Genomic DNA, 72,089 nt, shown 5'->3' with positions numbered 1-72,089 from the left:
CAATAGGGGTTAATCATAAGTGGGATGCTTTTCCATGTTAGGGCAGTACCCAAGTGCCGGTCCACCCACATATCAAATTATCAAAGTACCGAACGTGAATCTTATGAACGTGATGAAAACTAGCTTGACGATAATTCCCATTGTGTCCTCGGGAGCTCCTTCTTCATTATTAGAATTTGTCCAGGCTTATCCTTTGCTACATAAAGGATTGGTCCACCTTGCTGCACTTTATTTACTTTATTTACGTTTTGCTCGTTACTATTTATCTTATCACAAAACTATCTATCACCTACTATTTCAGTGCTTGTAGAGAAAACCTTACTGAAAACCGCTTATCATTTCCTTCTGCTCCAAGTTGGGTTTGACACTCTTACTTATCGGAAGGACTACGATAGATCCCCTATACTTGTGGGTCATCAAAACTCTTTTCTGGCGCCGTTGCCGGGGAGCGTAGTGCTCTTGGTGAGTGGAACTTGGTAAGGAAACATTTATATAGTGTGCTGAAATTTTCTATTACTTGTCACTATGGAAACTAATCCTTTGAGGGGCTTGTTTGGGGTATCTTCACCCCAACCAGAAGATCAAAGAGATGCTCCTCAACCTACTGAACCTTATGAAAATATTCACTTTGAGATTCCTTCGGGTATGATAGAAAAACTGCTAGCTAATCCTTTTGCAGGAGACGGAACATTGCATCCCGACTTACACCTTATCTTTGTGGATGAAGTTTGTGGATTATTTAAGCTTGCAGGTATTCCCGATGATGTTGTCAAAAGGAAGGTCTTCCCTTTATCTTTGAAGGGAGATGCAATGACATGGTATAGGCTATGTAATGATACGAGATGTTGGAATTATAAGCGATTGCAGTTGGAATTTCACCAGAAGTTCTATCCTATGCATCTTGTTCATCGTGATTGTAATTACATATATAATTTCTGGCCTCGTGAAGGAGAAAGCATCGCTCAAGCTTGGGGGAGGCTTAAGTCAATGTTGTATTCATGCCCCAATCATGAGCTCTCTCGGGAAATGATTATTCAGAATTTTTATGCTCGGCTTTCTCTTGATAATCGCAACTTGCTCGATACTTCCTGTACTGGTTCCTATATGCTGAAGACTATTGATTTCAAATGGGACTTATTGGAAAGAATTAAATGCAACTCTGAAGATTGGGGTTCCGATGATGGCAAGGAGTCAGGTATGACACCTAAGTTTGATTGTGTTAAATCTTTTATGGATACAGATGCTTTCCGTGGATTTAGCTCTAATTATGGACTTGACTCTGATCTAGTAGCTACTTTTTGTGAAACTTTTGCTACTCACGTTGATCTCCCTAAAGAGAAGTGGTTTAAATATAATCCTCCTGTTGAAGTGAGATTAGTTGCACCTATTACACTCGAAGAGAAGACTATTACATATAGTGATCCTATTATTCCTACTGCTTATATTGAAAAACCTCCTTTTCCTATTAGGATAAAAGATCATGTTAAAGCTTCGACCGTTGTTCATAAGAGTAATACTAGGACTTATACACCTCCTGAGCAAATTAATGTTGAACCTGGTATTGCTATGATTAAAGATCTTTTGGATGAGGATTTAGATGGGCATGTTATCTCTTTCTTGGGTGAAACTGCTAATATTGCTAGACCTGATACTAAGACACGTAGACCTGTTGTAGGCACGCCTGTTATTTCTGTTAAAATAGGAGATCATTGTTATCATGGTTTATGTGATATGGGTGCTAGTGCTAATGCGATACCTTATGATCTTTATAAAGAAATTATGCACGATATTGCACCTGTTGAATTATAAGACATTGATGTTACTATTAAGCTTGCCAATAGGGACACCATTAAACCTATTGGGATTGTTAGAGATGTTGAAGTCTTGTGTGGGAATATTAAATACCCTGCTGATTTTCTTGTTCTTGGTTCCCCACAAGATGATTTTTGTCCCATTATTTTTGGTAGACCCTTCTTGAATACTGCTAGTGCTAAGATTGATTGTAATAGGAAGGTTGTCACTGTTGGCATAGACGGTACGTCTCATGAGTTTAGTTTTGCCAAGTTTAGTAGACAACATTGTGAAAAGGAACCATCTAGTAGGGATGAAATTATTGGTCTTGCTTCCATTGTTGTTCCTCCAACTGATCTGTTAGAACAATATTTGCTAGACCATGAAAACGATATGTTTATGAAGGAAAGGGAAGAAATAGATGAAGTGTTCCTTAAATAAGAACCTATGCTGAAACATAACCTTCCCATTGAAATCCTTGGGGATCCCCCTCCACCCAAGGATGATCCCGTGTTTGAACTCAAACCATTACGTGATAATCTTAAGTATGCTTATCTTGATGAAAAAGAAATATAGCCTATTATTATTAGTGTTAACCTTTCAGAGAAAGAAGAAGAAACATTATTGAAAACTCTGAAGAAGCACAGAGCTGCTATTGGATATACTCTGGATGATCTTAAGGGCATTAGTCCCACATTATGTGAACACAAAATTTCAGTGGAGAAAGATGCCAAACCAGTTAGAGATCCTCAAAGATGATTAAATCCCAAAATGGAGGAAGTGGTAAGAAAGGAGATACTAAAACTCCTTGAGGCAGGTATTATTTATCCCGTTGCTGATAGTGAATGGGTAAGCCATGTCCATTGTGTCCCTAAAAAGGGAGGTATTACCATTGTTCCTAATGATAAAGATTAATTGATCCCGCAAAGAATTATTACAGGCTATAGGATGGTAATTTATTTCCGTAAGTTAAATAAAGCTACTAAGAAAGATCATTACCCTTTACCTTTTATTGATCAAATGCTAGAAAGGCTATCCAAACACACACATTTTTGCTTTCTAGATGGTTATTCGGGCTTCTCTCAGATACCTGTATCAGCGGGGGATCAATCTAAAACTACTTTTACTTGCCCTTTTGGTACTTTTGCTTATAGACGTATGCCTTTTGGTTTATGTAATGCACCTGCTACCTTTCAAAGATGCATGATGGCTATATTTTCTGATTTTTGTGAAAAGATTTGTGAGGTATTCATGGATGACTTCTCCATCTATGGATCCTCTTTTGATGATTGTTTGAGCAACCTTGATCGAGTTTTGCAGAGATGCGAAGACACTAGTCTCATCCTGAATTAGGAAAAGTGTCACTTTATAGTTAATGAAGGCATTGTCTTGGGGCACAAGATCTCCGAGGGAGGTATTGAAGTTGATAAATCCAAAGTTGATGCTATTGAAAAGATGCCATGTCCCAAGGACATAAAAGGTATAAGAAGTTTCCTTGGTCATGCCGGCTTTTATAGGAGGTTCATTAAGTACTTTCCTAAAATCTCTAGGCCTCTGACTAATTTATTGCAAAAAGATATTCCTTTTGTCTTTGATGATGATTGTGTAGAAGCATCTGAAACACTCAAGAAAGCTTTGATCACTGCAACCTATTGTTCAGCCACCTGATTGGAATTTACCTTTTGAAATTATGTGCGATGCTAGTGATTATGCTATAGGTGCTGTTTTAGGGCAAAGAGTCGATAAGAAATTGAATGTTATCCATTATGCTAGCAAGACTCTTGATACTGCCCAGAGAAATTATGCTACCACTGAAAAAGAATTCTTAGCAGTTGTGTTTGCATGTGATAAGTTTGACCTTATATTGTTGATTCCAAAGTTACTATCCACACTAATCATGCTGCTATTAAATATCTTATGGAAAAGAAAGATGGCTAAGCCTAGACTCATTAGATGGGTTCTCTTGCTCCAAGAATTTGACTTGCATATTATTGATAGAAAGGGAGCTGAGAACCCCGTTGCAGACAACTTGTCTAGGTTAGAGAATGTTCTTGATGACCCACTGCCTATTAATGATAGTTTTCCTGATGAACAATTAGCGGTCATCAATGCTTCTCGTACTGCTCCTTGGTATGCTGATTATGCTAATTACATTGTTGCTAAATATATACCGCCTAGTTGCACATACCAGCAAAAGAAAAAGTTCTTTGATTTAAGACATTACTTCTGGGATGATCCACACCTTTATAAAGAAGGAGTAGATGATATTATTAGACGTTGTGTGCCTGAGCATGAATAGGAACAAATCCTATGCAAGTGTCACTCTGAATCCTATGCAGGACACCACGCTAGAGATAGAACTGCACACAAGGTACTACAATCTGGTTTTTATTGGCCTACTCTTTTCAAAGATGCTCGTAAGTTTGTTGTAACTTGTGATGAATGTCAAAGAATAGGCAACATCAGTAGACGTCAAGAAATGCCTATGAATTATTCTCTTGTTATTGAACCGTTTGATGTTTGGGGCTTTGATTATATGGGACCTTTTCCTGCCTCCAATGATTATACACATATTTTAGTTGCTGTTGATTATGTTACTAAGTGGGTAGAAGCTATTCCAACTAGTAGTGCTGATCATAGCACTTCTATTAAAATGCTTAAAGAAGTTATTTTTCTGAGGTTTGGAGTCCCTAGATATCTTATGACTGATGGTGGTTCACACTTTATTCATGGTGCTTTCAGTAAGATGCTTGCTAAGTATGATGTCAATCACAGAATTGCATCTCCTTATCACCCGCAGTCTAGTGGTCAAGTAGAGTTGAGCAATAGAGAGCTCAAATTAATTTTACAAAAGACTGTGAATAGATCTAGAAATAATTGGTCCAAAAAACTTGATGATGCATTATGGGCCTATAGAACTGCATACAAAAATCCTATGGGTATGTCTCCATATAAGATGGTTTATGGAAAAGCCTGTCATTTACCTCTTGAACTTGAACATAAAGCATATTGGGCTATTAAAGAGCTTAATTATGACTTCAAACTTGCCGGTGAGAAAAGGTTATTTGATATTAGCTCACTTGATGAATGGAGAACCCAAGCATATGAAAATGCTAAGCTTTTCAAAGAAAATGTCAAACGCTGGCATGATAAGAGGATACAGAAGCGTGAGTTTAACATAGGAGATTATGTGTTAGTGTTCAACTCTCGTTTAAGATTTTTTGCAGGAAAACTTCTCTCAAAATGGGAAGGTCCCTATGTTATCGAGGAGGTCTGTCGTTCTGGTGCTATAAAAATCAACAACTTTGAAGGCACAAATCCGAGGGTGGTAAACCGTCAAAGAATTAAACATTATATTTCAGGTATTCCTATCAATGTTGAAACTAATATTATTGAAACCATAACCCTGAGGAATACATAAGAGATACTTTCCAGAACGTCCCAGACTCCGAAAAGGCATAGGTATGTGGTACGGTAAGTAAACCGACTCCAAAACAACTCTAATGGCATTTTTTATCAGTTCTGGATTATTTAAAGATTTTAGGAAGAAAGAAGTAGTCCGAAAGGGGCACGAGGCTCCCACGAGAGAGGAGGGTGCCCCCCCCTATAGGGCGCGCCCCCGTGTCTCGTGGGCACCTCGTGTGCCTCCCGGACTCCGTTTTCTTGTATGTTATGTATTTTGGTCGGTAAAAATTCATTATATATACTCCCGAAGGTTTTGACCACCGTATCAAGCAAATATCCTCTGTTTTCGTTTCGAGCTGTTCCTGTTGCAGAATTAAGAAAGATGTCTTCTCAGGAATCAGTTGGGGAGAGCTGGGTGCCTTACCCAACGCCAGGTCCAGGAGCAAATGGCGATGCCTATCACTTTGGACCATCAACGGAGGATGAGATGGAGGCTGATTTGAAAAGGATAGATGCCATGGAGGAAGATCAAGAAGTTACCTCTCGCCTCCAAGCAGAATTCACTATGGGGGAACTACCTAGCCTGGCTGTCCCTACTTCGGTCACTCCTTTCAACTCCAGATTTCTTTCTTATGAAAATATTAAAAAGAGTTTCACTTGTTCTCCAGAAGCTATGCAGCATCCTTGGGTAAAAGGAGCTTTGTCTGTCACGGGCAAGCTCCGTAAAGAAAATATGGACCTCAAACAACAAGTCAATAAGCTCGAGGAGGAGAACCGTATCTTGAAGGGCATAATCGCCAAGAAGATCATGACACCAACCGTGAAGAAGGAGAAATAATCACCTGGGTATGGGCACTCCCCTTGGCAACTGCCAAGCTTGGGGGAGGTACCCCGGTATCGTATCACCATCACACTCCTATCTTTACCGCTTTATTTAGTTCGATCCTTTTAGTAGTATCTTGATCTATTAGTTCGAAGTTTTGATATCAAGTAGTTTTGAGTTTTTCTTTGTGATCTCTTTATGTAATTGAGTCTGTGTGCTATCTATAATAAAGATTAGTGTTGAGTCAAGGGCTTTACTATGTTGCTATGATCTTCAAAAAGTAGAAAACAAAAGAGTTCATATTGATCTTATGGATAGTGATAATTTCACACATAGAAAGTATGAGGCATAAAAATTGTTGAGAGTTGATGAACGTAGCCTTGGTCATCGTTGCAATTAATAGGAAGTAATAAGGAAAGAGGGGTTCACATATAAATATATTATCTTGGACATCTTTTATGATTGTGAAGCACTCATTAAGTATGACATGCTAAAAGAGTTGACGTTGGACAAGGAAGAGAACGTAATGGTTTATGTTTTCCGACATCTCAGTTAAACTATATTGTCATTGACCTTCCAAACATGTTGAGCTTGCCTTTCCCCCTCATGCTAGCCAAATTCCTTGCACCAAGTAGAGATACTACTTGTGCTTCCCAATATCCTTAAACCCAGTTTTGCCACAAGAGTCCACCATACCTACCTATGGATTGAGTAAGATCCTTCAAGTAAGTTGTAATCGGTGCAAGCAATAAAAATTGCTCTCTAAATATGTATGACTTATTAATGCAGAGAAAATAAGCTTTGTACGAACTTGTTGTGGAAGTAATAAAAGCGACGGACTGCATAATAAAGGTCCACATACAAGGGGCAATATAAAGTGACATTCTTTTGCATTAAGATTTCATGCATCAACCCTAAACGCACATGACAACCTCTGCTTCCCTCTGTGAAGGGCCTATCTTTTACTTTATGTTTCACTTTATGCTTGAGTCAAGGTGATCCTCACCTTTCCCTTTTTCATTTTATCCTTTGGCAAGCTCCTCGTGTTTGAAAGATCATGATGCATATATCCAATTGGATGTAAGTTGGCATATGCTATTATTGTTGACATCACCTAAAGGTGAATATGTTGGGAGGCAACACAATAAGCCCCTATCTTTCTCAGTGTCTGGCTGAAACTCTATAACCACAAGTATTGCATGAGTGTTAACAATTATAGGGGGGGACTACGAGATAGTTGAGTATGTGAGCTTGCTGAAAAGCTCTATTATTGACTCTTTCTGATGTTACGATAAATTGCAATTGCTTCAATGACGGAGATTATAGTTTGTTAGTTCCCAATGAAGTTTTTGAACCATACTTGACATTGTGAATTGCTTATTACTTGAACATAGGAAATCATATGACAAAATTCATATATGTTGCTGTTATTAGAATGATCATGATGCCCTCATGTCCGTATTTTATTTTTATTGACATCTCTATCTCTAAACATGTGGACATATTTTTCGATTTCGGCTTCCGCTTGAGGACAAGCGAGGTCTAAGCTTGGGAGAGTTGATACGTCCATTTTGCATCATGCTTTTATATCAATATTTATTGCATTATGGGCTGTTATTACACATTATATCTCAATACTTATGGCTATTCTTCCTTATTTTACAAGGTTCACCATGAAGTGGGGCGATGCCGGCAGCTGGAATTCTGGCTGGAAAAGGAGCAAACATTGGAAACCTATTCTGCACAACTCCAAAATACCTGAGACTCCACGAAACAACTTTTTAGATTTAATAAGAATTTTTGGGCAAAAGAAATAGGCCAGGGGGCCCACACCCTGTCCAGGAGACAGGGGCGCGCCCCCCTATAGGGCGCGCCCCCTATCTCCTGGGCCCCCTGGTGGGCTTCCGGCGTCCATCTTCTGCTATATGAATGGTTTTCCCCTGGAAAAAATCGTGGGCAAGCTTACGGGATGAAACTCCGCTGCCACGAGGCGGAACCTTGGCGGAATCAATCTAGGGCTCTGGCGGAGCTGTTCTGTCGGGGACACTTCCCTCCGGGAGGGGGAAATCATCACCAACATCATCACCAACGATCCTCTCATCGGGAGGGGGTCAATCTCCATCAACATCTTCACCAGCACCATCTCATCTCAAAACCCTAGTTCATCTCTTGTATCCAATCTTGTATCAAAACCACAAATTGGTACCTATGGGTTGCTGGTAGTGTTGATTACTCCTTGTAGTTGATGCTATTTGGTTTACTTGGTGGAAGATCATATGTTCAGATCCTTTATGCATATTATTACCCCTCTGATTATGAACATGAATATGCTTTGTGAGTAGTTACGTTTGTTCCTGAGGACATGGGTGAAGTCTTGCTATTAGTAGTCATGTGAATTTGGTATTCGTTCGATATTTTGATGAGATGTATGTTGTCTTTCCTCTAGTGGTGTTATGTGAACGTCGACTACATGACACTTCACCATTATTTGGGCCTAGAGGAAGGCATAGGGAAGTAATAAGTAGATGATGGGTTGCTAGAGTGACAGAAGCTTAAACCCTACTTTATGCGTTGCTTCGTTAGGGGTTGATATGGGCCCATATGTTTAATGTTGTGGTTAGGTTTACCTTAATACTCCTTTTTGTAGTTGCAGATGCTTGCAATAGGGGTTAATCATAAGTGGGTTGCTTGTCCATGTTAGGGCAGTACCCAAGTGCCGGTCCACCCAGATATCAAAATATGAAAGTACCGAACGCGAATCTTATGAACGTGATGAAAACTAGCTTGACGATAATTCCCAATGTGTCCTCGGGAGCTCCTTCTTCATTATTAGAATTTGTCCAGGCTTATCCTTTGCTACATAAAGGATTGGGCCACCTTGTTGCACTTTATTTACTTTATTTACTTTTTTCTCGTTACTATTTATCTTATCACAAAACTATCTATCACCTACTATTTCAGTGCTTGCAGAGAAAACCTTACTGAAAACCGCTTATCATTTCCTTCTGCTCCTCGTTGGGTTTGACACTCTTACTTATCGAAAGGACTACGATAGATCCCCTATACTTGTGGGTCATTAGTACGCCATCACCATCAACTCCTCCGACCAGCTCAAGTGCGCGGCCACAGCCGGCGCGCTCCCATTGCTCTGTTCACCCTTCACCAGCAACGTACTCGTCACCAAGACACTCATTGATGGCGGAGCAGGGCTCAATGTTCTCTCGATCCAGACATTCAACAAGCTCCAAGTGCCATACCATCAGCTCCAGCCTACAAAGCCCTTCTCAGGAGTGACCGACGGCTCCGTGCATCCAATCGGGCAAGTCCGCCTCCCTGTCACCTTTGGCAAGCGTGACAACTACCACACTGAGCTCATCGACTTCGACATTGCCGACATTCGCCTGCCATACAACGCCATCCTGGGTTACCCAGCCCTAGCCAAGTTCATGGCGGCAACGCACCACGGCTACAAAGTCCTCAAAATGCCACGAATCGGCGACATCATCATGGTCGCTTGTGAGGAAAAGGACGCAGTGTGTTCTCTTGAGCGCGCTTACCAGGCTGCAGTGGTCGAGAACCCTGAAGACGAGGGTGCTGTCCTCCCTCCTGAGGTCGCCCCCAAGACAAAGAAGCAGATGCCGGGCCAGGGATCTCAGGAGGAGGCGGCGTCTGGTGATGCCACCTTGAGCCTCGCATTCGTCGATGGGGCGCCTTCACCTATCGCATAGGAAGGCGCGCCCGGTGCCCCTCTTATGTTGGGCTCGGGGGTTCTCCTCTGGAGAGCCTCTGACCTGGCCAACATCACGAGGGAGGTGCTAAGGCACCATGTGGAGGCATGCTTCACTGCACACTTCCGAGGGAAGAGCACTGGGCGCGAGGCACCAGACGCTCAGGAATTCATCACAAGGTAGTCATGGAAATTCAGGAGGCGCGGGCTGTGCAGGGCAATCGCCACCCACCACCAAGCGCGGATCCTTGCCCTAGTGAGGGCAAGGAGTTCCGCATCTGCGTCGACATCCCAGGGCTCAACAGCGTCGCGTCTTAGGAGCTCTTCTGCCGTCTCGTGTCGGTCGATGCGAGGGTCCCCCTCACAGCTACATTCGCATGCCCTTCGGCTTGCTGAGCGTGACTGTTGCATCTCAGCACCACATGCGGGATGTCCTAGTGGCTCGGGAGGCTAGGCACCAGGCGATCCAGGTGGAGACGATGATGGATCCTCGCGAGCCCACCGGGCCCCTTGAGCCTCCTGAGGTTTAGGGCCAAGGTGGATCATGAGGAGTGGCTTCAGCAACGCACACCTCCTGCTACCCCGACATTCTTCAGCAATGGTGCCAGGTGACATCTTTATAGTTCATTCAGTTTGGGGGCGCCCCTCGGGCTGCACTATCTCCAAAGTCATGTGGGTTCGTCCCTACGACATGTATCCTTTTGCATTCATCAGAACTGGCTTACCTTCCTCTATGAGTTGCCTTAAGATTATCAATTGCCTGTCCGGCGCTTCGTCGCCATGAAAGTCTCACACCCTTGCAAGCCCACCCACGACAGCCTCATGATTAAGGACTGGCACGGCGTCTGTGCTCGGATCCATCACTGCAGCGTCGCAAAACCCAAGAGGCTGAGCTCTGGCTCATGGGCCAGCTCCCGTGTACGTCACCTCCCATGGCCCTTGGTGCCTTGTTCTCGCATGAGCTAATCGCAAGCGGGCGAGTGAGGGTGCACGACCCAGTGCCTCGTCACCACAGGAGTCGCGCGCCGGTTGTTTTTCTTTAGGACCTTTGCATGAGAAGAGTGGAAATGGCATCTGTGCTAGGGTCCGTCCCTACAGCATCGATAAACCCAACGGCTGAGCTCTGTCTGGAAGGCCGGCCCCGTTAACGTCACCTCTTGGGGTCATTCGTTTCTGGCCTTCTCATGCAATAACCTCAGGAGATTCACTCGTCGCAGGTTGCCTAACCATCTTGCAGGACTGACACAAGTGTTCGTATTCAAATGAAAGTGCAACCCGCCTTGATGTAGGTCCTTATGAGTCCCGCGCTGGCTCACGAGTGCCCATGCACACCTCCTCTCACCCTGCCGTGCAAGCCACGTGTCAGGGAGGGGCTGTACACACCCCGGGGGTTCTCCTCAGAGGGAGCCCCCTCCCACGTACCAGTGGAAGCACCATGCCCCGCGCTGGCAGTCGACACCGCCGAGGAGTGGCTATGCCCGTGCAGGAGCGGAAGCGCCATGCTCCGCGCGATGATAAATAACTAGGGGTGGCCTCACGGCTGAAGCAACCTCAGGGAGCCTCCGGGCTTAGTGCTTAGCCTCACCGCGCTGCTCTCCCTCGATAGGGTAGCGCGAGAGGGCTGGGCACGGGGGCTACGCTCAGGTCACGCCTGGCGTACGCCACCCTGCCAGGTCTCACGGATCTGGTGTTCGCGCGCCCCTCCCGAGCGAGAGCTCGACGAGGAAAGGTATGATGGTCTATTCATACGTCAAGGGGGACTCTTGAGCATCACGTCTCAGGAGCCTAACTGGCCACATAGCCCCTCACCCCTTGGTCTCGTCCTGGCGATCCGGAGGACCCAACAATGGCTGAGGTATGCACGGGGCTGGGCCCTGCCGACGCAGAACACCAAGGCCTGCTCTCGCACCTCCCTTCCCAAGCTGTTCACACGTCAAGGGGGACTCCTGAGTATCGCATCTCAGGAGCTTAACTGGCCACGTAGCCCCCTCACCCCTTTGTCTCGTCCTGGCAATCCGGACGACCCAACGGCGGCTGAGGTATGCGCGGGGTCGGGCCCTGCCGACGCAGAACACCAAGGCCTGCTCTCGCACCTCCTTTACCAAGTTGTACTCGTATCAAGGGGGACTCCTGAGCATCGCGTGTCAGGAGCCTAACTAACCTTGTAGGCCCTCACCCCCTGGCCTCGTCCTGGCAATCCAACCGACCCAACGGCGGCTAAGGTACGCGCGGGGTTGGGGCCTGCCGACGTAGAATGCTAAAGCAAACGGAAAAGAGATCACAAAACTTTAAGCAAATTATTACAAAACACATTGTTCCGAGCATAAGTTCTTATGCCTCCATGAGGCATGATACATGTTGCAGAATAAAACCAGGGAGAAGCACTACCGCCGAGACTCCCCTTCAGCCTTGGATGCTGCCGTCGCCCACCAGCGAAGTCCCGTCTTCGATGATGTCACCGTCATCCTTGCTGTCAGCCCCAGCCACGAGATCGACGGTGAGGAACTTCTTCAGTAGGGCCTCCACCGGAACCTTCACGGCTTCAGTAGCAGTGCCGTAGGACTCGGGGTCCACGGGCTCGAGCAAGGCAACGAAGTCGAAGTTGGCATCCCAAAGATAGAGATGGCTGAAGACGCGCGTCAGGGCCGAGGAAGAGAGCACGCGAGGCTCCCCCTCCACCATGGACCCGACCCCGGCGACGACGCTTGCTACGTCTTGAGCTTGCGTTGGTTTTCCTTGAAGAGGAAAGGGTGATGCAACAATAGTAGCGTAAGTATTCCCTTAGTTTTTGAGAACCAAGGTATCAATCTAGTAGTAGGCTCCTCAAAAGTCCCACGCACCTACACAAACAAACAAAGAACTCGCAACCAACGCAATCAAGGGGTTGCAATCCCTTCACGGACACTTGCGAAAGTGAGATCTGATAGAGATAGTATGATAAGATAAATATACTTTTGGTATTTTATAATATAGATTGGAAAAGTAAAGATGCAAATAAAAGTAGATTGAAAGCTTATATGATAAAAGATAGACCCGGGGGCCATAGGTTTCACGAGTGGCTTCTCTCAAGATAGCATAAGTATTATGGTGGGTGAACAAATTACTGTCAAGCAATTGATAGAAAAGCGAATAATTATGAGATTATCTAGGCATGATCATGTATATAGGCATCACGTCCGTGACAAGTAGACCGACTCCTGCCTGCATCTACTACTACTACTCCACACATCGACCGCTATCCAGCATGCATCTAGAGTATTAAGTTCATAAGAATAGAGTAACGCATTAAGAAAGATGACATGATGTAGAGGGATAAACTCAAGCAATATGATATAAATCCCATCTTTTTATCCTCGATGGCAACAATACAATACGTGCCTTGCAACCCCTGCTGTCACTGTGTAAGGACACCGCAAGATTGAACCCAAAGCTAAGCACTTCTCCCATGGCAAGAAATATCAATATAGTAGGCTAAACCAAACTGATAATTCGAAGAGACTTGCAAAGATAACTACATCATACAGAAAAGAATTCAGAGGAGATTCAAATATTTCTCATAGATAAACTTGACCATAACCCCCCAATTCATCGGATCTCGACAAACACACCGCAAAAAGAGTTACATCGAATAGATCTCCACAAGAGAGGGGGAGAACAAGGTATTGAGATCCAAAAAGAGAGAAGAAGCCATCTAGCTAATAACTATGGACCCGAAGGTCTGTGGTAAACTACTCACAACTCATCGGAGGGGCTATGGTGTGGATGTAGAAGCCCTCTATGGTCGATTCCCCCTCCGGCGAAGCGCCAGCGAAGGCTCCAAGATGGGATCTCGCGAATACAGAAGGTTACGATGGTGGAAATTGTTTTTCGTTGGCTCCCTGGATGTTTTCGGTGTACGTGGGTATATATAGGAGGAAGAAGTAGGTCAGTGGCCGCCCGAGGGGCCCACGAGACAGGGGGCGCGCCCTGTAGGGGTGGGCGCGCCCTCCACCCTCGTGGCCGCCTCGGCTGCTTCTTGGCTTGCACTCCAAGTCCTCTGGATCACGTTCGTTCCAAAAATCACGCTCTCGAAGGTTTCATTCCGTTTGGACTCCATTTGATATTCCTTTTCTTCGAAATACTGAAATAGGCAAAAAACAGCAATATGGGTTGGGCCTCCGGTTAGTAGGTTAGTCCCAAAAATGATATAAATGTGTAAAATAAAGCCCATAAACATCCAAAAGGGGTAATATAATTGCATGGAATAATCAAAAATTATAGATACGTTGGAGACATATCAAGGATCCCCAATCTTAATTCCTGCTCATCCTCGAGTAGGTAAATGATAAAAACAGAATTTTTGATGTGGAATGCTACCTAGCATAATTCTCAATGTAATTTTCTTTATTGTGGCATGAATGTTCAGATCCAAATGATTCAAAATAAAAGTTCATATTGACAAAAGAAATAGTAATACTTCAAGCATACTAATCAAAGCAATCATGCTTCTCAAAATAACATGGCTAAAGATAGTTCATCCCTACAAAATCATATAGTTAGGCTATGCTTCATTTTCGTCACACAAAAATGTTCCCAAATTCTACACCCCCGATGACAAGCCAAGCAATTGTTTCATACTTAAATAATCTCAAACTTTTTCAGCCTTCACGCAATACATGAGCGTGAGCCATGGATATAGCACTATGGGTGGAATAGAATATGATGATGGGGATTGTGTGGAGAAGACAAAAAAAGAGAAAGTCTCATATTGACGAGGATAATCAACAGGCTATGGAGATGCCCATCAATTGATGTCAACATGAGGAGTAGGGATTGCCATGCAACGGATGCACTAGAGCTATAAATGAATGAAAGCTCAACAAAAGAAAACTAGTGGGTGTGCATCCAACTTGCTTGCTCACGAAGACCTAGGGCATTTGAGGAAGCCCATCGTAGGAATATACAAGCCAAGTTCTATAATGAAAAATTCCCACTAGTATATGAAAGTGACAACATATGAGACTCGCTATATGAAGAACATGGTGCTACTTTGAAGCACAATATATGAAACTTGCTATATGAAGAACATGGTTCTACTTTGAAGCACAAGTGTGGAAAAAGAGATAGTAACATTGCCCATTTTTTATTTATTTTCTTTTTCTTTTTTTTCTTCTTTTTTTCTTTGGCCTTTCTTTTTTTTCTTTTTTGGCCTTTCTTTTTCTTTTTCTTTTTGGGGACAATGCTCTAATAATGATGATCATCACACTTTTATTGATTTACAACATATGAATTACAACTCAAAACTAGAACAAGTTATGACTCTATATGAATGACTCCGGCGGTGTACCGGGATGGTGCAATGAATCAAGAGTGACATGTATGAAAAATTATGCATGGTGGCTTTGCCACAAATATGATGTCAACTACATGATCATGCTATGGCAATATGACAAAAGTAATGCGTGTCATGATGATAAACGGAACAGTGGGAAGTTGCATCGCAATATATCTTGGAATGGCTATGGAAATGCCATAATAGGTAGGTATGGTGGCTGTTTTGAGGAAGATATAAGGAGGTTTATGTGTGATAGAGCGTATCGTATCACGGGGTTTGGATGCACCGGCGAAGTTTGCACCAACTCTCAAGGTGAGAAAGGGCAATGCACGGTACCGAAGAGGCTAGCAATGGTGGAAAAGGTAAAAGTGCGTATAATCCATGGACTCAACATTAGTCAAAAGAACTCATATACTTATTGCAAAAATTTAGAAGTCATCAAAAACCAAGCACTACGCGCATGCTCCTAGGGGGATAGATTGGTAGGAAAAGACCATCACTCGTCCCCGACCGCCACTCATAAGGATGCACAATCCAAGTACACTTCATGTTTCAAATTTGTTACACAACTTTAACCATACGTGCATGCTACGAGACTTGCTAACTTCAACACAAGCATTCTTTAAATTCATAATCACCCAACTAGCATGACTTCAATATCACTACCTCCATATCTCAAAACAATTATCAAGTATCAAATTGATCATAGCATCCAATTCACTTCCTATGATAGTTTTTATTATACACAAATTGGATGCCTACCATTCTAGGACCAATTTTATAACCATAGAAAATACCATGCTGTTCTGAAAGACTCTCAAAATAATATAAGTGAAACATGAGAGACTAGCAATTTTTACAAAATTATGCCACCGCCATGCTGTAAAAGATATAAGTGAAGCACTAGAGCAAAAACTATCTAGCTCAAAAGATATAAGTGAAGCACATAGAGTATTCTAATAAATTTCAATCAAGTGGGCTTCTCCGAAAAGGTGTGTACAGCAAGGATGATTGTGGAAAACTAAAAATAAAATACTAATATCATACACGACGCTCCAAGCAAAACACATATCATGTTGCGAATAAAAATATAACTCCAAGTAAAGTTACCAATGAACGAAGACGAAAGAGGGGATGACTTCCGAGGGCATCCCCAAGCTTAGGATTTTGGCTATTCTTGAAATTCTTGGGGTGCCTTGGGAATCCCCAAGCTTCGGCTCTTGCCACTCCTTATTCCATAGTCCATCAAATCTTTACCCAAAACTTGAAAACTTCACAACACAAAACTCAAAAAGAAATCTCATAAGCTCCGTTAGTGAAAGAAAGCAAAACCACCACATAAGGTACTGTAATGAACTCATTCTTTATTTATATTTGTGTTAAACCTACTATATTACAACTTCTCTATGGTTTATAAACTATTTTACTAGCCATAGATGCATCAAAATAAGCAAACAACACATGAAAAACAGAATCTGTCAAAAACAGAACAGTCTGTAGCAATCTGTAACTAACGCAAACTTCTGGAACTTTAAAAATCGTACCAAAATACGAAGTCCTGGGAAATTTGTCTATTGATCAGAAGCAAAAAGAATCAACGCAAAAGCACATTTAGGTGATTTAACAAAACTAATTTCGCGCGAGCAAAGTTTCTGTTTTTCAGCAGAATCAAATTAACTATCACCATAGGTTATCCTATAGGTTCTACTTGGCACAAACACTAATTAAAACATAAAAACACATCTAAACAGAAGGTAGAAGCAAAATTTATTCCTAAGCAGAAGCAAAAACAAAAAACACAAATAAAATTGGGTTGCCTCCCAACTAGCGCTATCGTTTAACGCCCCTAGCTAGGCATAAAAGCGAAGATATATCTAAGTAGTGCCATCTTTGGCACTTAATCCATAAGTAGCTCGCATGATAGATTCATAAGGTAATTTGACTTTCTTTCTTGGAAAGTTCTCCATGCCTTTCCTTAATGGAAATTGGAATCTAATATTCCCTTTCTTCATATCAATGATCGCGCCAATCATTCTAAGGAAAGGTCTACCAAGAATAATAGGGCAAGAAAGTTTGCAATCTATATCAAGAACGATAAAATCTACGGGCACCAAATTTCTATTTGCAACAATGAGAACATCATTGATCCTTCCCATTGGCTTTTTAATGGTGGAATCCGCAAGGTGCAAATTTAAAGAGCAATCATCAAGATCATGGAAACCTAGAATATCAACAAAGTTTTCGGAATCGTGGAAACACTAGCACCCAAATCACACAAAGCAAAACACTCGTGATTTTTAATTTTAATCTTTATAGTAGGTTCCCACTCATCATTAAGTTTTCTAGGTATAGAAACTTCCAAATTAGGGTTTTCATCATAAGATTGCATCAAGGCATCAACGATATGTTTGGTAAAAGCTTTATTTTGACTATAAACATGAGGAGAATTAACAACGGATTGCAACAAGGAAATACAACCTTCTAAAGAACAATTATCATAATCAAATTCCTTAAAATCCGAGATAGTGGGCTCAATGTTATTTAAAGTCATGACCTCTCCAATCCCACTTTTACCAAATTTAGCATCAAGATCTAAAAACTCCGAATTATTGGGACGCCTTCTAACTAAAGTTGACTCATCTCCGATCCCATTATTATTAAGATTCATATTGTAAAACAAAGATCTAATAGGAGACACATCAATAACTTTAAGATCTTCATCATTATTTTCATTGAAACTAGAAGAACACGCTTTTACAAAGCAATCTTTCTTAGCACGTAATCTAGCGGTTCTTTCCTTGCACTCATCAATGGAAATTCTCATTGCTTTGAGAGACTCATTGATATCATGTTTAGGAGGAGTAGATCTAAGTTTAAGAGAATCAACATCAAGCGAAAGTCTATCAACGTTCCTAGCCAAATCATCAACTTTGAGCAATTTTTCTTCAAGCAAAGCATTAAAATTCTTTTGAGAAATCATAAATTCTGTCACACTATTCTCAAAATCAGAGGGCGTCTTATTAAAATTACCATAACAATTATTGTAGGAATTTCCATAATTATTAGAGGAATTACTAGGGAACGGTCTAGGATTAAAGTTTCCTCTATAAGCATTGTTTCCAAAACTATTCCTACCAACAAAATTCACATCCATAGATTCATTATTATTCTCAATCAAAGTAGACAAAGGCATATCATTGGGATCAAGAGGAGTATTTTTAGTAGCAAACAACTTCATAAGTTCATCCATCTTTCCACTCAAAACATTGATTTCTTCTTTAGCATGCACTTTTTTACTAGAAGATCTTTCGGTGTGCCATTGAGAATAATTAGCCATAATATTATCAAGAAGTTTTGTAGCATCTCCTAAAGTGATTCCCATAAACATGCCTCCCGTGGCCGAATCTAAAAGATTTCTAGAAGCAAAGTTCAAACAGGCATAAAATTTTTGTATGATCATCCATATATTCAAACCATGAGTAGGGCAATTGCGAATCATCAATTTCATTATTTCCCAAGATTGGGCAACATGCTCATGATCAAGTTGTTTAAAATTCATAATATCGTTCCTAAGAGTGATAATCTTAGCGGGAGGAAAATACTTAGAGATAAAAGCATCTTTGCACTTGTTCCATGAATCAATACTATTCTTAGGCAAAGAAGAAAACAAAACTTTAGCACGACCTCTAAGTGAAAACGGAAATAACTTCAATTTAACAATATCATTATCCATATCTTTCTTCTTTTGCATATCACACAAATCAACAAAGTTGTTTAGATGGGTAACAACGGTGCCAGAAATCCTTCTTGCTACGTCTTGAGATTGCGTTGGTTTTCCTTGAAGAGGAAAGGGTGATGCAACAATAGTAGCGTAAGTATTTCCCTCGGGTTTTGAGAACCAAGGTATCAATCCAGTAGGAGGCTCCTCAAAAATCCCACGCACCTACACAAACAAACAAAGAACTTGCAACCAACGCAATCAAGGGGTTGTCAATCCCTTCACGGACACTTGCGAAAGTGAGATCTGATAGAGATAGTATGATAAGATAAATATACTTTTGGTATTTTATAATATAGATTGGAAAAGTAAAGATGCAAATAAAGTTAGATTGAAAGCTTATATGATAAAAGATAGACCCGGGGGCCATAGGTTTCACTAGTGGCTTCTCTCAAGATAGCATAAGTATTACGGTGGGTGAACAAATTACTGTCGAGCAATTGATAGAAAAGCGAATAATTATGAGATTATCTAGGCATGATCATGTATATAGACATCACGTCCGTGACAAGTAGACCGACTCCTGCCTGCATCTACTACTATTACTCCACACATCGACTGCTATCCAGCATGCATCTAGAGTATTAAGTTCATAAGAACAGAGTAACGGATTAAGAAAGATGACATGATGTAGGGGGATAAACTCAAGCAATATGATATAAATCCCATCTTTTTATCCTCGATGGCAACAATATAATACGTGCCTTGCAACCCCTGCTGTCACTGGGTAAGGACACCGCAAGATTAAACCCAAAGCTAAGCACTTCTCCCATGGCAAGAAAGATCAATCTAGTAGGCCAAACCAAACTGATAATTCAAAGAGACTTGCAAAGATAACTCAACCATACATAAAAGAATTCAGAGGAGATTCAAATATTTCTCATAGATAAACTTGATCATAAACCCACAATTCATCGGATCTCGACAAACACACCACAAAAAGAGTTACATCGAATAGATCTCCACAAGAGAGGGGGAGAACATGGTATTGAGATCCAAAAAGAGAGAAGAAGCCATCTAGCTAATAACTATGGACCCGAAGGTCTGTGGTAAACTACTCACAACTCATCGGAGGGGCTATGGTGTTGATGTAGAAGCCCTCCGTGGTCGATGCCCCTCCGATGGAGCGCCGGTGAAGGCTCCAAGATGGGATCTCACGGATATAGAAAGTTACGGTGGTGGAAATTGTTTTTCATTGGCTCCCTGGATGTTTTCGGGGTATATGGGTATATATAGGAGGAATAAGTAGGTCAGTGGCCGCCCGAGGGGCCCACAAGACAGGGGGGCGCCCTGTAGGGGTGGGCGCGCCCTCCACCCTCGTGGCTGCCTCAGCTGCTTCTTGGCTTGCACTCCAAGTCCTCTGGATCACGTTCATCCTAAAAATCACGCTCCCGTAGGTTTCATTCCGTTTGGACTCCGTTTGATATTCCTTTCTTCGAAATACTGAAATAGGCAAAAAAAACAACAATACGGGTTGGGCCTCCGGTTAGTAGGTTAGCCCCTAAAATGGTATAAATGTGTAAAATAAAGTCCATAAACATTCAAAAGGGGTAATATAATAGCATGGAACAATAAAAAATTATAGATACGTTGGAGACGTATCAACGCTCTCGAGCGCTTCAACGAGCTCGGGAAGCAGAGTGGCAGGGCCCTGCTCTGGGGTCACCGCTGGCTCCTGGTGCTCGCTCCCGAAGAGATCCTGCAGCGCCTTGCGGGACCTCGCCTCGAGGGAGACGAAGGCGTCGCGTTCCATGGTGGCCACCTTCTCGGCCTTGGTGAGGGACGCCTGCGCCGCCTCCACCCCCTCCTTCAACTTCTCCAGGCGGCTGCGCTCCGTGGCCTGCTCCTGGGCTACCAGCTCCAGCTCAGCATCGCGATCGACAATTGCAGCCTCCTAGCCTTCATCTCCTCCTCTTTGCACCTTGAGCTGATTAGCCTGGGTGGCCTGCTCATCCCGGAGGGTCATTAGTTCATCCTCCACCGCACGGCACTGCTCCTGTGCGTCCTTGGCTTACTTCAGCGCCACGTCACATTCGGCCGCAGCTAAGCCGACCACCCTCTGGCCCTCCTCCTCGGATGCCACGGCTTGACCCCAGGCCGTCCGGACAGATGTATAAGCTCGGAGCCACCCAGAGATCAGCTCTAGGTGCCCCGACGCCCTGCGCCGGTCCGGACCCTGAAGATCATCCTGGAGCTGGTCCAGTGCGGAGCGGGCCTCCTCCAGGGCTCTGGATGTGGTGGAAGTACCGCGGCCAGACGGCATGTTGGATGGAAGAAGAGGCGCTCCCGGCACAAAGACTAGTGGAGCAGCAGCAGCAGGAAGGACCGGGGGCTCCGGAGGCCTTGGATCCTTAGCAAGCGAGTCTGGATAGGCGCCTCCATGGTCAGCTCTGCCGCGGGAGCCGTTTCCTCTTGAGGCTGGGCCCCAGAGCTTCGGGGGGCAGTACCGCTGTAGGAGCGACAGGAGCTGCTGCACCCCTCTGCGCCGGAGCTGTGACGACCGTAGCAGCATGCTTGACCTCGGTGGCCCCAATATCCCCCTTTTTCTTCTTCACCATCGGCTGTGGTCTGACATCGAATGAAGATATTTGGCACTACAATGAAATCCAAGAGAAAGGGCAAGAAGGAGCACTTACTGGTCCATGGCGATGTAGTTCCTCTTCAGGCCCATAAGCGCGGGCTTCGCGGGTGTGGGCGGCACTACGTTCTTGGGAGTGGGCGAGCACGTGGCCGGCACTGCGCTGGATGGTGGCAGCGAATCAGGAGCACTTCTCAGGGGAATCAGCGCCAACCTGCCCCTCTTTGGGACCACTCGCCTCTACTTCTTTGAAGGGGTCCCCCCGGATCTTGTGGTGACCCCGGCAGAGCGGGCCAACTCCCTGACCGGGTGCGCACCTGCGTCGTCGTTGCCAGAGATGTCATGGAGGAGGTTGCTCTACCTCTGAGGGGAGCTCTCCCCCTCCCCCTCCCAGGTGGCCTCGGAGGAGTGGTCGCCTGAGGACATGTCCACCAGGGAGGCGGCTGGCAGGGGAGGCTATGTCGACACGAGCTCAAGCTCGTTGAAGACAGGCATGGTGGTGGCTATCTTCTCCCCATCCTCTCGATGTTACAGCGGGAGGTGATCGTCCGGAGGGCCGCCCTGGTCCTTTCCAAGCAAGGAGTGCATAACCTTGCTCAATCCTCGTCGGGCAGGCTGTCAGAGCGCAGCTGGAGCTTGTCTTCCGCGCCCCAACCTTCCACAAGGGGCGGGAGCGCTCCTGGAGCAGTGCCAGGCGCTGCGTCAGGAACTCCTTGACGATCATGGGCCCTGTCAGCTTCTCTGCCCCCGTTAGCTTCTCTGCCTTCAAGTTAGCCTCCATCTGCTTTAGCAGCAGCCTCACCAGGGGGTCGGCGAGCTTATCGTGAGACCACCCTTCTCGGACATCCGGAGCCCAGTTAGCAGCTCCAGCAGGGCATGGGAGCACTTGGCATCCATGAGGATCCACTTGTTCCGGAAGTCCTCCACCTTTTTCCCGTCGTGGGAGATCACATGTAACACCTCTAGAATCATGCTACAGTAATCTCCCCTAAAGGTGGCCATGTCATCAACCATTACTATGCAAATTGCCACTTCATGAAATCTAAGTCAAATTCAAATATAAAATAAAGTCAAATAAATTATTTCTCCAAGCAGTAAATCAAAATTGTTCGCTGGGTTGCAAATATTCACTAATTAAATGTCATGAATGATTCAAAACCATTTGATATATTTAATTTCCCCTGGAAATTAAAGCAGTTTCAAATCAGCATTTTTAAATGATTTCCCAGTTGTGAAAAATCCTAATCAATTCAAATTCCTTCCGAACTTTTTGTGGCAGAGGCAGATATTGTAATGTATTTATTTGGCCAAGTTCCACATTTTACAAAGACCAAATGGCAGCTCAAATATTGCAAACAAATTCTGTAAAAGAAAAACAGAAAACCATATATAAAAAAGGGCCTAACTACTACTGTGCACTAGTAGCCCATTGCCACCGTGCATAGCCCAGCCCAACAATCCCCTTTTCCCCTTCCTCCTACTACAGAGGCAGGCAGGGGATCGTGGCGGCCATCCCATGGCCCCCGGCCAGGTGCCGGCCATCCGGCGTCCTCCCGATGTAGATAAGAACCACCCCGACACAATGGACCAACCCTAGCCCCTCGCTTCCCCTCTATTGCTCCATCAACGATCTAGAAGCGCAACCAAGCGAAGACGTCATCGACGCGCCGCCGTGGATCCCGCGGCCACCGGCCACCCCGAGTTGCACCACGGCGTCCAGGCGGCCCGCCGTCGTCGCCTCCTTCCTCTACGCCCTTCGTTTCGTCACCAGGCCGCCGCCAAGCTCGCCATCGCGGGTCTTCTCTACCACGGCCGTCATCACCTCGCCGCTCGATCCGCTCGTCTCCGACCAGCCCCGTTCTCCCCGACCTCGCCATCGAGCTCGTGGTGACCATCTCGTCCGGTTCCCCCTCCTGCCGGCCTCGATCCGTCGTCGTATTGCCCACCACCGCGCTACGAACGCCATGGTCGAAACTCGCGCTTGCCCACGCGTCGTGCCTCGCCTCGGGCCGCGAATGGTCGAGCCTGCCCGCCCCGTGTGCTTCTCCCCATCCACGCCCGTTGCTGCTCCCCGCGCTCCCCTGCCCGCGAGCTCGCAGCTGTCCGCTGCTCACGCTGCCCTGCTGCTTGCGTTGCTGCTGCTTCTATCAATGTTGCTCTGTTGCCGCCATCGCTGTTGCTCTGCTACTGCTAGTGCTAGCTGCCGCTGCTGCTGTTACGTGCTGCTGCCGCTGCTAGAACTGCTGCTACTACAGCCAGCTGCTAGTACCGCTGGCCATGGCCATGGCCAGGTCAAGCTGTGCTCTGCGTGCGTGTGTGTTCTGCGTGTGAGTGTTCTGTGTGTGTGCGTGAGTGCGTGTTGTGTGTGTGGCCGGCCATGCTAGTTAGTTTAGTTAGTGTTGTAGTAGTTAATTAGTCTAATAGTAGATGACATGTGGGACCAACTTCTATATTAAAGTGCTAAACTAGATTTAGAATAGCTAAGTCCGTGACAAGTAGCCCCCCTTCACTGTTCACTTTGACTAGTCAATTCTAACTGGGCTGTTGACTAACTCAACTGGGCCCTAGCCCCACATGTCAGCTTCTCTATACTTCTGGCTGGGTACACTTTTGGGTACCCATAGCCTTTTTCCTTTTAAATTCGTTTTAGTAATAAATCCAAGAATTTCGGAAAAACTTTAATCTTTGAAAATTCATAGTAATTAAACCGTAACTCGGATGAAAATGTTTTCTACATGAAAATTGCTCAGAAAAGTCCAAAAAATCCGGATACGTGGTTTGTTTACCTGTCAGCTGCCTCTAACTATCTGAACATGGAACACTCCCCCTCGGGTCATTAGTCTAACACAGGTCCGGAACCGGGAAAATATTCCTGGTTGTTTTCCCCCTTCACCTATATCGTGTAGCCATACGTTAGGTCACACCCGACACATCATATTGCCATGTTATGCTTTGTGATGCTATGTTTGCTTAATATTTATTGTTTCTTCCCCCTCTCCTTCTCCGATAGACCTCGAGACCGCTGCTAATGCCCCTGTGATCGACTACGTCACCGACGAATCTTTTTCCTTTACAGCAGAGCTTCCAGGCACGCCCCCCCTTTGATCATCCTGATATCACCCATTCCATTCTCTCATGCTTGCATTAGATTTTGCTACTGTTATTGTTTGCCCCTATTCTGCTGCATAGCCTGCTTTTGTAACCTGCTTATTGTTACCTTACCTGCTTATCCTAAACTGCTTAGTATAGGTTGGTTAGTGATCCATCAGTGACCCCCACCTTGTCCTTGTTGCCCCTACTTCATCATCGAAGACCCGATCAACGGGATCGAAGACCAGGCCCCGGCACTGCACATCACTTTCCCCTTAGTTGATCGACACTGTTGGGTTACTATCGAGTGACGAGGGTGAGACCTCTACAACACTTCTGATGTTAACCCTGTATGGTAGCTATTCGGTAGTGGTCATCGAGGGTGATTCCGCCTTAACCACTTCCGATACGACTCTGTCATGCAACCCCTCAAGTGTGAACCTCGGGGGTGATTCCTCTTACGTTCACCTTGATGATTACATCGAGTGGATTTCATTGGGGGTGATTCCTTGGGTTTTCCACTTGATGTTTGGACACACAGATACTTGGACTTTAGAACTGTTACTTGGAAAGGCGGGTCGACCCTGAGGGGTACCCGCGAGTGGTGTGGAGATGGTTTGACCTGGAAGGTGCCCGCGAGATAATTACGAGGCATGGCCGGGCATTCTTAGCCCTTCCCGCAAGTCCTCGAGATGGGGCAACGGGTCACATCTTTCGTGAGTCTTTGCTTGTTACCGCGCATTTCTAATCCACTACGATTTCGATATTTGATCCGAGGGGCCTCTAGCCTGATAGCACTAACCATCACGTGGGCATAGTATGGGCGTCCTGCATCGTATGCATCAGCCAAAGCTTAATAGACGTCAGCGACTGAGCGGCATGCGCCGGGTTGGACTGTTAAGCTCCCGTCTTTTTGAAGGAGGTAGCTAGGCCTGCTCACCGACCGTGTACGCAACATGCAGGAGTTCCCGAGGCGATGGCCCATGACTCCTGGGCATAGGTTTACTCCGGCGTGCTGACCTCTCTATTAAGCCTAGGTCGGGTTGCGGCGTATTGTTTGGCCGAGGCCGGGCATGACCCAGGAAAGTGTGTCTGGCCGGAGTTAATCGAGCGTGGTGGGTAAGTTGGTGCAACCCTTCAGGGAAGAAAACATCCATCGATAGCCTGTCCTATGGTAACGGACGCTCGGAGTTGTATCCCGATCGATACAACTAGAACTGGATACTTGTGATGAGAATTGGATTGTGATGAGAAATGGATAGTATGGCTCTGGGATTTCTTTCTCGCAGGGAGTCGAGAAAAGATCTCTGGCCGAGGTTGATAACACTGCTACTACTTTACTTTATGCTAATCTACTCCCTCCTGTTTGCTGCAAGATGGTGGTTTACGGAAGATGCTAGTCTTCGATAGGTCTAGGCCTTCTCTCTATTCTGGCATTTCTGTAGCCCAGTGCACATATACAACCTTCCTTTGATAATGTTGCATATGTAGCGTAGATCCTTGCTTGCGAGTACTTTGGATGAGTACTCATGGTTGCTTTGCTCCCTTTTTCCACCTCTTTCCATTCTTCTCGGATGCTGCAACCAAATGGTGGATCCCACGAGCCAGACGACACCACTGACGACTTCTACTACCCCGAGGGTGCCTACTACCACGTGATGGACGCCGACGACCAGGGGTAGTTAGGAGGCTCCCAGGTAGGAGGCCTTGCCTTTTCGATCATGTTGCTTTTGTGCTAGCCTTCTTAAGGCAAACTTGTCTAACTTATGTCTGTACTCAGATATTGTTCCTTCTGCTGACTCATTGTATTCAAGCTGATGTATTCGACTGTCTGTAGGTAGCCCCCCTTCCAACTCCTTGGCCGAAGTTGAGTCTAGTACTTGAAAACGGTTTTTCTAACATGGATGTGTGGATTACGGGCCCACGTCGCCATTGGGTGGTATTAGGATCTTTTATTCCTCATCTATACTCTGGGACTCTAATCTCTCTTCCATTCGGGTTAAACATTCTACTAACTCTGAAATTAGGTTCTCGTACCCACTTCCTCCCGGAGAGCCCCGACATTACCGATGATCGCTTGCTTCGCCAGAAGATTTTGTGGATACTCTTCGGTGTTTCCCTAGACCCTGTGCCCACTGCTTTGCAGTTCCTGACCACCGATAAGTTCCCATGGATAACATCGTTGCCGTTTGTACCTTCATCCCCAGTTGCTCTTGTTGTTAGAAGTTACCCCTAGTACTCTCCGTTGTTCCAAGAATCCTTTGTGCCTTCTGCTTTGCAGCTTCTTTTCGCATTGCGGATAATTCACTTAACCGGGGTTCGTTCGTCCCCAGTTGTTCTTATGCTTTCCAAAATACCTAAAAATGCTATCTGATCTTTCAAAATCCTCTGCAGCCTATTGCTCTTGATTCTCCTTGCCTGCTTGCATTAGGATTAATTCCATATGTCTAGCAATATTCTTTAAAATTCTTTGTGATTGTCATTCTGTTCCTATGGATTCAGCGTGTGTGCGAATATTCGCAATCATCAATTAATCCTTGGAAATTTTATTTCCGGCTTAGACATCCTTCCAGATACAAGTTGGTTCTTGCCCTATCCAGATTTGATCGGGTGCACCATCGGGTGCACCTCTAAATCTATTCAACTAACTCATCTTTTAATCAGAGCATCTGATCCTGATACACCAATCTGGAAATCATAATTTCTTTGCATTTTAAGCATCAAATTATTCAGATGTTTCTATAATCCGATGCCTTTGCATTCTTCTTCATCTGGTTGAGTATCGATCACATCAGCTTCGTTATGGATCGCTAGACCCCTTGCTGGATTTTATCCGACAACATCCTTCATATGCAATAAACTTGTGAGCCTTTCCTTGGATACATAAAGCCTTTGGTAAATTGAATCCTCACCTTTTGTCAACCATGCTCTGCTTTCGAGCTGGTATATTCTAATCCTGAAGTTAGTGGTATATGTTCCTAAGATACCCCTACGGGTTGAACCTATGCCTTCCCTAATCCGTGTGAACTCAAAAGAGATGTGAGTCTTACTCTTCTGGTACTTCGCCAGATAAATCTTCTGCACTACAATTTCTTCAAAAACGAGGAGTGAATGAAAGGTTATGCATTGAAGAAGTGGGAGTCGACCTTGAACCTTTGCGTTCATGCCCATGGACCCGATGTAGAACTTATCATGGAAGCTGCTCGTAATGATTACCCCTTGTTATAAGTTCATCTTGTATCGGTGGTTTGATCATTCATAACCGCAGTTTCAACCATATAGTTTGTCCTTAATTCCATTTCCCGGACAAGTTAAAATACTTGTCTTCTGCAGATCGTTTCATCTGTCCAACCTCTATTTTTGATCTACCTCGAGTATTGCCCCTTGTTATCTTGAGGATATTGTGTCATTGCACTACCTCTTGTGAATTCTCATTGGAATGATACTCCATCACATCATTCCCAGCCTGGTCGGCTATATCATTATCAAGCTAATTTTAACTGTGCTACCCAGTCCTTCTTCCTAGAGAACAACTTTTGATGACGAGCTAAGCTTACATCGATCTTCCTCGTCTTATCATTTCACCTCAAAAAACAAGCTTGATTTCGAGCTTGTGTCGCATCTGTGGTTCCAATAACCTTTCGCTTCATCATTCCTTTTGCTTGACGTCATTGTTGTTCGATGGCCTCTTCATAGTACCTTGACAAAATCTGTCGTGATTCCCATCAATATACTGACTTGTCTTAGGCTATCAATCGAATTCATGGCTAGAAATACCATCCCTGCCCCTCAATGATTTGTGATATCATCGATACCTTCTTGACTTTCTGCCAACACAGACCTGGTTGTGCTTGGTTATTCCTTACGTTCCGAGGTAATCTTGGAAGTGTTCCTTTGTATCCTTTGTGATCTTCAGATCCAACTCTGATCCGAAACACCATGTTATTGCTACCTCGAAGCATGACTCTGGTACTCCGTATATCAACAAGAACATTGGAAGCGCAATGTGATACGTCTCCGTTCGTATCTACTTTTCCAAACACGTTTGCCCTTGTTTTGGACTCTAACTTGTATGATTTGAATGGAACTAACTCGGACTGACGCTATTTTCAGCAGAATTGCCATGATGTTGTTTTATGTGCAGAAAACAAAAGTTCTCGGAATGACCTGAAACTCCACGGGATGTCTTATATAAAATAATAAAAAATCCTCGCCAAAGATGAAGACCAGGGGGCCCACACCCTGTCCACGACGGTGGTGGCGCCCCCCCCCCCTCCTGGGCGCGCCCCTACCTCGTGGGCCCCCTGGAGACCCTCCAACACCAACTCCAACTCCGTATATTGGCTTTCGGGGAGAAAAAAATCAGAAAGAGGAAATCATCGCGTTTTACGATACAGAGCCGCCGCCAAGCCCTAATCACTCTCGGGAGGGCTGATCTGGAGTCCGTTCGGGGCTCCGGAGAGGGGGATTCTTCGCCGTCGTCATCATCAACCATCCTCCATCACCAATTTCATGATGCTCACCATTGTGCTTCAGTAATTCCATCGTAGGCTTGCTGGACGGTGATGGGTTGGATGAGATTTATCATGTAATAGAGTTAGTTTTGTTAGGGTTTGATCCCTAGTATCCACTATGTTCTGAGATTGATGTTGCTATGACTTTGCTATGCTTTATGCTTGTCACTAGGGCCCGAGTGCCATGATTTCAGATCTGAACCTATTATGTTTTCATGAATATATGTGTGTTCTTGATCCTATCTTGCAAGTCTATAGTCCCCTACTATGTGTTATGATCCGGCAACCCCGAAGTGACAATAATCGGGACCACTCCCGGTGATGACCATAGTTTGAGGAGTTCATGTATTCACTATGTGCTAATGCTTTGTTCCGGTTCTCTATTAAAAGGAGGCCTTCATATCCCTTAGTTTCCAATAGGACCCCGCTGCCACGGGAGGGTAGGACAGAAGAATTCATGCAAGTTCTTTTCCATAAGCACTTCTGACTATATTTGGAATACATGCCTACATTACTTTGATGAATTGGAGCTAGTTCTGTGTCACCCTATGTTATGACTGTTACATGACGAACCGCATCCGGCATAATTATCCATCACTAATCCGGTGCCTATGAGTTTTCCATATACTGGTTCTCGCTTATTTACTTTTCCGTTACTACTATTACAATCACTACAAGATACCAAAAACATTACTTTTGCTGTCTTTACTTCTGTTACGGATACCACCACTATCATATTACTTTGCTACTAAACACTTTGCTGCAGATACTAAGTTTCTAGGTGTGGTTGAATTGACAACTCAGCTACTAATACTTGAGAATATTCTTTGGCTCCCCTTGTGTCGAATCAATAAATTTGGGTTGAATACTCTACCCTCGAAAACTGTTGCGATCCCCTATACTTGTGGGTTGTCAAGACCTTTTTCTGGCGCCGTTGCCGGGGAGCATAGCTCTATTCTTTGAGTCATTTGGGATTTATATCTGCTGGACACTATGAAGAACTTGAAAGACGCTAAGACAACAATTTATCCCCAACTACGAGGGGAGGTAAGGAACTGCCATCTAGCTCTGCACTTGATTCACCTTCTGTTATGAGTAAGCTAGGGACACCTAAACTTGCTTCTGCTATTCGTTCCGATATGTCGCATGTTATTGATGATGCCACTTCTGCTATGCATGATACTTATGATGGAACTACTTCTATGCTTGATACTACTGTGCCCCTTGGTAAATTTCTTGATGACCAGATTTCTAGGTCTAGAGAAAGAGAAATTATTGAATCTGAATACGATGATGAGAGTGATTATGAGAATATGCCTGCTATTCTTGAGGGTTATCTTTTTCATGTGGAATCTTCTACAGATATTTTTGCCTGCCAGGATAGATACGAACTTAAGAGGCTGCTAGTTAAATGGAGTAAAGAATCTCTTAGAGATAGAATGAAACCCGACCCTGCTTTTGCTACTTCACCTATCTGTGTTCCCGATAAGGATTATTATGAATTTTCTGTTGATCCAGATATAATTACTTTGGTTGAATCTGATCCTTTCTATGGCTATGAGTCTGAAACTGTTGTGGCACATCTTACTAAGTTAAATGATATAGCCTCCCTGTTTACTAATGATGAGAGATCGCGCTACCTTTATAAACTCAAAATATTTTCGTTCTCATTACAGGGTGACGCTAAGATATGGTTTAATTCTGTTGATCCTGGTTGTGTGCGTAGTCCCCAGGATATGATTTATTACTTCTCTGCTAAATATTTCCCTGCTCATAAGAAACAAGCTGCTTTGAGGGAAATATACAACTTCGTGCAAACTAAAGAAGAGAGTCTCCCACAAGCTTGGGGGAGGCTTCTCAAGTTACTTAATGCTTTGCCTGATCATCCTCTTAAGAAACCTAAAATACTTGATATCTTTTATAATGGACTAACAGATGCTTCCAGAGATTACCTGGATAGTTGTCCTGGTTCTCTTTTCAGGGAAAGAACACCGGATGGAGCTGAAATTCTATTGAATAATATGTTGACAAATGAAAATAATTGGGCACCTCCCGAGCCACCTCCTGAGTCAGCTCCTGAGCCAATTAGTGAGCCTATTCCTAAACCAACTCCGAAGAAGAGAGGTGTTCTATTTCTCAGTCCCGAAGATATGCAAGAGGCAAAGAAATCTATGAAAGAAAAAGGTATTAAAGCTGAAGATGTAAGAATTTACCTCCTATTGAAGAAATACACGGTCTTAATTTACAGCCTGTTAAAGAAGTATATGATCTTAATTCCTTATTCACTGAAGAACCTCCTGATCCCGATATCCCGACACAGGTAGTAAAGGTAAATTCTCTCTATAGATATGATAAAGCTGAAGTCCCTCCTACTAAAATTGCTAGTCATTGCTTGGATGAGTTTGATGACTTTATGTTTAAGTAAGATGACTTTAATGCTTATTTTGGTAGACAATTAAAACAGAATACCTTTATGATTAAACGTTTGGGTGATTTTATGGTTAATATTAGAGGCGGACTTAAACTTGTTAGCAAACATGCTTCTATGGTTACCACTCAAGTAGAACAAGTGCTTAAAGCTCAGAAAGAAGTGCTTGATGAAATGAATAGTAAGAAAAATGATTGTGCTGTTAGAGTGGCTACTAGAACTGGTAGAATGACTCAGGAACCTTTTTATCCTGAAGGTCACCCTAAGAGAATCGAGCAAGATTCTCAGAGAAATAATATTGATGTACCTAGTTCTTCTAAAAGGAAGAAAAAGAAAAATGATAGGACTTTGCAAACTTCTAGTGAACCTATTGCTGAGCCACCTAAGAATCCAAATGATATCTCTATGTCTGATGCTGAAACACAAGCTGATAATGAACATGAACCTAGTGAAAATATTAATGATGATGTTCATGATGATGCTCAACCTAGTAATGATAATTATGTAGAAGTTGAACCTGCTGTCGATCTTGATAACCCACAATCAAAGAATCAACGTTATGATAAAAGAGACTTTGTTGCTACGAAAAATGGTAAAGAAAGGGAACCATGGGTTCAGAAACCCATGCCTTTTCCTCCGAAACCATCCAAGAAAAAGGATGATGAGGATTTTGAGCGCTTTGCTGAAATGATTAGACCCATCTTTTTGCATATGCGATTAACTGATGTGCTCAAAACAAGTCCTTATGCTAAGTATATGAAGGATATCATTACTATAAAAGAAAGATACCGGAAGCTGAAATTTCCACCATGCTTGCTAATTATACTTTTAAGGGTGGAATACCAAAGAAACTTGGAGATCCAGGAATCCCTACTATACCATGCTCCATTAAGTGAAATTATGGTAAAACTGCTTTATGTGATCTTGGAGCCGGTGTTAGTGTTATGCCTCTTTCTTTATATCATTGACTTGACTTGAATAAGTTGACACCTACTGAAATATCTTTGCAAATGGCTGATAAATCAACTGCTATACCTGTCAGTATTTGTGAGGATGTGCCTGTTGTAGTTGCAAACGTCACTATTTTAACGGACTTTGTTATTCTTTATATTCTCGAGGATGATAGTATGTCTATTATTCTTGGAAGACCATTCCTTAATACTGCAGGGGCTGTTATTGATTGCAACAAAGGCAATGTCACTTTTCATGTTAATGGTAATGAGCACATGGTACACTTTCTGAGGAAACAACCTCAAGTTTATAGTATCAACTCTATTGGAAAAATTCCATTGATTATATTTGGAGGTTTTGAATTTCCTCTCCCCACTGTCAAGAAAAAGTATGATATTCTTATTGTTGGGGATTTTCATATCCCCGTTGAGGTAACTTAGTGTTATTCGAAATTTCTCCGGTTCCGTGTTATTCGGAATGAGTTTGTTAACAAGACTTGATCAACCTTGTTAGTGGGTTCATTTTGATGATCACGAGATGGATGAAACTAGAAGCACAACTTTCTGTACCCTCTTTATATTTTCTGTTATTTAGTAAAAATAAAGTAAAACTAGTATTTTTCTGTCTATTTCCTGACTTATCCATGCAATATAAAAATGTCCCGAAAATAAAAGTCCTCGGAATGCCATGCCAATTTAATATGTTTTTTTCGAGAATATTTGAGGATTTACTGTGCAAAAATTACCGCGGGGGGAGCTGCCACCGGGCCACGAGGGTGGAGGGCGCGCCCTACCCCCCTGGGCGCGCCCCCTGCCTCGTGGGCCCATGGTGGCCCTCCTCCACTTATCCCTGCACCCATCTTGTTCCTTTGCCTCACACAAACACGAAAAACCACCTCAACCACAAGTTTCAGCCCCTGTTGCTGTGATTTTCGATCTCCTTGCTCAAAGCACCTCTCGCAAAACTGCTTGGGGAGATTGTTCCTTGGTATGTAACTCCTCCATTGGTCCAATTAGTTTTTGTTCTAGTGCTTTATTCATTGCAAATTTGTGTTGCATAGGTGACCATGTTCTTGAGCTTGCATGTGAAATTTATATGGTTCCCTGTAGTTCTAATGCTTGATATAGGCTCTAGGCACTTGTGGGAGTTGTTGCTATCAATTTTATTGAAGTTGGTTCACTTTTATTTGAAGTTACTAAAAATTTCAGATTATTTCAGAAATAATGAAGAGACTTTTGAGGGGCTCGTCGAGCCGAAGCTCGAAGGAAAAACAAAAGGAAGAAGAGCAGAAGCCCAAATTTAATTTGCCTTGCAGCGCGGAGGTCCGGCCGTGTGAATGGCCTTCCGATGACTTCTTGAGGAGAGTCGGGATTTATGAGGATTTCTATTTATTGATTGAGAATGCTGGCCTCACCGACTTCCTCCGCGACCAACGTCATCAGTATCTCTTACTCACAAATACTTTTGTGCAAAACTTCTACTTTTTCCCTAAGAAATCACCTCCATCAATAGAGATTCATTTATATGACGTTGTTAAGGAGATGCCATTAGCTGAATTTGCGAGGTTTGCAAAATACCCTTTGAGGGCACCTTGGATGAACCACACCGTAACGAAGTAGAAGCTTTTATTAACACTATCACTATGGGAGAAACCAGGAAGGTTTCTGATGCAAGGATTACTAGCATACATTTTCCTGTTTTACGCTACTTTGCCTTATTTGCTAGTTGTTGCTTGATTGGACGCGGGAACTATGGAAACTGTCATGGAATTGTCTCATCAGATGTCCTAGTGAAAGGACTTAGTTGTGGATCCATCGCAACTAGGAAGCTTGAAAGGGTTAATCATGACAAAGGACATGAGAGGTTTATACTAGTTTGGCCCCTTACGGTGAAGGTAAGGCCTACGTCTAGTTGGGTTGGTATTGATTGATGTTTCGATGATCAGGGAGCGAGATACGCTATGCCCGGCTCTCGATCAGTTGTTTCCTACCCTAAGCCGCCGGCGGGTCGTCCCCTTATATATACGGGGGACGCCCTACGGCCTACAGAGTCCCGGCCGGCTCATAGACAGTGTCCGGCTCGGTGACTAGTTAAATCTACCTTATGTTACAAGTCATATCATCATGGCGGTTTACCACTATGGGTCTTAAGCTGCCTGTGGGCCTTAACTCCTTTATTGAACCGCCATCTTCATGCTTGGTCTTGGGCTTCTTCTGATGAATACTCTTTGCGTAACCCGACTCCTCCTGGGCGGCTTACACAAATAGTTATATCCCCAACATTAGGCCCCAGATTGATTTGAACCAGTTCATGTCAATCTTAAAATACCTTAAGAAATAAATATTCAGCCTTCTTCCCGTACAAAAGGTTTTCTTTAACCCGCCATGACATCATCTTTTGGATCCGTGTTAACCCGTCGTGATGTCATCCTTACTTAAATTCATTCTTTATTCCACCGTATCCTCCAACGGATCTTTCCTTTTACTAACCGTTCCGAAAACCGAGTCGTCGGGGCCACTGGATAATAATGTTTATCTCCTCATTTCTCGGGCCTTCTCAGTCAGCCCTTCCTTATAAATAGGCATGACCTAGGTCTTTTCCATTCTCCCCCTTCGGTCGTCTTCTTCCTCTCACTGTTTCTCTGCCGCTCGAGCTCCGCCGCCGCCGTCGCTGCAGATCTCCTCGTCCTCGTCAACTCAGGCTGCTGCATCAACCTGATTTGACCAGAGAAACGCGACAAACCTCCGCAGCAACCCTGCATCGGTGAGTTTCCTCTTTCTTGCTCCTCAGATCCGCATTAGGACCTTCGAGTTCCTCGATGTTCTTCGCTCTTCGTTAGGAACCCCTCATAGATTTCATCACCACCGCCGTTTCTTGATCTTGAAGATTATATAAAACTGATGCGGTAGCTATTTCGCACCCATTTCGACCGCAAGTAGATCTCTTTCTGTCGCATAGAGGCCCTGTTCGAGCCCTTGAGCTTCATCAGTGCCAGTCCTAGGTCTAGAAATTTTTCTTTTCAGAACAGCCTTTTGATCCAAAATAATAGCGGCCACTTGTGAAACCTGTTTGCTCCACCCTTAAATAAAAATTGCCTCTGTCGAATATGCCTAACCACGACTGTCCATGTGGCCAGTTTAAGTAAATGATACTGATCTGTCAACCTTGCTTGCCTCTCTGGACCTAAGAAAATTTAACTGCTCCTGATACCCATAGAGGCTTAAATATCATTGCGTAGTTACCCATATATCATTAGGCCCCTTCTTAAACCGCCATCTTGAATAGACTTAAAATATTTTCCTCCGGGTTAAATTTGAACCGAAACCTCTTATTTTGTCATAGGCTTCAATTTACGTCATGGCACCTAAAGCAACCAAGGCTCCTGTGACCTGCAATTGGGTCCCATCCACAGTCACAAGGAGTAAATTGTCTGATTTTGTGAAGTCTGGCCATCTGCCCAAGAAGGAGGTCATGTCTTATCGTGCCCCTGACCCGTTCGAAGAGAAACCTCAACCCAAAGAAGGGGAGGTGATAGTTTTTACGGATCACATGAGCCGGTGAGTTGCACCACCCGGTTCAAAATTCTTCAGGGATGTTTTGCACTTCTTTGACCTTAGACCTCAAGACATCGGGCCCAATTTCGTGTCAAATATTTGCAACTTCCAAGTCTTCTGCGAGGTGTGCCTGGGAGAAGAGCCCAATCTGCTTTTGTTTAGAGAGCTTTTCTACTTAAATCGGCAGAATGAACGTGCCAACGGGCCCAGTCTTGAACTTGGTGGCATTTCGATTCAGCGGCAGAGAGACTGTTTTTTCCCTTATGCTGAACTGCCGAGTCACCCGAAGGATTGGAATCAAATGTGGTTCTATTGACAGGACACTTCTCCGGCTGACGAGAATCCTCTGCCCGGCTTCCGCGCTCTATGCCTTGAGTCCAACCATCCGCTGTCAGACAAGTTAACCGTTGTTGAACGTTTACCACTTGCCCCTACCATCAAGAAGATCAAAGCCCTCTTGGGTAATGGCTTGAATGGTATTGACTTGGTCTGAGTCTGGGTTGCTTGGTGAGTGCTTCCGTTAAGCCGCCGCCCCGGCTTAATGTGCACTTACTCAGGCGAGAAGGATGACCCACTGCGTCATAGTCCCAATGACTTGCCAGATGATGTGGTGGAGGCTACGACCCAAACATTGCTGAAAGAGGGCACGGTGACTAGTAACGCCTTTGGCTTACTTCCTTTCTGCAAGAAGAACCCGGCCCCCGCAGTGAGTCATCAATCCTTAATGAATACTCTTTTAGTGTATTACACCTTACTTTTACTCATAACCCCTTTATCTTTTTTCATAGGCCGATGACAACTTCTGGAAGGTCAAGTATGACCGTGAGGCTACCAAGCAAGCCCGAGAAGCCAAGAGAACCGAAAGAAAAGCCGCCAAAACGGGAACTTCAAGGAAGAGGAAGCCAAGTGCTTCGGATTTGTTTAAACTTGATGATACTTATGATGACGAAGGAGAGGTAACTTCTAGTTCCCTTGATTCTTTATCATTACCTTTCGGACTTTACATCTTTCCAGGAAGACACAGGGAACAGCCAAGCCGCCGAGGAAGAGGTAACTATAATTTCCTCCGACTCCGAGCCCCTGCCACGTCAGAAAATTCGAAGAGTAACCCGGAAAGTAAGATTTTCACATCCTTTGGCTTACCAAGATCCTCAATTTCTTTTGAAGCAACAGCAATGGAAAGTCGGAGGCAGACCCGGACCAGCAAGGACATAGATCTCTCCTCCGGCTTACCTGACGTAACCAGGAAGCGTCGGACTGAGGTTATCTCCGATTTACGTTCTGTTTTACCTCTGGCGGGTTTAATTCGTCAACCACTCAATTCATCTGACTCCAATTATCAGGATACCTCTCCTTCCTCCGGCGAGTCTATGCAGTCTAACATGCCGGCTTTCAAAACTGCCCCTAGGTAATGTAACTTTGTTTATCTTATGTTTTACCTTACTCATGCTTTTGTATTCACCCTTCTCCTGCTTTTGTTGACAACATGCAAGTGAAGCCCAGTAAGAGGGCAAAGAAGAATAAGCCGTCCCAAGACCCGGTCGTGGCTGCATCGGAGCTTGGCACGGCTGCTCCTGACAGTTCCACCCATCAACCGCCGCCTGAACCGGCCTCTGATATTCCAGCACCAACCTCTGACCTGCCTGCCGAAGATACTCTCAACAGCTCTAATAACCCGGAAGCTCCCAGCCCGATCAAGACAAATGACCCGAAAGTTGAGATTCTGAGGTCTCAGTTTGTTGAACCAGGGCGGCCCACTATCCTTGCCAAATGCTCTGCTAAGCAGGAACTTATAGAACGCCGAAAGGCCAAACTAGACATCACTGATTATACTCACTTAAGCATTGGAGATATAGTCTCTGGCTATCTTAATCAAGTGCATAACAGCCGTGACCTGGAAATTGACATGATGAAGCAAATACAGCAAAAATCTGAGGTACACCTTATGCCCCTTTTCTGAAGCATACTTACTGTATCAGCCCCCAAGTCTATTGCTTATGAATAAATATGTTGTAGACTTAGAAAACAGGTTAACACCGCACTGTCCGGTTTAGAAAGAAGATTTTTAACCCAGCTATAACATGATATGTTGAACTTGCAATACACATTAGCCCCCAAGTGTCAAGTATCTTTGCTTGCAAAGTGGTTGGGACTTAATTTGCATGAACCGGCATTATAAGTTAAAATTCTTAAGCATACATTAGCCCCCAAGTGTCAAGTATCTTTGCTTGCAAAGTGCTTGGGACTTAATGTTAGCTTACCATGATTCTGAATATAACCTGGCATCAATGCAGGCCACCATAAGTCAATTTGAGTCAGAGATTGCTGACCTGAAGAGCCGTCTGACGGCCCAAGAATGTGAAATTCAAAAAGCCAACTCCAAATTTCAATTCAGTGTCTCTGAACAAGAGAAGTTGAAGAAGAATTTTGAGGCAGAGAAGAAAATCTAGCTGATGAAAAGGCTTCACTTGTGACCCGTGCCGAGACAGCAGAGGCATCACTTGCAGAAGCAACAACTAAGCTGTCCAACTTAAAGCGCCAGATATCTCAAATGGTCTCGGCCATCTTCGGTAAGTTACTGTATATAACCTCAAATATTTTAATCCTTCCTTTGATGACTATCTTAATCGTTATCTTCAGCTCACCTTATGCTTGTGAACGCAGGCCCTAGGAGCACAAACCTCAAGCAGAACATGTCGATCAAGCTGAAAGCGGTTTACACGCTAGTGGAGCAACTGTATACCGGGTCACAACGTGCTTTGGCCATTGTAGCTTTATCAAATAACACTCCCCACCTTCTGCAAGATGTGCTGAAGTGTCTTGCTGTACTACCTCAACGAGTCCAAGATTTAAGGCGGGTGTCCTCAAGAGCCGGGGCTATAGCCGCGTTGAGCCGGGCCAAACCATGGATTGTAGAACTAGACCCGGCCGACCTCGCTCTTGGATATCCTAGTCTGAAACAGGATGGGACCGTATTTGATGATCACGATTTCACCGCCTGCGTCAAAGACATACGCCCCGTGGCTACCCTCATTGGGAATGACACTGACCTTACCAAGTATCAGCCGGACTATGACAGTGAGAACCGGAGAATTCCAACACCTCCCTATGATCAAGTCAGCCTGATCCCTCCAACTCGTAAGCACACCTTTGCCCCTAAAGTGGACCCAGCCGATTTAATAGATGCGGAAGCTGAGTTTGAAGCTTTGAGTGGCATTGACTGGGCCTCGTCAACCTTCCAGGACAAGGCAACCGACGGAGAGGCGGAGAAGGATAACCGGGAATCTTCAAGCCCACCAAAGGAGTGAACCACCAGGCATTTATGACTTTGCAAAAAACAATGCTTCGTTTATTCGGACTCGGGGAGTCTTGTAATAGGGTAGAAAAAACCTCTCAATTTTGTCATGCCTTCTCGCATGTTTATGGCGCTTAATACTTTCATAAGCCGCCATCGCTATATATTTCCAGCTTATGTTGATCATTTATTTCCTCGATGTTAATTTTGCTTGCCTTATCCTGCATATATAACAATCAAAATTCCCTTGGCGGTTTATCGCATCAGGGGTCACATAAGGTACTGATAACCCAGAGGGCGAACCCAAAACATCATATACAGGCTGGTTTATGATTATATTTGTTAAACATAATCACAATAGTATACCTGCGATCCTTTTGGTAATCTCACCTGCTTATATGACCTTCACCATGTGGGTAAATTCAACTCCTGAAAGCTGGAAGATATAATGTTCACCTGGCACTTAACAACCTGGGGTGATCAATATTAAGCCGGAAGAACAAAAAACCATCTCATAGTGCTTTCAAAAAGGTCTTAAGATAGTCAAATGATTATTCTTATGAAATATAATGGATAATAAACAATATTCAAAGGTTTCTAATTCAAATATGATCAGTAAACCATTCCAAAGGGGTTAAGCTAAGATTCGAATACGTTCATATAGCCCCCAGTGGCTTTGGCGATGCCGATCAAGTAGGTATCGACAGCTGTGTTCTCTTTGCTTCGAATACAACCTATGTTTGAATAGGAAGCCCCCAAGTGACCATAAGAGTTGTTTAATGACGCTGATTCGAATACGATCCACGTTAGACCCAAAGGGGTTAAGCTATGATTCAAATATGATCAAGAAGCCCCCAAGTGGGTTTGGCAGTGTGCCGATCAAAGTGGGTATCGACAGCTATGTTCTCTTTGGTTCGAATACGACCTATGTTTGAACAGGAAGCCCCCAAGTGATCATGGCTAGATTCAGATATGATCATAAACCGGACCAAAGGGAAAGCCGGATTCAGATATGATCCGCTCCCTGTTGGTTGTTTCCACCACCTGACAAAGAGGACATATAAACTTTTGAAGGTAAAAAGGACAGAGGTCCTGCTTTATTGCTTTATACATCATCAAAATATATACATCTTGATAGCTGGTGGCTCAAGTATAGTAAGGCCGAAGATGGGCGATATTCCACGGCCGGCGGGTCTCCTCCACTGACTTACGTTAGTCTTTGTGCTCTCGAACATCGATGAGGTAGTATGACCTGTTGTTCAGATTCTTGCTGACCACAAAGGGTCCTTCCCAAGGGGGCGATAGCTTGTGCATGTCAGACTGATCCTGGATGAGTCGGAGCACTAAGTCGCCTTCCTGAAAGGTTCTTCTTCTAACCCGGCGGCTATGATAGAGGCGCAGGTCTTGCTGGTAAATCGCTAAGCGGGCTATTGCTAAGTCTCGCTCCTCATCCAACAAGTCAAGTGCATCCTGACGAGCTTTTTCGTTGTCAGCCTCAATGTAAGCCGCCACACGGGGTGAATCGTGTCGGATGTCACTTGGCAGGACTGCCTCTGCTCCATACACCATGAAGAAAGGTGTGTAACCTGTAGATCTGTTAGGCGTAGTGTTGATGCTCCACAGTATAGAGGGTAACTCCTCCATCCAACAACCCGGAGTCCGCTGCAAGGGGACAAAGAGCCGGGGCTTGATACCTTTCAGGATCTCTTAATTAGCTCGTTCTGCTTGACCATTGGACTGAGGATGAGCAACAGCCGAAACATCAAGCCGGATATGTTCTCGTTGACAGAACTCTTCCATGGCACCCTTGGAAAGATTGGTGCCATTATCAGTTATAATGCTATGTGGAAAACCAAAACGAAAGATCACCTTTTTCATGAACTAAACCGCTGTGGCTGCATCACACTTACTGACTGGCTCTGCCTCAACCCACTTTGTAAACTAATCCACTGCCACCAGGAGGTGTGTCTTTTTATCCTTAGACCTCTTGAAAGGTCCAACCATGTCAAGCCCCCAGACTGCAAACGGCCAAGTGATTGGAATCATCCTCAACTCTTGAGCCGGCACATGAGCTCGTCGTGAGAATTTTTGACATCCATCACATTTGCTGACTAGATCCTCCGCATCAGCATGAGCCGTCAGCCAATAGAAACCATGACGGAAAGCCTTGGCCACAAGATATTTTGACCCGGCATGATGGCCACAATCTCCTTCATGGATCTCACGAAGTATCTCCTGGCCCTCCGTAGGCGACACACAGCGTTGAAACGCCCCAGTGACACTTCGGTGATGTAACTCACCATGAATAATCATCATAGATTTGGACCGCCTAACGATTTGTCTTGCCAAGGTCTCATCCTCAGGCAACTCTCCCCGGGTCATATAGGCCAAGTATGGCACTGTCCAATCCAGGATGATGTGAAGAGCTGCCACCAGCTATGCTTCCGGGTCTGGCACTGCTAGTTTCTCCTCTGTAGGTACCTTGACAGAAGGATTATGCAAAACATCGAGGAAGGTGTTAGGCGGCACCGGCTTACGTTGAGATACCAACCGGCTTAAAGCATCAGCCGCCTCATTCTTCCTTGAATCAATGTGCTCCACTTGATAACCTTCGAAGTGCCCAGCTATAGCATCTACTTCACGATGATAAGCCGCCATAAGGGGATCCTTGGAGTCCCACTTGCCTGATACCTGTTGGGCCACGAGATCTGAATTGCCCAAGCACCTTACTTGGCTCAAGTTCATCTCTTTGGCCACCCGGAGACCATGGATTAAGGCCTCGTATTCAGCTGCATTGTTAGTACAAGGAAACATAAGCCGGAGCACATAACAAAATTTTTCACCTCGAGGGGAAGTTAAAACAACTCCAGCCCCTGAGCCTTCTAACTGCCTGGACCCATCAAAATGAATAGTCCAATATGTGTTATCCAGCTTCTCCTCAGGTGCCTACAACTCTGTCCAATCATTGATAAAAACCACCAAGGCTTGAGACTTAATAGCAGTACATGGCATATATTTCAAACCATGAGGCCCAAGCTCAATAGCCCACTTGGCGACTCGTCCTGTGACCTCCCTATTCTGGATGATGTCTCCCAAGGGGGCAGAACTTACCACAGTTATAGGATGACTTTGAAAGTACTGCTTCAACTTCCGGTTTGACATAAACACTCCGTAAACAAGTTTCTGCCAATGCGGATACCTTTGTTTAGACTCAATGAGCACCTCACTGATGTAGTAAACCGGCCGTTGAACCGGATGCTCCTTGCCAGCTTCCTTATGCTCTACCACGATGCAACACTGACAGCTCATGAATTAGCAGCCACATATAACAACAACGGCTCTTTATCAATGGGAGCCGCGAGGACCGGTGGCTCAGACAACTGTCTCTTTAAATCTTCAAAGGCAGCATCAGCAGCATCACTCCAGACAAAAGTGTCCGTTTTCTTCATCATCTGATATAGTGGTAGGGCCTTCTCACCTAACCGGCTTATGAACTGGCTTAAAGCAGCAACATGACCCGCCAGTCGTTGAACATCATTGACGCACGCCTGTTTAGCGAGAGAGGTAATCGCCTTGATCTTCTCCGGATTAGCTTCAATGCCTCTGTTTGATACCAGAAAACCCAAGAGCTTGCCTGCAGGTACACCAAACACACACTTGGTCGGGTTAAGCATCATCTTATAAACCCGAAGATTATCAAAGGTCTCTTTCCAGTCAGATATCAAGGTTTCCTTCTCTCTGGACTTCACCACGAAGTATCTCCTGGCCCTCCACATAAGCATGAACATTGCGACAATTTGATTGTGGAGACAGTTCTGCACACATCGCTGATAAGTCGCCTGAGCACTCTTGAGCCCAAATGGCATAGATACATAACAGAGGGCTCCAAACGGAGTGATGAAAGCCGTCTTCTCCTGGTCCTTAACTACCATTTTGATCTGATGATAGCCAAAGTAAGCGTCCAAAAAACTCAAACGCTCACAACCCGCCGTAGCATCAATGATTTGATCAATATGGGGGAGAGCAAAGGGATCAGCCGGACAAGCCTTGTTTAAGCGTAATCCACACACATCCGCCAGGTGCCGTTCTTCTTGAGCACAAGCACCGGGTTAGCCAACCACTCCGGGTGAAAAACTTTAATAATAAACCCGACCGCTAAGAGCCGGGCGACTTCCTCTCCAATAGCTTTCCGTCTCTCTTCGTTGAACCGTCGAAGAAACTTCCTGACCGGCTTATACTTCGGATCAATATTGAGAGTGTGCTCAGCGAGTTCCCTCGGTACACCCGACATGTTAGAAGGTTTCCATGCAAAGATCTCCCGGTTCTCATGGATGAACTCGATGACCACGCTTTCCTATTTAGGATCCAAATTGGTACTGATGCTGAATTGCTTAGAAGAATCGCCTGGAGTAAAGTCAACAAGCTTCATCTCAGCGGCCGATTTAAACTTCAACGTTGGGTCATGCTCTGTAGTTGGCTTCTTCAGGGAAGTCATATCCACCGGGTCAACATTATCTTGATAAAATTTTAGCTCTTCCACTGCACAAGCAGACTCAGCATAAGCCGCGTCGCCTTCTTCACACTCCAAGGCTACCTTTTGACTCCCATGCACAGTGATGGTGCCCTTATGACCCGGCATCTTGAGCTGCAAATAAACATAACACGACCGTGCCATGAACTTAGCATAAGTCGGCCGCCCAAATAGAGCATGATACGGACTCCTGATTTTGACCACTTCAAACGTCAATTTCTCAGCCCTGGAGTCATACTCATCTCCAAAGGCCACTTCCAGTTCAATCTTGCCAACTGGGTAAGCCGATTTACCAGGAACCACTCCATGAAAAACAGTGTTGGACGTCCTCAAATTCTTATCAGTTAACCCCATGCATCGAAAGTTCTCATAATAGAGGATACTGATGCTGCTACCCCCGTCCATGAGTACCTTAGTGAACTTATATCCACCAACCTGAGGTGCTACCACCAAGGCTAACTGACCCGGATTATCAACTCGTGGAGGGTGATCTTCTCTGCTCCATACAATGGGCTGTTCTGACCACCTCAGATAACGAGGAACCACCGGCTCAACAGAATTTCACGGCCCTCTTATGGACCTTCTGATCACGTTTGCATAAGCTAGTGGTGAAAACGTGATACTGCCCACTATTCAGCTACTTCGGATTGCTTTGATAACCCGACTGCTGCTGTTGCTCCCCTTGACCAGACTGTTGTTTATTATAACCGCCTTGATGTCCCTGAAAACCGGAGCTTGAACCGCCGCCCGGGCCATGAAAGCCACCAGCTCCTGAGCCGCCGCCTGACCCATGATTACCATCAAACATGTTGGAATTCTTGAAAGCCTTCATGATCGCGCAATCTTTCCATAAGTGGGTGGCGGGTCGTTCCCGGGTGCCGTGTCTCGGGCAAGGCTCATTGAGTAACTGCTCAAGAGATGGGCCTGACCCACCAGATCCAGGGGGCGGTTTCCCTTACGTCCCTGATTATTACCCTGCGCGTTGGCATTGGCCACAAACTCCGGGTTACCCTCTGCCTTACGCTTATTGCCTCATTGATTCATTGGGTTATGCTGCTGGCCCTTTCCATTGCCGTTCTTCTTTCCCTTCCCTGTCCTTTCCTCATCAGACACGGGATCCTTGGTACTATCAGAATCGGCGTACTTGACTAAAGCTGCCATCAGAGTACCCATGCCGTTGCAATCACGCTTAAGGCGCCCCAGTTTCTGTCTCAGTGGCTCAAAGCGATAGCTCTTCTCCAACATGAGGAGTGCAGAGTCGGCATCCATCTTGTCAGATGAATGTATTATCTCCTTGACCCGGCGTACCCAGTGAGTCGTGGATTCACCCTCCTCCTGCTTACAATTTGTCAAGTCCACTATTGACATAGATTATTTGCAAGTGTCCTTGAAGTTCTGGATGAAATAGGTTTTTAGCTTTGCCCCCGAATTAATGGAATTGGGCGGCAAGCCCTTTAACCAAGATCGGGCCGTTCCATCTAACATCATGGTGAAGTACTTAGCCATTGCTGCGTCGCTGACCTCCAGCAGCTCCATGGCCATCTCGTAACTTTCAATCCATGCTCTGGGCTGTAAGTCGGCCGTGTAATTCGGTACCTTTCGAGGTCCCTTGAAGTCCTTGGGTAGGCACACATTACGCAGAGACGGTACCAAACAAGGAACACCGCCGGTTCTATTAGCCACTCCCGTCTCAACGGAAGTTGTCAGAAACTCTGGGAAATCTTGATGAGCCATTTGTTGAGCTGCCAGCTGAGCCGCCCGCTCGTTCTCCTGACGTATTCAGTCTTGCACCGGATTATAGCCACCGGGCTGGTTACGGCACTGGGCGTTGCTTGACAAAGCTTCTGACTCCATGTGCCTACTGTAACTTGGACTTCGATTTTGATGAGGCGGTGCTAACCAAGGCGGAGGAGTTGAATGAATCCTGTCCCGGCTATGAGAATAAGTCTCTTGCTGAGCCAGGGCCGTCTGGAGAAGTTCTCTGACCCTCTGGGTCTCCACTGCTGTCGGGTCATCACCGTCCACTGGGAGAGCTGCCAAGCAGGCCGATGCTGCGATTAAGTTTTCCATGGGGTTGGAAAAGTGACCCGGCGGTATCGGCACGTAACGGGGCGGTGCCATACTCCCATGAAGAGGTGCCATCTCCCGAGGCTGAGCCGGTCCTCCTGTTCCGACTGTCATAAACTGATTTGCATCTGGCGGGTTACTTGGTCCGGCTCCGGGTGTAGCAAAAAGATTCCGAGGATCATAAACCGGAGGTAAACGGGACTGGATTTTCTGATGTCTCCTCCTCATCACCTTGTTAGACGCGTTTAGGCTCATCGTAAGCTGGTAGGCTTCTGACTATAGCCGTTGTGCCCGTGCATCCAAAGCCACCCGTTCTGTGGCTAACCTGGTGTCCTCAGCTGCCAAGGCCTCCTTGGCCCGAGCTATTTCCTCGCGCACCCGTGCCACCTCTGCGTCATGCTCATCTTTATTTGCAGGTAGAACTATGGCGGTTAACAGGGCCGTGAGCTTATCCATGAGATCTATCAGCGCCTGAGCCGGCGGGCGCACAGGGCCTCCTGCCCCGGCGGCTCCTGTCCCGGACGTTATTGCTGTAGCGGCTGTAGAGTTTTGGTCGGGTTGAGTCCCAGCCATGAAGACTCCCGCCCATCTTGGCGGCTCATAGGGGTCTGGAATACTGGTGCCATCGGAACAGCCCCCGAGCATGCCGTTTTTCACTTGGTACAGCGAATCTGTTGAACCGGCGGACGAATCACCGTCAGAGAGGACGGCCGTCTCACCACCATCTTTAGATCCTTCAGAAAGTTCCTCTCCATGGATGCAGCCCACGAAGGCATGCGTCATGACGGGTTGAGCTCGGACCTTTCTCGCACGTTGAGCCATCTCGACGAGGTCGGTGCAGTTGTCCCGCTCAGGGCCCGGCTCACCAATCCGGCCGATGAAGACGTGGATTCCGCCGAAGGGGACCCGGTACCTGTACTCAATTGAGCCGGTGTCAAGGCCCCAGCCTTCGTCGTCGATGTAGATCTTGCCGCGACGACTCTTGGTCACCCAGCCCACTACGTATCCCTTGAGCCCTTCGAAGTTGCCCTTCAAGAACTCAAATCCACCGTGCGTTGGCCCCAAGGTGGGCGCCAACTTTCGTGGAATTTTCACGTCAGATGTCCTTTGAAAGGACTTAGTTGTGGAGCCATCGCAACTAGGATGCTTGAAGGGGTTAATCGGGACAAAGGACACGAGAGGTTTATACTAGTTCGGCCCCTTAGAGTGAAGGTAAGGCCTACGTCTAGTTGGGTTGGTATTGATTGATGTTTCGATGATCAGGGAGCGAGATACGCTATGCCCGGCTCTCGATCGGTTGTTTCCTACCCTAAGCCGCCGGTGGATCGTCCCCTTATATATACGGGGGATGCCCTGCGGCCTACAAAGTCCAGGCCGGCTCATAGACAGTGTCCGGCTCGGTGACTAGTTAAATCTACCTTATGTTACAAGTCATATCATCATGGCAGTTTACCACTATGGGCCTTAAGCCGCCTGTGGGCCTTAACTCCTTTATTGAACCGCCATCTTCATGCTTGGTCTTGGGCTTCTTCTGATGAATACTCTTTGCGTAACCCGACTCCTCCTGGGTGGCTTACACAAATAGTTATATCCCCAACAGAAACCTTAGTGTTCCTGATATTATTATTTTGTTCCATGGTTTACACCGCAATAACTCTGTTACTATGGGTGGAATTGTTGCTAGACGGTTAAGTCTGAACCGTACTAAGGGCCCCATCTTTGGAGGCATTTATGCTTCACGCCTAGCTAAATATTTTGAAATACCTACTAGGCATGAGGAGAAATAAGAAACATCGTTACCCCATGCTTATTTAGATTATAAGAGTATGCTAGAGCATGACTTTCTTGTTAAGAGTCATGAAGGGGAGCTCAAATATAAATTATACTTTGATAAACATCACCCTGAGACTATTACTTTGCCTGCTCCCTCTTTGTTTAACTTGTCTGCAGGTCTACACATCGTTCCGTGGGCGGCCATTCAAACCTATCGAAATCCTGCACCAGCCCCGGAACCGGAACCACAAGATGAGCCTCCACGACAGTATGTTTATTCTTGGGATCCAGAGGTGGTTGCCAGCCAGTGGCAGTCAGAGTCCTCTTCATCGCAGTATGACCCCAGCTACACCTACGGGTATCCGCCAGGCTATCCCTGACAATAGACCAACTTAGGCCAAAACCTAAGCTTGGGGGAGTACGTATTTCGCACCGACATTACATTCATGTTCACACACACTCATTGCTAGATGTCGGTACTCATAATCTTTCTTGTGTGTTTAATACACCTTAAGAAAAAACCAAAAAAAATTGTTAGTAGTAGTTTATTTCTTTGCCGTAGTAATTAAAAAGAAAACCCAAAAATATTTCCCGTTCTTCTTTTTGCTTGTTGGGAGCTTTCCTGTGTAAATAGTTTTTATTTCTTTTCTTTTTTGGGGGGTCAATAGGAGAAGACCATGATTAAATTGTTGAAGTGGCTCTTATATGCATCATTGTTGATTTAACCAAGAGCCCATATTGCTTTGTCTTCTCCTGTTTATTGAATGCTCATAGATTCCAGCTTAGTCCAATGCACGTGCACTCTTATTATTATTCACATCGTTCGGTCGTGCAAGTGAAAGGCAATCATGATGATATATGATGGACTGACTGAGATGGGAAAAGCTGGTATGAACTCGACCTCTCTTGTTTTTGTAAATATGATGAGTTCATCGTTCTTGATTCAGCTTATTATGAATAAACATGTTTGCAATGACAATTAGAGATCATAGTTGCTCGTGCCATGCTTGATTAGCTATGAGTTATAATGGTTTACCTTGCATGCCAACATGCTATTAAAATGATTGTGATGTGGTATGATGGGGTGGTATCCTCCTTTGAATGATTTAAGTGACTTAACTTGGCACATGTTCACGCATGTAGTTGAAACAAATCAACATAGCCTTCACGATATTTATGTTCATGGTGGATTATATCCTACTCATGCTTGTATTCAATGTTTATTAATTTTAATGCATGTTCATGACTGTTGTCGCTCTCTAGTTGGTCGCTTCCCGGTCTTTTGCTAGCCTTCACTTGTACTAAGCGGGAATACTACTTGTGCATCCAATCCCTTAAACCCCAAAGTTATTCCATATGAGTCCACTATACCTTCCTATATGCGGTATCTACCTGTGGTTCCAAGTAAATTTGTATGTGCCAAACTCTAAACCTTCAAATAAACATTCTGTTTTGCATGCTCGAATAGCTCATGTATCAACTAGGGCTGCCCTTATCTTCCGTGTTAGGCGGGTTATTCTCAAGTGGAGTGGACTCCGCTCCTCATTCACGAGAAGATGGCTGGTCACCGGGATGCCCAGTCCCATGCTTGATGCAAACTAAATCAAAATAATTGCAAACAAAACTCCCCCTGGGACCCGTTGAATGTTGGAGGCACTCGTTGTTTAGAGCAAGCCATGGATTGATGCTTGTGGAGGAGGGGGAGTATAAAATTTACCATTCTGTTTGGGAACTGCCTATAATTTGTTTAGCATGGAAGATATCATCATCTCTTAGTTGTTATGTTGACAATAAAAATATGCCGCTCAAAATATAATTTATCTCTATTTCAAAACCGAGCTCTGGCACCTCTACAAATCCCTGCTTCCCTCTGTCAAGGGCCTATCTATTTACGTTTATGTTGAGTCATCACCCTCTTATTAAAAGCACTAGCTGGAGAGCATAGCTGTCATTTGCATTTATTACTTTTAATTTATATCGGGTATGACTATGATTGGATCTCTTTTACCATGAATTACAATGTCTAGTCAGTCCTTGATCTTTGAAGGTGCTCTACATTTATGTTTTGCGGTCTCAGAAAGGGCTAGCAAGATACCATCTTGTTATATCATATTATGATTATTTTGAGAAAGTGTTGTCATCCAAGATTTATTATTATGGCTTGCTAGCTGATTATGTTATTGATATGAGTAAACATGAGACCTGAGAATTATTGCAAATGTGGTTAGTTAAAATCTTCGCTGAAAACCTGAATGCTGGCTTGACATAGGTACAACAACAAGAGCAAACAGAGTTTGTAAAAGTTTTTCTTTTTCTCTTTCAGTTTGTCAACTGAATTGCTTGAGGACAAGCAAGGGTTTAAGCCTGGGGGAGTTGATACGTCTCCGTCATATCTACTTTTCCAAACACTTTTGCCCTTGTTTTGGACTCTAACTTGTATGATTTGAATGGAACTAACCCGGACTGACGCTGTTTTCAGCACAATTGCCATGATGTTGTTTTATGTGCAGAAAACAAAAGTTCTCAGAATGACCTGAAACACCACGGGATGTCTTATAAAAACTAATAAAAAATCCTCGCCAAAGATGAAGACCAGGGGGCCCACACCCTGTCCACAAGGGTGGGGCGCGCGCCCCCTACCTCGTGGGCCCCCTGGAGACCCTCCGACGCCAACTCCAACTCCATATATTGGCTTTCGCGGAGAAAAAAATCAGAGAGAAGAAATCATCGCGTTTTACGATATGGAGCCGCCGCCAAGCCCTAATCACTCTCGGGAGGGCTGATCTGGAGTCCGTTCGGGGCTCCGGAGAGGGGGATTCTTTGCCGTCGTCATCATCAACCATCCCCCATCACCAATTTCATGATGCTCACCATTGTGCTTCAGTAATTCCATCGTAGGCTTGCTGGACGGTGATGGGTTGGATGAGATTTATCATGTAATCGAGTTAGTTTCGTTAGGGTTTGATCCCTAGTATCCACTATGTTCTGAGATTGATGTTGCTATGACTTTGCTATGCTTTATGCTTGTCACTAGGGCCCGAGTGCCATGATTTCAGATCTGAACCTATTATGTTTTCATGAATATATGTGTGTTCTTGATCCTATCTTGCAAGTCTATAGTCACCTACTATGTGTTATGATCCGGCAACCCCGAAGTGACAATAATCGGGACCACTCCCGGTGATGACCATAGTTTGAGGAGTTCATGTATTCACTATGTGCTAATGCTTTGTTCCGGTTCTCTATTAAAAGGAGTCCTTAATATCCCTTAGTTTCCAATAGGACCCCGCTGCCACGGGAGGGTAGGACAGAAGAATTCATGCAAGTTCTTTTCCATAAGCACGTATGACTATATTCGGAATACATGCCTACATTACATTGATGAATTGGAGCTAGTTCTGTGTCACCCTATGTTATGACTGTTACATGACGAACCGCATCCGGCATAATTATCCATCACTAGTCCAGTGCCTACGAGTTTTTCATATACTGGTTCTCGCTTATTTACTTTTCTGTTACTACTGTTACAATCACTACAGAATACCAAAAACATTACTTTTGCTGTCTTTACTTTTGTTACCATTACCACCACTATCATATTACTTTGCTACTAAACACTTTGCTGCAGATACTAAGTTTCCAGGTGTGGTTGAATTGACAACTCAGCTGCTAATACTTGAGAATATTCTTTGGCTCCCCTTGTGTCGAATCAATAAATTTGGGTTGAATACTCTACCCTCGAAAACTGTTGCGATCCCCTATACTTGTGGGTTATCACAATGCTAAATGTTTCTTGATTTATTATTCAAACACCATGGTGTGGGTAATATCATCATTCTTCCCTCGCCCCTTTGTCTAAATACTTTTGAACTTGCTGTCCTATCATGTATATCATGACTCGCCTTTCCTTGGGAAGGATATACCCTAAATTCTTGTGTGCAAACACATTTTTCCTTTCCTTTGATCTGATTAATCTAATGATCACATTTTCCTTTCCATTGATTTGTTTAACCTTTCTTGTGATCTATATGATCTAAGCAGTAATATTCTTCTGCCTATGTAAACACCTTGGTGTACAACCGTGTCAGTAAGACCCTGTCGCATTTGTTGATGGCATTCTAGTAACCAACGATGGACGAGAACTTTGCCTATTGGTCCACCTTGTTTCAACGAGCAGGAAAGTGGTTCTCTTCGTCCCTCGCCCTTGGTGCCGATGTTGTTGCCAACATAACGGACAGGCTATCCTCTAACCTGCCTTAATGTCATGACCGTGCAAGATGTCAGCACCCTTCCTACTTCTAGCCCACATGGTGAGCCCATAACCCATAGTTCCACATGATCGAAACTTGAGTCTCCTGTACAACAATGATTCCGAAGCTATCCCTGCACCTAGGTTCGTACGCGTTTCCGTGATCGATCTTCCTTGTAGTGATCCATTCTGGAATCAAACGCAAGATTGTAGGACCTTGAAGTATGTCTAGAGGGGGGGTGATTAGACCACTTGACCAATTAAAAACTTAACCTTTTCCCAATTTTAGAGTTTGGCAGATTTTAGCTACTTTAGGACAAGTCAAGCAATCATCACACTATTCAAGTAAGCATGCAGAGAGTATATAGGCAGCGGAAATTAAAGCATGCATCTTGCAAGAAAGTAAAGGGAAGGGTTTGGAGGATTCAAACGCAATTGGAGACACGGATGTTTTTGGCGTGGTTCCGATAGGTGGTGCTATCGTACATCCACGTTGATGGAGACTTCAACCCACGAAGGGTAACGGTTGCGCGAGTCCACGGAGGGCTCCACCCATGAAGGGTCCACAAAGAAGCAACCTTGTCTATCCCACTGTGGCCGTCGCCCACGAAGGACTTGCCTCACTAGCGGTAGATCTTCACGAAGTAGGCGATCTCCTTGCCCTTACAAACTCCTTGGTTCAACTCCACAATCTTGTCGGAGGCTCCCAAGTGACACCTAGCCAATCTAGGAGACACCACTCTCCAATAAGTAACAAATGGTGCGTTGATGATGAACTCCTTGCTCTTGTGCTTCAAATGATAGTCTCCCCAACACTCAACTCTCTCTCATAGGTTTTGGATCTGGTGGAAAGAAGATTTGAGTGGAAAGCAACTTGGGGAAGGCTAGAGATCAAGATTCATATGGTAGGAATGGAATATCTTGGCCTCAACACATGAGTAGGTGGTTCTCTCTCAGAAATGGTAAGTTGGAGGTGTAGGTTTGTTCTGATGGCTCTCTCCACGAATGAAGAGGAGGCGGAGGGGTATATACAGCCTCCACACAAAATCTAACCGTTACACACAATTTACCAAACTCGGTGGGACCGATTCAACAGACTCGGTCGGACCGATTTAGTAAACCTAGTGACCGTTAGTAATTTTCTGTGGGACTGACATGCATCTCGGTGAGACCGACTCGGTTAGGGTTAGGGCATAACGTAATCTCGGTAAGACCGATTACACAAACTCGGTGAGACCGATTTGGTAATAAGCTTTCCAGAGAGTTGGTCAGGTAAACTCGATGGGACCGATTTGCTCTTTTCGGTGAGACCGAAATGTTACAAAATGGAAACAGTGAGTTTACATTGCAATCTCGGTGGGACCGATCGCACACTTCGGTTAGACCGAAACATTACGAAGGGAAACAGAGAGATTACAATCCCATCTCGGTGAGACCGAGATCCCTATCGGTAAGACCGATTTGCTTAGGCTTTGTGGCAGTGGCTATGACTTTTGGAATCGGTGGCGCCGGAAAGGAAGAATCGGTGTGACCGATTTTGGCTTTGGGTTTAGGTCATTTGGATGTGGGAAAGTAGCTGAGGGTTTTGGAGCATATCACAAAGCACATGAAGCAAGAGGCTCATTAAGCAACACCTCATCCCTCCTTGATAGTATTGGCTTTTCCTATAGACTCAATGTGATCTTGGATCACTAAAATATAAAATGAAGAGTCTTGAGCTTTTGAGCTTGAGCCAATCCTTTGTCCTTAGTATTTTGAGGGATCCACTTTCATCATCCATGCCATGCCATTCATTGAGCTTTCCTGAAATAATAGTCTTGGAATAGCATTAGCTCAATGAGCTATATGTTGTTATGAATTACCAAAACCACCTAGGGATAGTTGCACTTTCAATCTCCCCCTTTTTGGTAATTGATGACAACATATAGATCAAAGCTTAGACAAAAGATAATAAGATTGAATAATATCGTCGCTTTGAGAAGTATGTGATAAGCAAGAGCTCCCCCTAAATTTGTGCATAGTTTAAGATTTGCTTTGGACTGCAAATGCACAATGAATTAGGCTCATGGGTTACTCTTCCATGTCACATACATCTTGGTGGAGCGCTCAAAATAATAAACATTGAATGCATGCACTCATCACCAAGCAAAGTGAATGATCACATAAGATAGATAGGATAATATCATCAAACATGCATAAGTGTAGCTTATGATCAAACACATGATCATCAATGTCTCACAAGCATAGTATCACAAGCAATCAAAAGCAAACAAGTTTAACCACCAAATAAAGAAAGAGAGAACAAAAGCAACACTATCTCTCTCGAAGCCTATGATCTATACATTTTTCTCCCCCTTTGGCAACAAGTTACCAAAAAGTTCATAGAAAATGCATAGTGCTAGATCGACTCTCAGGCTTGATCTTCAGGTGGTGGTGTCCGGATAACTCCAAGAACGAAGGCTTCAGTTGAAGTAGAGGGTGATGGAGTTGATGCTGGAGCTGGTTGCACTGGAGCTGAAGGGGCAGTAGCTAGTGCTGAAGATGTTGCTCTAGTGTCTGCCACATGCACTGCAACTGACCTCTGGGCTCTAGGAACTCTGGCAAACACGTTTGTTGTAGTCTTGACCTGCCTCTCCTGCATGTCATCCTGCAGCTGCTCTACAACTGACTAAATCTCAGTTACTTTGACATCAAGGTCATGGAATTTGAGTTCCATGATTCTTTCCAAGCTCTCCTGATTCTGAATGAGGGTGGCCAGTCCCTTCTCAATCCTCAGTGTTGATGCTATCAAGTAACCAAGCTGCTCCTGCTTGTTCTTCAATAAAATTCAGATGCCTCCTCTTGAGTTGGCATCCTGGCAGCCTTCTCCTTCTTTGCCTTCTCCTTCTTCTCTTGTTCTTGAACTGAAGATGGGTCATTCTCATTCATGACAACCTCATTGTCCTCAAAGTCTGGATAAAGTGGAAAATGTTCCTTATCCAATTGATATTTCCTTGTGCCCATCTTTGAGTTTATCAGCTCCTGTATCTGAGGTGCATATCCACAGCTCCTCTTCTAATCTGCTGCAGTCCTCTTAATGGTTTCAATCATCAGGCTCATGACTTTGAACTTCTGTGGCACATCAAACACATGCAACATGTTGATGGCATGCCCTCTGATCATGTTATGGTCAGCAGACTTGGGCAATAGAGTGTGCCTCAGAATCCAATTGATAGTTGGCAGCCCTGACAACAGAAAATGAACTGATCCAAACTTGTGAGTCTCAACTGCCTTGTCTGGGATCTCCTTGTACATGTGTGCCATGGAATTGTGATACATCTTCTTCTTTGCATAGATATCCAGGTCATCCTCATTTTCCTTTGGGGTATTTATCAGACTTGCCCATTCTTCAATAGTGGATTGGTACCTTGTACCCTCAGACATCCAAACAATTCTTCCATCTGGATAAAAATGTGATATGGAGTAGAATTGCATGATAATCTCATCATTCCAGTGGGTAAACTTTTGCCCAACAAAATCAGCAACTCCACAAGCAACAAAGCTTTCTTGCACTCCGGGATAGTGCTCTTCATTGTACTTGATGTAGGTCCAGTCGACCCACCTCATGTCACAAACTATGGGCTTCTTATCCAACAGAATTGTCTCATAGAAGTCATGCTATTCCTTTTTATGGAACCTGTAGTCAATAGCAGTTCTTCTCCTTGAGGCATATGGATCTTCCATCCTCCATAGCCTCAACCCTGAGTCCTTCCTGATCCTCATGTCCTCAGCCACAGGATGGGTATCATTGTGGTCTGGTATCTTGGGCTTGAACTTCCTTAGGACATGTCCTTCTTCATCTTCTTCATCAGCAACATTTGGCACTGGGGCCTTGTTCTTCTCAGCAGCTGGAATACTCCTAGTATTCCTCTTTGGTAGTTGCTTGGCCTTGGAGGCAGCTTTGGGTGCTTCCTTGGGCTTAGATGTTGCAGCCCCTGATCTAATTGCATCACCCATAAGCTTGGGTGCCTTAGGTGCTGGTGCAGCAACCTCTTCTTCCTCTTCAGAATCTCTTCTCATAGAGGGCTTTCCAAGAACCTGGGCAGTTGTGGTTCTTGCTCTCTTCTTCTTCTTGTCCTGAGCACCTTCATCCTCTGATTCAATTGTAAACTTCATTGTCTCTCTAGTGGGGACTTTCTTGGGTTTGGAAGAAGTGGCTTTTTTCTCAGGTGCCTCTTTGGGTTCAGTCTGTTTTGGCACTTGAGTGGATCCTCTGACCTTGGGCATTGGTGTCCTCTTGGCAGGAACTTTCTTTTTCAGTCCAGGCTTTGTGCTATGTGCAGAGCCATATTCCTTCTTGGGCACCACTTTCTTGGAAGTAGCCTCATCTTCTCCGGCTTTGTAGTCCTCCTCTTCTGAGTATGAGGTTCTCTTTCTCCTTTGCCTGGTAGCAGCCTTAGGCAGGTTGATAGGAGTGCTTCTGCTCCCTTCATCTGTAGAGCTTGAGGGACTAGTGCCCTTGCTCATGTCAATCTGCTCTTCTGACCTGTTCTGGCTGTCACTCTAGTCTGACATGCTGCAAAAGCTTACTACTGACCCTGTGAAGAGTTATAGATGAGATAGAAAGGATGAGCATCACAAAATGCAGAGATTTTTGCAAAAGAATTATTCAAAAATTCAATTTTAGTTTTCCACAGAAAGCATTTCGGATCAACCGATTTTCAAACTCGGTGATACCGAAGCAGTTTTGGAACCTAAACTAATGATCTCGGTTGGACCGAGTCACAGTTCGGTGGCACCGAGACTGCTAGGGTTTCACAGAATCCTAAAATCGGTCGCACCTATTAGCAATTCTCGGTCAGACCGAGAGTCACTAGTGCAATGGCATAAGCCAAATCGGTGAGACCGAGTTTTTCAACTCGGTGGGTCCGAGATGGTTTCGGCGGAAACCTAACCCTAAAAATTTGAATCTAATCTACTCTACGGACTACTTTGGCTGGATAGGATTGTTTCCATCGTGGCAAGATTCAATAAGAATACAATGTGCTAGGAATCAGATGTGGATAGCACAAAGATCGAGTCCATACCCTAGCTTGGCAATGAACTCGCTACAACGGCAACGGCGGGGGCAAAATCCGTTGACGGCGGCGGAGACCAGCTATAGGAGGCTGCTGGCGACGAGGAGACGATCCGGAGACCTTCGATGGCAGAGCAAGCTATTGCGCGGGCGAAGGGTTTCAGAGAAATTTCCAAAATTTTGCCTGTGACTATATATAGCCCGACCCTGTCGGTGTGACCGAGTGGAACAACTCGGTGGCACCGAGATGCATAACTGTGTACAGTTACAGCAAATCGGTGTGACCGAAAAGTTCAAATCGGTTGCACCGAGATTGAAAACTCAGATCAACTTAATGATCTCGGTAGGACTGAAATGGAGGAATCGGTCAGACCGAGAGTCACAAAGAGGTTTTGGAAGTTTAAGTCTATGACGAATCGGGGACTCCGAGTGCTCCTCACATAGAGTGGTTCGAATCTGACTTTATCAAATTTTGTGATGTAGCATGAATAGAGTTTGAGATATGAAAAGCATAGATAGCTAGAGAAAGTTCTTAGGCATTCTTGTCCATCCACTTGGCAAAAAGAAAAGAACCCAAACAATCAAAACAACAAGTGGATGTCCTTGAATGAGTAAAATATGCACCAACATGCTCACACAATAAAATGGCAAGTGAAATATGTGGAAAAGCATGCACAACCAATTCTAGCATCTATCAAACAATTGGCGATGACTAGGTCATCTATATATGAGTATATTGACTTAGGAGTCAAATGAGAACATTTGATCATAGGTCATACTCATCGTTTAAGCTCAAGTGGGGTTACCACTTTTACATAATGCATTGATGTGTTCACACCATTAGAGTAGCTTTGACTCAATTCTTAGAGTTAAGCTCCCCCTAGATGTGAGATCCCCCCTTAGAGGGATGAACTAACCTTCGGTTTTGTCGATGATGACTTCATGTAGGTGTTGAAGATGTGGATGCTCAATGTTGATGTAGATCATTTGGAGCAATCCTTTGGAGTGAGTTGCACTTTCAACTTACCTACATGGGTTAGTCCCACAAGGAACAAACAAGTATATCCATAGACATAGAGTGATGCACACACAAGATGATGTCCATGAAAACATTAGGTTACCTTGTCCCTTGCCTTACCAACATGAGGGTTTGTGACTCCTTGAACTAGTGCAAGATGTGGAAGTTGATTGCACTTGTTCTTGCCATAATGATATGAGTGAAGAATGTTGGCAGAGTCACCCTCAAGAACTCTCTAGTTCTTATTCTTCGAGATCCACATCATCTTGATGGGAATCCTTGGAGTTGTAGTTGTACTTGATGAAGTAGAACTTGACGTAGTCTTGGGAACCCACTTGAACGAGGCTTTAGGTGCTTCTTCAAATGCATCAATCTCTTCTTGAAGCTTGTCCTTGCCTTTGTTCTTGTGGTCTTGTGGTGGAAGATCATCTTGAGCTTGTGTTCCCTTGAAGGAAGTAGGATCATACTTCTCTTGTTGAGGAACAAACTTCGTCTTGGGGTATTGATCTTCTTCCCACTCAACTCCATTGGCATTGAACTTTCGTTCAAAACCAACACCTTGATTCTTCCGGTGCCTTCCTTGCTTAAGTACAATTTCCTCGAATTGCTTACTCCCGGCAAGGCTCTTGTAAACACCTTTCTCTATAATTCCCTTCAATAAGCTATTTTCTTTCTCAAGTGTAACTTGGCTAAGAGAATCATTAGTGGAATCAAGAGAACTACTAGAAGCAACAATATTGGATTTGACATGATTATTGTTACTACTAGAGGAAGTATCTTTCTTGTACTTGTTACTAGACTTGACTTGAGGCATGTAAGTAGATAAGAGTAAACTCTTGGCAATGTAAGAAGAGCTTTTCTTGCAGATATCATCATTGATTGCCTTTAAGAACTCATGCTCTTTCTCAAGATTGAGCTTTTCAAAGCGTAACTTCTCATGAGCCCTTAAAAGTTCTCGATGATCTTAGAAGATAGTTTCATGAGCCAACTTAAGAGTGTTTAGTTCTTTAGTTAGAAGCTCAATCTTCTCCTTATCATTGTCATTCATTTTATCTTGATTAGCATGATTAATTGATGTTTCATCATAGTATTCATCACTAGAGTTGTCAACAAGTAAATCATCATCCACAAGCAAGTCATCTTCATCACTATTGAAATCAACATACTCAGGATGTGTTACCTTTGGACCTTTGGCCATGAAGCATCTTCCAATTCCTTCATTTGGTGAATCAAATATGTCGTAGGAGTTGGTTGACACAAGTGCTAGACCGGCAACACCTTCATCTTGAGTATATTTGGAGTCGGAGTGATAGCTTCTCTCGGAGTGATTGTCGAAGTCGGAGCCAGATACCCATTCACCAACATGAGCTTGATGTCTTAATTTTGTGTAGCTCCTTGATGACTTGTCCTTCCTTTCCGAATCCTTGCTTCTCCATGAGGGTCTTCATTCATAACGATCATCTCTACTCCTCCTCTCTCTTGGTGGTGATTCTTCTCTTTTGCTTCTTCTTCTTGGAGAATCTTCTCTTCTTTTGTAGGGTGCCGTACACTCATTGGAATAGTGTCCGGGTCTCCCACAATTGTAGCAATTGCGCTCTCGACTAGAAGATCTTTTGTCATTGTAAGACCTTGACTTTGAGCTTCTTTCTTTGCTTCTACTCTTGTAGAATTTGTTGAAGTTCTTCACCATTAAGCTCAATTCTTCATTGAAGGTTTGTTTCTCACTTGATGATGTGGGGGCTTCACTTGAGGCTTTGTAAGCACCACTTGACTTGTTGTGAAGTTCCTCCTTATTCTTGAGTGACATCTCATGAGCAACAATTCTTCCAATGACTTCCATTGGCTTGAGATCTTTGTAGTTTGGCATCATTTGAATCAATGTGCACACGGTATCATACTTTCCATCCGATACTCTTAGGATCTTCTTGATGATGAATTTGTCTGTCATCTCTTCACTCCCTAAGTCGGCAATCTCATTTGTGATAAGAGCAAGCCTAGAGTACATTTCAGCGACACCTTCACCATCCTTCATTTTGAACTTGTCAAGCTGACTTTGGAGCACATCCAACTTGGATTCCTTGACGGATTCGGTACCTTCATGCATATCAATCAAAGTATCCCAAATTTCCTTTGCATTCTCAAGACGGTTGATTTTGTTGAATTCTTCGGGGCACAATCTATTGAAGATGATATCACAAGCTTGAGCGTTGTATTGCAGCATCTTCAATTCTTCTACATTAGCTTCACGGTTCGGTTCTCTCCCATCAAAGAATTTACCTTGCAAGCCAATACAAATAATTGCCCAAACAGCGGGGTTATGTCCGAGAATATACATTTTCATCTTATGCTTCCAACTAGCAAAATTAGTACCATCAAAGTAAGGACCTCTACGGTGATAATTTCCCTTGCTAGACGCCATACTCTCCTAGGTTGTGAAACCAAGGCTATGACCACCAAAAGCTATGGAAATCAAAGCAAATGGAGACCAAAGCTCTGATACCACTTGTAGGACCTTGAAGTATGTCTAGAGGGGGGGTGATTAGACTACTTGACCAATTAAAAACTTAACCTTTTCCGAATTTTAGAGTTTGGCAGATTTTAGCTACTTTAGGACAAGTCAAGCAATCATCACACTATTCAAGCAAGCATGCAAAGAGTATATAGGCAACGGAAATTAAAGCATGCCTCTTGCAAGAAAGTAAAGGGAAGGGTTTGGAGGATTCAAACGCAATTGGAGACACGGATGTTTTTGGCGTGGTCCCGATAGCTGGTGCTATCGTACATCCATGTTGATGGAGACTTCAACCCACGAAGGGTAACGGTTGCGCGAGTCCACAGAGGGCTCCACCCACGAAGGGTCCACGAAGAAGCAACCTTGTCTATCCCACCATGGTCGTCGCCCACGAAGGACTTGCCTCACTAGCGGTAGATCTTCACGAAGTAGGCGATATCCTTGCCCTTACAAACTCCTTGGTTCAACTCCACAATCTTGTCGGAGGCTCCCAAGTGACACCTAGCCAATCTAGGAGACACCACTCTCCAAGAAGTAACAAATGGTGCGTTGATGATGAACTCCTTGCTCTTGTGCTTCAAATGATAGTCTCCCCAACACTCAACTCTCTCTCATAGGTTTTGGATCTGGTGGAAAGAAGATTTGAGTGGAAAGCAACTTGGGGAAGGATAGAGATCAAGATTCATATGGTAGGAATGGAATATCTTGGCCTCAACACATGAGTAGGTGGTTCTCTCTCAGAAATGGTAAATTGGAAGTGTAGGTTTGTTCTGATGGCTCTCTCCATGAATGAAGAGGAGGTGGAGGGGTATATATAGCCTCCACACAAAATCTAACCGTTACACACAATTTACCAAACTCGGTGGGACCGATTCAATAGACTCGGTCGGACCGATTTAGTAAACCTAGTGACCGTTAGTGATTTTCGGTGGGACTGACATGCATCTCGGTGAGACCGATTCGGTTAGGGTTAGGGCATAACATAATCTCGGTAAGACCGATTACACAAACTCGGTGAGACCGATTTGGTAATAAGCTTTCCAAAGAGTTGGTCAGGTAAACTCGGTGGGACCGATTTGCTCTTTTCAGTGAGAACGAAATGTTACAAAGGGAAACAGTGAGTTTACATTGCAATCTCGGTGGGACCGATCGCTCACTTCGGTTAGACCGAAACGTTACGAAGGGAAACAGAGAGATTACAATCCCATCTCGGTGAGACCGAGATCCCTATCGGTAAGACCGATTTGCTTAGGGTTTGTGGCAGTGGCTATGACTTTTCGAATCGGTGGCGCCAGATAGGAAGAATCGGTATGACCGATTTTGGCTTTGGGTTTAGGTCATTTGGATGTGGGAAAGTAGCTGAGGGTTTTGGAGCATATCACAAAGCACATGAAGCAAGAGGCTCATTAAGCAACACCTCATCCATCCTTGATAGTATTGGCTTTTCCTATAGACTCAATGTGATCTTGGATCACTAAAATATAAAATGAAGAGTCTTGAGCTTTTGAGATTGAGCCAATCCTTTGTCCTTAGTATTTTGAGGGATCCACTTTCATCATCCATGCTATGCCATTCATTGAGCTTTCCTGAAATAATAGTCTTGGAATAGCATTAGTTCAATGAGCTATATGTTGTTATGAATTACCAAAACCACCTAGGGATAGTTGCACTTTCAAAGATCCGTTCCTCAAGACTTGGAACTCTCCCTTTCACACTCTGTTCCAGACATCGAACGATTGCCTGCATGCTCGTAACTTCTCATGGTACCTCACCTTGCTCTCAATATTTTCTTAAGTTTCAGATTGGGAGTTATTTTCAGCCACCTTCCCGGATGTTATCTACCATCTAAGCAACCTTGTAGAGGTCCATTCTTCCGAAGTTACCCCTTATCCTTTTCGTAGTTACATCGGAGTTCCTGGAGAAAGGATGACGACTGCATCATGATGACCTGACGCAGGGAAATGAAGACATCAATGAAAGGAATCAACTTCTTCGGGAAGAGCAACCAAGAACGAGAAGATCCGTTAGAATTTCGTAACCAAAGCCTCCCCCTTACTCTACCTCTTAAATCTCGGGACGAGATTTCTTGTAATGGAGGAGATTTGTAACACCTCGAGAATCATGCTACAGTAATCTCCCCCTAAAGGTGGCCATGTCGTCAACCATTACTATGCAAATTGCCACTTCATGAAATCTAAGTCAAATTCAAATATAAAATAAAGTCAAATAAATTATTTTTCCAAGCAGTAAAACAAAAATATTCACTGGTTGCAAATATTCACTAATTAAATGTCATGAATGATTCAACAGCATTTGAGATATTTAATTTCTCCTGGAAATTAAAGCAGTTCCAAATCGGCATTTTTAAATGCTTTTCCAGTTGTGAAAAATCCTAATCAATTCAAACTCCTCCCGAACTTTTTGTGGCAGTGGCAGATATTGTAATGTATTTATTTGGCCAAGTTCCACATTTTACAAAGACCAATTGGCAGCTCAAATGTTGCAAACAGATTGTGTAAAAGAAAAACAAAAAATCATATATAAAAAAGGGCCTAACTACTACTGTGCACTGGTACAGTGCATAGCCCAGCCCAACAATCCCCTTTTCCCCTTCCTCCTGCTACAGAGGCAGGCAGGGGATCATGGCGGCCATCCCATGGCCCCCGTCCAGGTGCCGGCCATCCGGCGTCCTCCTGATGTAGATAAGAATCACCCCGACACCATGGACCAACCCTAGCCCCTCGCTTCCCCTCTGTTGCTCCATCCACAATCTAGAAACGCAACCAAGCGAAGCTGTCGTCGACACACCATCGTCGATCCCGCGGCCACCAGCCACCCCGAGCTGCGCCACGGCGTCCAGGCGGCCCGCCGTTGTCGCCTCCTTCCTCTACGCCCTTCGGTTCGTCGCCAGGCCGCCGCCAAGCTCGCCATCGCGGGTCTTCTCTGCCACGGCCGTCATCACCTCGCCGCTCGATCCGCTCGTCTCCGACCAGCCCCGGTCTCCCAGACCTCGCCATCGAGCTCGTGGTGAGCATCTCATCCGGTTCCCCCTTCTCCCGGCCTCGATCCGTCGTCGTATTGCCCACCACCGCCTATGAACGCCATGGCCGAAACCCGCGCTTGCCCACGCGTCGTGCCTCGCCTCGGGCGGCGATTGGTCGTGCCTGCCCGCCCCGTGTGCTGCTCCCCGGCCACGCCCGTCGCTGCTCCCCGCGCTCCCCTGCCCGCGAGCTCGCAGCCGTCCGCTGCTCACGCTGCCCTGCTGCTTGCGTTGCTGCTGCTTCTATCGATGTTACTCTGTTGCCGCCGTCGCCATTGCTCTGCTACTGCTCGTGCTAGCTGTCGCTGCTGCTGTTGCGTGCTGCTGCCGCTGCTAGAACTTCTGCTACTACAGCCGGCTGCTAGTACCGCTGGCCATGGCCATGGCCAGGTCGAGCTGTGCTCTGCATGTGTGTGTTCTGCGTGTGAGTGTTCTGTGTGTGTGCGTGAGTGCGTGTTGTGTGTGTGGCCGGCCGTGCTAGTTAGTTTAGTTAGTGTTGTAGTAGTTAATTAGTCTAATAGTAGATGACATGTGGGACCAACTGTTTATACTAAAGTGCTAAACTAGATTTAGAATAGCTAACTCCATGACAAGTAGGCCCCCTTCAGTGTTTACTTTGACTAGTCAATGCCGACTGGGCTGTTGACTAAGTCAACTTGGCCCTGGCCGCACATGTCAGCTTCTCTGTACTTCTGGCTGGGTACACTTTTGGGTACCCATAGCCTTTTTCCTTTTAAATCCGTTTTAGTAATAAATCTAGGAATTTTAGAAAAACTTTAATCTTTGAAAATTCATAGTAATTAAACCGTAACTCGGATGAAAATGTTTTCTACATGAAAATGCTCAAAAAAATCCAACGAATCCGGATACGCGGTCCGTTTACCTGTCAGCTGCCTCTAACTATCTGAACATGGAACATTCCCCCTCTAGTCATCAGTCTGACACAGGTCCGGAACCGGGAAAACATTGTCGGTTGTTTTCCCCCTTCACCTATATCGTGTAGCCATACGTTAGGTCACACCCGACACATCATATTGCCATGTTATGCTTTGTGATGCTATGTTTGCTTAATATTTACTATTTCTTCCCCCTCTCCTTCTCCGATAGAGCCCGAGACCTTTGCTGATGCCCCTGTGATCGACTACGTCACCGACGAATCTTCTTCCTTAATTTACAGCAGAGCTTCCAAGCAAGCTCCCCTTTGATCATCCTGATATCGCCCATTCCATTCTCTCATGCTTGCATTAGATTTTGCTACTGTTATTGTTTGCCCCTATTCTGCTGCCTAGCCTGCTTTTGTAACCTGCTTATTGTTACCTTACCTGCTTATCCTAAACTGCTTAGTATAGGTTGGTTAGTGATCCATCAGTGACCCCCACCTTGTCCTTGTTACCCCCGCTTCATCATCGAAGACCCGATCAACGGGATCGAAGACCAGGCCCCGGCACAGCACATCACTTTCCCCTTAGTTGCTCGACACTGTTGGGTTACTGTCGAGTGACGAGGGTGAGACCTCTACAACACTTCTGATGTTAACCCTGTATGGTAGCTATTCGGTCGTGGTGATCGAGGGTGATTCCGCCTTAACCACTTTCGATACGACTCTGTTGTGCAACCCCTCAAGTGTGAACCTCGGGGGTGATTCCTCTTACGTTCACCTTGATGATTACATCGAGTGGAATTCACCGGGGGTGATTCCCTGGGTTTTCCCCTTGATGTTTGGACACACAGATACTTGGACTTTACAACTGTTACTTGGAAAGGCGGGTCGACCCTGAGGGGTACCCGCGAGTGGTGTGGAGATGGGTTGACCTGGAAGGTGCCCGCGAGATAATTACGAGGCGTGGTCGGGCATTCTTAGCCCGTGCCGCAAGTCCTCGAGACGGGGAAATGGGTCACATCTTTTGTGAGTCTCTGCTTCTTACCGCGCGTTCCTAATCCACTACGATTTGGATATTTGATCCGAGGGGCCTCTGGCCTGATAGCACTAACCATCACGTGGGCATAGTATGGGCGTTCTGCGTCGTATGCATCAGCCAAAGCTTAATAGACATCAGCGACTGAGCGGTGCGCGCCGGGTTGGACAGGTAAGCTCCTGCCTTTCTTAAGGAGGTAGCTAGGCCTGCTCACCGGCCGCGTACGCAACGTGCAGGAGTTCCCGTTGCGATGGCCCATGACCCCTGGGGGCATAGGTTTACTCCAGCGTGCTGACCTCTCTATTAAGCCTAGGTCGGGTTGCGGCGTATTGTTTGGCCGAGGCCGGGCATGACCCAAGAAAGTGTGTCCGGCCGGAGTTAATCGAGTGTGGTGGGTAAGTTGGTGCACCCCTACAGGGAAGAAAACATCCATCGATAACCTATCCTATGGTAACGGACGCTCGGAGTTGTATCCCGATCGATACAACTAGAACTGGATACTTGTGATGAGAATTGGATTGTGATGAGAAATGGATAGTATGGCTCTGGGATTTCTTTCTCGCAGGGAGTCGAGAAAAGATCTCTGGCCGAGGTTGATAACACTACTACTACTTTACTTTATGCTAATCTACTCCCTCCTGTTTGCCGCAAGATGGTGGTTTACAGAAGATGCTAGTCTTCGATAGGTCTAGGCCTTCTCTTTATTCTGGCATTTCTGTAGCCCAGTCCACATATACAACTTTTCTTTGATAATGTTGCATATGTAGTGTAGATCCTTGCTTGCGAGTACTTTGGATGAGTACTCACGGTTGCTTTGCTCCCCTTTTCCACCTCTTTCCATTCTTCTCGGATGCTGCAACCAAATGGTGGATCCCAGGAGCCAGACGACACCACCGACGACTGCTACTACCCCGAGGGTGCCTACTACCACGTGATGGACGCCGACGACCAGGGGTAGTTAGGAGGCTCCCAGGCAGGAGGCCTTGCCTTTTTAATCATGTTGCTTTTGTGCTAGCCTTCTTAAGGAAAACTTGTTTAACTTATGTCTGTACTCAGATATTGTTGCTTCCGCTGACTCATTGTATTCAAGCTGATGTATTCGAGCCCTCGAGGCCCGTGGCTTCTAATATAAAGCTTGTATTATTTTAATTTGTGTCTAGATTTGTGTTGTGATACCTTCCCGTGAGTCCCTGATCTTGATCGTACACATTTGCATATATGATTAGTGTATGATTTAATCGGGGGCGTCACAAGTTGGTATCAGAGCCGACTGCCTGTAGGTAGCCCCCCTCCAACTCCTTGGCCGAAGTTGAGTCTAGTACTTGAAAACGGTTTTTCTAACATGGTTGTGTGGCTTACGGGCCCACATCACCATTGGGTGGTATTAGGATCTTTTATTCCTCATCTATACTCTAGGACTCTAACCTCTCTTCCATTCGGGTTAAACATTTTACTAAATCTGAAATTAGGTTCTCGTACCCACTTCCTCCTAGAGAGCCCTGACATTACCGATGATCGCTTGCTTCGCCAAAAGATTCTGCGGATACTCCTCGGTGTTTCCCTAGACCCTGTGCCCACTGCTTTGCAGTTCCTGACCACCGATAAGTTCCCATGGATAACATCGTTGCTGTTTGTACCTTCATCCCCAGTTGCTCTTGTTGTTAGAAGTTACCCCTAGTACTCTCCTTTGTTCCAAGAATCCTTTGTGCCTTCTGCTTTGCAGCTTCTTTTCGCACTGCGGATAATTCACTTAACCGGGGTTCGTTCGTCCCCAGTTGTTCTTATGCTTTCCAAAATACCTGAAAATGCTATTTGATTTTCAAAATCCTCTGCAGCCTATTGCTCTTGATTCTCCTTGCCTGCTTGCATTAGGATTAATTCCATATGTCTAGCAATATTCTTTAAAATTCTTTGTGATCGTCATTCTATTCCTATGGATTCAACATGTGTGCGAATACTCGCAATCATCAAGTAATCCTTGGAAATTTTCTTTCTGGCTCAGACATCCTTCTAGATATGAGATGGTTCTTGCCCTATCCAGATTTGATCGGGTGCACCTCTAAGTTTATTCAACTTACTCATCTTTTAATCAGAGCATCTGATCCTGATACACCGATCTGGAAATCATAATTTCTTTGCATTTTAAGCATCAAATTATTCAGATGTTTCTATAATCCGATGCCTTTGCATTCTTCTTCATCTGGTTGTGTACTAATACTCACATCAGCTTCGTTGTGGACCGCTAGACCCCTTGCTGGATTTTATCCGACAACATCCTTCATATGCAATAAACTTGTGAGCCTTTCCTTGGATACATAAAGCCTTTGGTAAAATGAATCCTCACCTTTTGTCAACCATGTTCTGCTTTCGAGCTGGTATATTCTAATCCTGAAGTTAGTGGTATATGTTCGTAAGATACCCCTGCGGGTTGAACCTATGCCTTCCCTAATCCGTGTGAACTCAAAAGAGATGTGAGTCTTACTCTTCTGGTACTTCGCCAGATAAATCTTCTGCACTACAATTTCTTCAAAAACGAGGAGTGAATGAAAGGTTATGCATTGAAGAAGTGGGAGTCGACCTTGAACCTTTGTGTTCATGCCCATGGACCCGATGTAGAACTTATCATGGAAGCTGCTCGTAAAAATGATTACCCCTTGTTATAAGTTCATCTTGTATCGGTGGTTTGATCATTCATAACCGCGGTTTCGACCGTATAGTTTCTCCTTAATTCCATTTCCCGGACAAGTTAAAATAATTGTCTTCTGCAGATCATTTGATCTGTCCAACCTCTATTTTTGATCTACCTCGAGTATTGCCCCTTGTTATCTCGAGGATATTGTTTCATTGCACTACCTCTTGTGAATTCTCATTGGAATGATACTCCATCAAATCATTCCTAGCCTGGTCGGCTATATCATTATCGACCTAATTTTAACTGTGCTACCCGGTCCTTCTTCCCGGAGAACAACTTCTGATGACGAGCTAAGCTTACGTCAATCTTCCTCATCTTATCATTTCACCTCGAACAACAAGCTTGATTTCGGGCTTGTGTCGCATCCGTGGTTCCAATAACCTTTCGCTTCATCATTCCTTTTGCTTGACGTTGTTGCTGTTCGATGGCCTCTTCATAGTACCTTGACAAAATCTGTCGTGATCCCCATCAATATACTGACTTGTCTCAGGCTATCAATCGAATTCATGGCTAGAAATACCATCCCTGCCCCTCGATGATTTGTGATATCGTCGATGACTTCTTGACTTTTTGCCAACACATACCTGGTTGTGCTTGGTTATTCCTTACGTTCCGAGGTAATCTTGGGAGTGTTCCTTTGTATCCTTTGTGATCTTCAGATCCAACTCTTATCCGAAACATGATGTTATTGCTACCTCGAAACATGACTCTGGTACTCCATATATCAACAAGAACATTGGAAGCGCAATGCTAAATGTTTCTTGATTTATTACTCAAACACCATGGTGTGGGTAATATCCTGATTCTTCCCTCGCCCGTTTGTCTAAATACTTTTGAACTTGTTGTCCTATCATGTATATCATGCCCCGCCTTTCCTTGGGAAGGATATACCCTAAATTCTTGTGTGAAAACACATTTTTCCTTTCCTTTGATCTGATTAATCTAATGATCACATTTTCCTTTCCATTGATTTGTTTAACCTTTCTTGTTATCTATATGATCTAAGCAGTAATATTCTTCTGCTTATGTAAACACCTTGGTGTACAACCGTGTCAGTAAGACCCTGTCGCATTTGTTGATGGCATTCTGGTAACCACCGATGGACGAGAACTTTGCCTATTGGTCCACCTCATTTCAACGAGCAGGAAAATGGTTCTCTTCGTCCCTCGCCCTTGGTACCAACGTTGTTGCCAACATAACGGACAGGCTATCCTCTGACCTGCCTTGATGTCATGACCGTGCAAGATGTCAGCACCCTTCCTACTTCTAGCCCACATGATGAGCCCATAACCCATAGTTCCACAGGATCGAAACTTGACTCTCCTGTACAACATTGATTTCGAAGCTATCCCTGCACCTGGCTTCGTATGCATTTCCGTGATCCATCTTCCTTGCGGTGATCCATTCTGGAATCAAACGCAAGATCCATTCTTCAAGACTTGGAACCCTCCCTTTCACACTCTGTTCCAGACATCGAATGATCGCCTGCACACTCGTAACTTCTCATGGTACCTCACCTTGCTCTCGATATCTCTACTCCTAATGGACGAATTGGTTGAATAGTCCCCCCCACTTTCAACCGGTTTATTTTCAACCGGTTTATTTTCAACCGGTTTTTCTTCGTCCCACCTTCCACCAGCCCCTCCCACCGGTTATTCTCTTTTCTCGTCTGACCGGCAATACCCAACGTATTTATGGTAATCAATCATAATTAATCCACGTATAGTAATAAATCAATCCAGGTATGGTAAGGTCATAACTCAGGAAATTTTGAATATGGCAATTATATGGTAATAAATTTAAATTACCCCAAAGGCTATCAATCCAGATATGGTAAGGCCATAACTCGGGAAATATCGAATATGGTAATAAATTTAAATTACCACCAGGTATGGTAAGGCTATCCAGGTATAGTAATAAATCATATAGTAATAAATCATAATTAATCCACGTATAGTAATAAATCAATCCAGGTATGGTAAGGTCATAACTCAGGAAATTTTGAATATGGTAATAAATTTAAATTACCCCAAAGGCTATCAATCCAGGTATGGTAAGGCCATAAATCGGGAAATATCGAATATGGTAATAAATTTAAATTACCCCAAAGGCTATCAATCCAGGTATGGTAAGGCCATAACTCGGGAAATATCGAATATGGTAATAAATTTAAATTACCACTAGGTATGGTAAGGCTATCCACGTATAGTAATAAATCATATAGTAATAAATCATAATTAATCCACGTATAGTAATAAATCAATCCAGGTATGGTAAGGTCATAACTCAGGAAATTTTGAATACGGTAATTATATGGTAATAAATTTAAATTACCCCAAAGGCTATCAATCCAGGTATGGTAAGGCCATAACTCGGGAAATATCGAATATGGTAATAAATTTAAATTACCACCAGGTATGGTAAGGCTATTGATCCAGGTATGGCACGCCCTCACCTGATCACCTATCACAATCTCCAGCCCCACGCACGCACCAAAGAACCCACCCGGCACCAAACGCAGCTCCTCTCGACCCCCTCGAGTAAACGCCGCCACCGTCGTGCAATCTTCCTGACACAGACGCCGTCGCCGCCTCCTTCCCACCTACAGCGTCCCCCACATCCATGGTGACGGCGCTCGCGTCCTACACTGACCCTCCGCCTCATATAGGTTGGTCGTTGATGGAGTGGGATGTGCCGCTGCGGTTTGGGGAGGCGCAATCACGATCTGGTTGGGATCTCAGTGTGGACTCGTTCTCTACGATGAAGGATGGCGTTGCCTCCCTGGCAAATGGGATCGGAGGAAGGGGCTCTACGTCATGAATGTCAGCGAGGCAGCGGCCGAAGGCGAGCCCGACGGTGAGCACGGGTGTTCGTCCCATGAAATAGGCGGCCATGGAGGGCGGATCTGAGGCCACCCCAATCGCCGGTGGCCCTTCCTCCCATCGCTCATCGCCTCCATTCTCTCTCTCCTCTAAATCTTTGTCGCCCCTGCCTGATTCTGGCCGACGCCATCCGGCTCTCGCATCGACCACCACCAGCACGGCTGCGGACGAGGCGCAACCGCAGATGCCGCCGCCGCCATCCTCATCCACCTCCTCCACCATAGTGCCAGTGATCCAAAAATCATAGGGCCTGGATATAGCTCTAGAAGACGTATGCGGCTTGCGCATCGAGCTTGGTCGTCTCGAGCATGGAGATAGGCGAGTTGTAGACCAAGAGCTGGTATAGAGATATGCGAGTTGTAGACAAGAGCTGGTGGGCAGCAAGAAACACATGCACACCAAAGAACAAATCTGAGTCACATGCCTACTTCTATTGGTTTCTACAAAGAGCGGCTAGCTTAGATCTTAGACCAGTCGGTCACTGTCGAGGTCGCCAAGGTGATCTTACAGCACCGCCGTGGGGATTTCTCATGATTTTATGTAGGCAAGCCGCAAGCGGTGGTGGTGATTGGCTGGGTGGTGTCGCTGCCTTGGGAAGAGACGAAGTGATGATAAAAGTAAGCAGGATCCGATGATTCTTCCGTGGGGATAGCCAAAGTCAAGATGTCGACTACAAACTCGTCGCAGACTTGCAGTGAACCTGGATGCGGCAAGCCTGATTTGTGGATCGATGGCGGGTCTTGACTTTGTTAGGCCAGGAGTGGATGGTTGCGGAGGGTGGTGTGCTTGATTGGGTTCCCATGGAAGAATGTGGCCTCCTCGTGGATCTGGTCATGCCCATCCTAGAGAACATTGTGTCCCTAGCTCCCTCGAGGAGCAAGGACAGTGCAAGCGGCAGCAGGGGGTAGGGGTAGATGTGGGGAGGGATGTCGGCGGCTGCTCGAGGTCATCATGATGAAACCCTTGACGTCCCATCTTTATCAATGGAAGTGGAAGAGCACGAAGTCGAGATTGGATAGGAGTTTGAGTTCTTTTTGGCACCGATCGGTTCCCCACTTTAGAGATGTATTTTTTTGCGTGCGAGCAAACAGTGGGTTGATTCTAA

General features: G+C 44.8%; 1 pseudogene; it reads right to left on the bottom strand.

The window, feature by feature from the left end:
- Positions 1–22,214: 22,214 nt before the first annotated feature.
- Positions 22,215–56,023, bottom strand: LOC119338865 (annotated as a pseudogene).
- Between the last annotated feature and the right edge of the window lie 16,066 nt (positions 56,024–72,089).

The sequence above is a fragment of the Triticum dicoccoides genome, chromosome 7B (genome assembly GCF_002162155.2).
Source record: "Triticum dicoccoides isolate Atlit2015 ecotype Zavitan chromosome 7B, WEW_v2.0, whole genome shotgun sequence".
Lineage (NCBI taxonomy): Eukaryota > Viridiplantae > Streptophyta > Magnoliopsida > Poales > Poaceae > Triticum > Triticum dicoccoides.
Note: the sequence above shows the minus strand (reverse complement) of the source record. Positions and strands in the feature narration are given on the sequence as shown.